At 45.2% G+C, this 72089-nt stretch overlaps 1 protein-coding gene across 1 annotated transcript; it reads right to left on the reverse strand.

Moving 5' to 3' along the window:
- Nucleotides 1–9999: 9999 nt before the first annotated feature.
- On the reverse strand, nucleotides 10000–53458 carry LOC148138131 (putative G protein-coupled receptor 139). The gene is made up of 2 exons (XM_087981821.1): nucleotides 53329–53458; nucleotides 10000–10907 (listed from the first exon to the last, which is right to left on the reverse strand). The coding sequence occupies exons 1-2, from the start codon at nucleotides 53456–53458 to the stop codon at nucleotides 10000–10002; spliced, it is 1038 nt and encodes a 345-aa protein (XP_087837947.1).
- Between the last annotated feature and the right edge of the window lie 18631 nt (nucleotides 53459–72089).

A 72089-nucleotide genomic window follows, 5' to 3' on the forward strand; every position in this document is an offset into this window, starting at 1 on the left:
TACACACTCTCACACCGTCACACTCACTCTACTAAACACTTCACACACCGTCACACTCACTCTCTGATACACTCACCCACGGTCATGCTCACTCTCCTACACACTCCCACACCGTGCCACTCACTCACCGACGCGCTCACATAAGGTCAAACTCACTCTCCTACACACGCCCTCGCTTTCAATCTCACTGTCCTACACACTCAACTGCACACTTCCACACCGTCACTCACTCTCCTACACACACCCACACCGTCACTCACAATCATACACACTCCCACACCGTCACGCTCACTCTCCTACACACTCGCACACAGACACACTCACTCTAATGCGCACTCCTTTACCGTCAGTCTCCTACACAAACCCCCACCGCCAAACTCGCACTACTACACATACCCCCACCGTCGCACTCACTCTCCTACACAATCCCACACCGTCACACGCACTCGCCTACACACACCCTAACCTAACGCTCACTCTCCTACACACTCCCACAATCCCTCTCCTACACACTCCCACATCTTCACACTCACTCAGGTACGCACTCCCACACTGACATGCTCACTTTCCTACACACTCCCCACCATCACGCTCACTCTCCTATACATTCATCCACCGTCACGCTCACGCTCCCACATACTGCACCACCATCACTCTCACTCTGCTACACACTCCCCACCATCATGCTCGCTCTCCTATACATTCCTCCACCGTCACACTCACTCTCCAACAAACTCCCCCAACGACATTGTCACTCTCCAACACAATCCCATAAAGTTCCACTCAATGTTACACTCAATGTTCTACACACTCCCCCACGGTCAAACTCACACTCCTACGCACTCCCCCACCGGCAGTCCCACTCTCTCACACACACCCTGACCGGAATGCACTCTCTCCTACACACTCCCACACCGTCAAACTCACTCTACTACACACTCCCCCAACATCACACTCTCTCTGCTACACGCTCCCACACCTTCACCCTCACTCAGCTACACACGCCCACACTGACATGCTCACTCTCCTCCACTCTCGACCACCGTTACACGCACGCTAATACGCACTCCTCCACCGTCATGCTCACTCTCCTGCACACTCCCCCACCGTCAAAATCTCACTCCTACACACTCCCACTCCGTCGTATTCACTCTTCTAAACACACTCACACCGTCACATTCACTCTCCTACACATCCCAAACTGTCACTCTCACTCCCTTCCACACTGACACACCGTTCTGCTCATTATCCTACATACTCCCCTACCATCATCTTCCCTCTCCTACACACTCCCACACCGTCACACTCACTCTACAACACACTCTCCTACAAATTCCCCTACCGTCATACTAACTCTCCACCATATCCCCACCGTCACTCTCACTCTCCTACACACTCCCTGACCGTAACGCTAACTCTTCTCCACACTCCCACACCGTCACGCTCACTATCCTACACTCTGCCACACCGTCACACTCCTTCTACTACACACTCCCCCCACCATCATACGCACTCTCGTACACACACACACCGTGACACTCAATCTCCGAAACACTCGTCAACCATTGCACTCACTCTGCTACACACTACGAGGCCATCCCGCTCACTATCCTACACACTAACACACTGTAACGCTTACTCTCCTACAGACTCCCAAACCGTCACACTCACTCTCCTATACACTCCCTTACCATCATGCGCACTATCGTACACACTCCAACACCATCACTCTCACTATCCTACACACTCCCTTACCGTCACTCTTACTCTCCTACACATTCCCACACTATCACCCTCACTCTCCTACAGACTCCCAAACCGTCGCACTCACTCTCCTACACAATGCGACACTGTCACGATCACTCTTCTACTCACTCCGACACTGTCACACTCACTCTCCCTCCTAAACACTGCCACAACGTCACACTCTCTCTCCGACACACTACCAAACCGTCACATTCACTCAGCTATGCACTCCCACACAGACATGCTCACTCTCCTACACACTCGACCACCGTCACACTCACTCTGATATGCACTCCCTCACCGTCAAGCTCACTCTCCTACACACTACCCGATTGTCAATCTCACTCTCCTACACACTCCCACACCATCACACTCACTGTTCTACACATTCCCCCGCAGTCACGCCGACACTCCAATATACTCCCACCATCACCATCAATCTCCTGCACACTCCCCGATTGTCACTATCGCTCCCGTCCACATTCTCACACCGTCCCGCTCACTATTCTGCACGCTCCCACACCGTCCCACTCACTCTACTAAACACTCCCACACCATCACGCTCACTCTCCTACACACTCACTCACTGTCACGCTCACTCTAATATGTACTCCCACACCATCATGCTCACACACCTACACAGTCCCTCACATTCATGCTCATTCTTCTACACTCTCTCCCAAGCTCACGCTCTCTCCTACAACTCCCTCACTGTCACGCTCACACTTCTACACAGTCCCACACAGTCACTCTCCGTCTCCTATACACTCCCACACCATCACAATCACTCAGCTACACACTCCCACACCGACATGCTCACTCTCCTACACACTCGACCACCGTCACACAGACTCTGTTATGCTCTCCATTACCGTCACGCTCACTTTTCTACACACTCTCCCAAGTTCACTCTCTCTCCTACACATTCCTCCACCCACATGCGCATTCTCCTACATTCTCCCCGATTGTCAACCTCGCTCTTCTACACACTGTCGCACCGTCACACGCACTCGCGTGCAAACTCCCCCACTGTCACATGCACACCACTACACACTCCCCCATCGTCACACTCACTCTCCTACACATTCCCCCACCGTCACGCTACCTCTCCAGCATACTCACCGTCATTCTCACTTTCTGACTCACTCCCTGATTGTCATTCTCACTCCCGTCCACGCTCTCACACCGTCCTGCTCACTATCCTACACTCTCCCATACCATCACACTCACTCTCCTACAGACTCACACACTGTCATGTTCACTCTCGTACACACTCCCACACTGTCACACTCACTCTCCTACACACACCCACACTGTCACACTCACTCTACTACACATTCCCCCACCGTCACACGCACTCTGCTGCACACCCCCACACTATCACACTGGCACTACTACACAGTCCCTCACCGTCCCACTCGCTCTCCTACACACTCACACAAAGTCACACTCACTGTCCTACACACTCCCACACAGTCACCTTCACTCTCCTCCACACTCACTCACTGACTCACTCACTTTGCCATACACTGCCACACCGTCACTCTCACTCCTCTGCACACTCCCACAGTCACCCTCACTCTCCTGCATTCTCACCCAACCACTCACTCACTCTGCTATACACAGCCACACTGTTCCGCTCACTCTCTTACACACTCCCACACAGTCACACTCATTCTCCTGCATAATCAACTACTCATTCACTCACTCTGCTATACAGTGCCCCACCGTTCTGCTCACTCTCGTACACACTCCCACACAGTCACACTCACTCACGTACACACTCCCTTACCGTCACGCTCACTCTCCTATACACTCACACACCGTCACACTCACTCTCCTACACACTCCCACAACATCACACTAACTCTCCTACACATGCTTACACCGTCACACTCAGTCTCCTGCACACTCCCACACCGTCACGCTCAATCTCCTACACACTCCCCGATTGTCACGCTCACTCTCCTACACACTCCCACGCCATCACACTAATTCTTCTACACATACTCACACCGTCACACTCATCTCCTGCACAATCCCCCACCGTCACGCTCACTCTCCGAAACACTCCCACACAGTCACACTCACTCGGCGATACACTGCCACACCGACACGTTTACTCTCCTACAGACACTCACACCGTCACCCTCACCCTCCTTTAAATTCCCAAACTGTCAAACTCACTGCCAAACACACTTACACGCCGTCACGCTCACTCTTCTACATTCTCACACACTGTCATCTGCACTCTCCTACACCTCCATGCACACTCTCCTACACACTCCCATAACGTCGCACTCCATCTCCTATATACTCTCACACCGTCACTCTCACTCTCCGAAACTCTCCCTCACTGTCACGCTCACTCAACTGCACACTCCCACACCGTCACACTCACTCTCCTACACACTTCCACATGGTCACACTCACTCTCCTGCACACGCCCCCACCGTCCCACTCACTAGCCAATACACTCACACACCGTCACGCTCACTCTCCTACACACTCCCACACAGTCACACTCAGACACCTCCACACACGCACACTGTCATGATCACTCTCCGATACACACTCCACCATCACACTCATTCTCCGATACAGTCCCAGATCGTCACGCTCACTCTCCTACACACTACCACACCGTCATGCGCACCCTCCGACACACTCCCACGGCATCATGATCACCCTCCAATACAAACCCCACTGCCACACTCTCTCTCCTACATTCTCCCCTGCTGTCACACTCACTCTCCTACATTCTCCCCAATAGTCACTCTCACTCTGCTACACACTCCCCGATTGTCCCCGCCATAATGCTCAGTCTCCAACTCACTCCTCCACCGTCACGATCTCTCTCCTACACACTCCCTGTTTTTCACGCTCACTCCTGCACACTCGCTGATTGTTACGCTCACTCTCCTACACACTCCCCACCATCAGGCCCATTCTCCATACACTCCCACAACGTCACTCTCACTCTCGTGCTCACTCCCACACTGTCACCCTTACACTACTACACATGCCCACACTGTCACACCCACTCACCCACACAGTCTCACATCACGTTCACTCTACTACGCACTCACCCACTTTTCACACTCACTCTCCAACACAATTCAAAACCGCCACTCACACTTTGCTGCACACTCCCACGCCGTCCCACTGACTCTCCTTCACACTCCCCCAACATCACAATCAATCTCCGACCCACTCCTTAACCGTCACACTCAATCTCCTACACACTCTTCCTCCGACACGCTCTCCCTCCGACACACTCCCACACCGCCAGGATCTCCCTCCAACACACACCTGCACCGTCATCCTCACTTCTACACACTCCCACACCGTCACATTCACTCTCCTACACACTCCCCGATTTTCACGATCACTCTCCTGCACTCTCACACGTCGTCATGCTCACTCACCTACACACTCGCCCATTGTCATGCTCACTGTCTTACATTCTCCCCAGAAGTCACTCTCACTCTGCTACACACTCCCCGTTTGTCACGCCACTCTCCTACACACTACACCACCGTCAGGATCGCTTTCCTACACACTCCCCCACCGTCACTCCTGCTCTCCAACACCCTCATACACCATCACGTTCACTCCTCAGCACACTCACCCACCATTCACATTCACTGTCCTACACAATTCAAAACCGCCACTCACACTTTGCTATACAATCTCACAATGTCACACTCATTCTCACACACACTCCCGCACTGTCACACTCACTCTCCCACACACTCCCATACCGTCACACTCACTCTCATACACACTCCTCCACCGTCACACTCAATCTCCCAGACACGCATCCACCGTCACACTCTCCCTCCTACACACTCCCACACCGTCACATTCACTCTCCTACACACTCCCCAATTTTCACGCTCACTACCCTGTACACTCACACACCGTCATGATTTCCCTCCTACACATACCCACACTGTCACGCTTTCCCTTATACACACTCACATTGTCACTGTTACTCTCCTCCACACTCCCCGATCGTGACGCTCACTCTCCTACAGACTACCCCACGGTCAGGCTCACTCTCCTACACACTCCTGCACCGTCAATCTCACTCTACCGCTCACTCCCACACCGTCACCCTCAATCTCCTACACACTCCCACACTGTCACGCTCACTCTCCTACAAACTCCATCACCTTCACACTCACTATCCTACACACTCCCACACTGTCACGCTCACTCTTATACACACTCCCCCATCGTCAAGCTCACTGTCCTCCTCACTCAACCACAGTCACACTAACTCTCTTACAGACAGCCCCACCGTCACACTCACTCTCCTACACACTCACACACTGTCACTCTCGAACTCCTACGGACTCCATGATTGTCACACTCACTCTCTTCCACACTCGCTCACCGCTCTCCTACACACTGCCCCAACGTCAGGCTCACTCACCTACACACTCCCTCATCGTCACGCACTCTCACTCACACACTCCCCATCTATACCCTCACTCTCCCACACACTTCCACACCGTCACTCTCAGTCTCCTACACACTCCTCCAACGTAACACTCATTCTCATACAGACACCCAAACCATCACACTCTCTCTCTTTCTCACACTCAAACTGTCACACCCACTTCCTACACACTCCTGCACTCTCCCCCCACCGTCACACTCAGTCCCCTGCACTCTCCCACCACCGTTACACTCGTTCGACTATACACGCCCTCAACGTCAAACTCACTCCCCTACACACCCCACACTATCATACTCTCTCTCCTACACACTCCCACACCGTCACACTCACTCTCCTACACACTCCCCCACGGTCTCGCTCACTCTACGACACGACCCCACACCATCACACTGACTTTGCTACACACTCCCTCACCTTCACACTCTAACTCCCACACTCACGCACAACGTCACCCTCACTTTCCTGCACAATCCCCCACCGTTACACTCACTCTGCTACACACGCGCACACCATCACGGTTACTATCCTACACACTCCCTCACCATCACGTTTGCCCTCGTACTCACTCCCACAGTCACATTCACTCTCCTACCATCTCCCTCACTGTCAGGCTCACTCTCCTACACACCTCATCACCTTCACACTCGCCCTCCAACACACAACTGCTCCGTCACACTTACTCTCCTACACACTCCCCCACTATCACGCTCACCCTTGTACACACTCCCGTAGTCACACCCACTCTCCTACCCACTCCCTCACCGTCACGCTCACTCCAATAAATACTCCCACAACTTCACGCTCAATCTACTACACACGCCCACACCGTCACACTCCCGCTCCTGCACACTGCTTCACCGTCACGCTCACTCTCCTACACACTCCCACAACGTCACACTCAATCTCCTACACACGCCCTCACCGTCACACTCACTCTTCTACGCACTTCCACACCGTCACATTCCCTCTCCTACACACTCCCACATCATCACACTCACTCCCCTACACATTCCCACACAGTCACATTCGCGCTCCTACACACTCCATCACCGTCACACTCGCTCTCCACATTCCCAGACAGTCACACTGACTCTCTTACAAATTATCTCACCATTACACTCACTCAGCTACACATTCCCTCACTTTCACACTCACTCTCCTACACCTTCCCTCACCGTCACGCTCACTCTCCTACACACTCCCTCACCTTCACACTCACTCTACTGCGTATCCTCACACCGTCACCGCCTCTCTCCTACACACTCCCCCACCATTACGCTCATTCTCCTACACCCTCGCAAACCATCACGCTCACTCTACTACGCACTCACCCACCCTCACTGTCACTCTCCTACACACTCCTAGACCACCACACTCACAAAGTCATACTCACTCTTTTACACAGCCCACACCGTCGCACTCACTCTCCAGCACACTCCCCCACCGTCACACTCACTCTCCTACGTATACTCACATCGTCACACCCTCTCTCCTACACACTACCGCACGGTGACACTCACCTCAATAAGCACTCCCACATTGACATCACCTTCTCCTGCACACTCCCTCACCGTTAGGCTCCCTCTCCTAACCACTCCCTCAGCGTCACGCTCATTGTCCTACACACACCCACACCGTCACCCGTACTCTCCTTCACAGTCCTATACCCGTTACCCTCACCTCTTGCACACTCCTTCACTGTCAAGCTCACAGTCCTACACACTCCCACACCTTCACACTCACTCTCCTACAATGTCTCACACCGTCACGCTCCCTCTCCATTACACTCCCACACCGTCAGTCTCACTGTCCTACATTTCCCCCCACCATCACCCTCACTCTCTGACACACTCCCACACCGTCACGCTCACTCTCCTACACACTCACACACCGCCACTCTCACTTTGCTACACACTGCCACGACGTCACACTCACTCTCTTACGCACGCCCACTCCGTCACACTCACTCTCCTGCACACTCCCACACCATCATACTCACTCGCCTACACACAGTCTCAACGTCACGTTCACTCTCCTACACAGTCCCACACCGTCACACTCACTCTCGTACTCACTCCCTCACCATCAAATTCACTCTCTTACACACTCCCACATGGTCACACCCACGCTCCTACACACTCCCTCACCGTCACACTCACTCTCCAACACACTCCGACACCGTCACACTCCCTCTCCTACATACTGCCTCACTGCCACGCTCACTCTCCTCCACACTCAGTCACCGTCACACTCGATCTCCCCACTCCCACACAGTCACACTCACTCTCCTACACATCCTCACCGTCACGCTCATAATCCTACACACTTCCTCACCTGTATACTCAGTCTGCTACACACGCCCCCACCGTCATACTCACTCTCCTACACACTCCCTCACCGTCACACTCACAGCAATACACTCTTCCACACTGTCACACTCCCTCTCCTACACACTTCCTCACCGTCACCCTCACTCTCCTACACAAGCCCACACTGTCACCCTCACTCTCCTACACACTCCCACACCGTCACTCTCACTCTCTTACACACTCCTACGCACTCACACTGTCCTACACACTCGCCCACCGTCACACTCACCTTCCTACACACTCCCTCACCATGACCCTCACGCTCTTGCACACTCCTACACTGTCCCACTCACTCTCGTACACACTCCCCCACCGTCACACACACTCTCCTACATACGCTACCCAACCGTCACACTCATTCTCCAACACAATCCCATCCCGTCACGCTTTCTCTTCTACCCACTCACACACCGTGACTCTAACGCGCTTGCACACTCCTACACTGTCACACTCACTCTCCTGCACTCTCCCAAAACCTCACACTCACTCTTCTACAAATTCACACACCATCATGCTCCCTCTCCGTTACACTCCCACACTGTCACTCTCACTGTCCTACACCTTCCCCCACCGTCAGCCTCACTCTCAGATACACTCTCACACCGTCTCACTCACTCTCCTGCACAATCCCACACCATCATGCTCACTCTCCTTCACAATCCCACACCGTCACGCTGACTCTACTACACCCGCCCACATCATCACCCTCACTCTCCGATACACTCCCACACCGTCTTGCTCACTCTCCTAAACACTCCTCCACGGTCTCGCTCACTCTCCTGCACACTCCCACACCGTCATCGTCACTCTCCTACACACTCCCATGCCATCACCCTCACCTCCCCCACCCCGCACCCTCCCCCACCATCACTCTCTAAATAGACTGCGCAAATGGCGGGATCACAGATAGAGAGAAGCAGCGGGTCGCAGAGATAGTGGGCAGGATACATGGAAGTGGCGGGACAAAGGCAGTGCGATGAATTCTGCCGAAGCGAATATTGGAATAGCTGATGGTGGTGGGGGGTGTGGTGGTGTACATAGACATCAAACCAGTAACAGAGTGAATTAAACTCTGCCGCTGCCCTTCCCCTCCCTGAGGACCAGGACTTGGGGCTGAGTCTGTTTCTCTCCAGCTCAGCTTCTCCAACAGAAAGACACACAATAACATCGTTCACTTTGTGGCTCGGCACGCGTTTAATGAACATATGTTTACAAATGGAAGTGATGGTTACAGTCAGTGGGATGGTGCCTTTTCTCAGTGGCCCCTGGGTTGTGAGAAACATTGAAATGTGTCCCTGTAACCCCCTGTGGGATAAGGAGAGACAAACCAGCGTTACCCTCAGTCTGTTACCATAGCGAAAGGCTGCTCCATCGCTGAAACACTGAACTGAAATGAGAAAATCCCTGATGGTGTGATTAATGAGAGAATTTGATGGATGGATGGATTTGGGTGAAGGGATATTTCAGCACATTCTTCAGCTGCTCCCTGAACTTAGTCTGGGTTACAGCATAAATCGCGGTGTTTGTGCAGCAACTGAGGAGCTGCAACATGAAGCCCAATTCCTGTACAAAGTCATCGAGATATACAGAGTAAAACCCAATCCAATACATCCGTCTCCATATAGAATACACCATTATCGTTGACCATAACAGGATGAAATTGGCCGAGATCACAAAGAGTAAAATGATGGATTTTTTTCGGTTTTTCATTTCAGTATCAGACTGAGCATCCCCATTGGTGTGAGTGCGGAGTCTCTTACGGGCTCCGCTGGTCACTAAAATGTGTCTGACGGTGAGAACATTGAGTAGCAGAATCAGGGGAAATGGGACACACGGGGTGAGAATGTGGTGGAGGAACTCGATTGTGATCCAGACGCTGGAGAATGTAGCAGCGTGTGTTACAACACAAAACCAGGGGTGGTTCTCCAGCCAATACCGAGCAGTGAGCATAAAATACCAGGAAATGTTCTTTAAACAGCTCAACACAGTCACTGCTCCCAGAACCACAGCCGCCGTTTTCTCACTGCAATATTTACTTTTCAGCTTCTGACAACAAATGGCCACAAACCGATCAAAGGTGAAAGTGACGGTGAACCAGACAGAGCAGTCAGTGGCTGCATAAAGCAGGACAGCGTGGATATTACACACGGGGACGGAGTACAGGAAATAAAACTGTTCCTGATAAACAATGGGAATGTGTCTCAGCATCAGGTCGAGGATAATGACCAGGAGATCAGCCGCTGCCATGGCCCCCAGGTAACGTCTGATACATGGAGACAATCCACAATCTTTATGAAGCAGGACGTGGATGGTCACTACATTAACTGTGAGGAAGGAAAACAAATACATTATCCATCAGCCTGGAGGCAAAGGGACCCGTTTGTTTGGGGAACCAGTGAGATCTTCAAATGTGTCCCTGTATTAAAACAATTGAAGCTCGAATAACAACTGGGAAGGTCTGAATTACTGACAAAAATATGACATAAACCACAAGAAATCCTCCCTCCTCAAACACACAGAGACAAATCCATAAGGACAGATGGTTTCTAGAACATTCCCACACACTCGATCACTCGAGAGCAGACATAGGTCACTCCTTCCCAGTTCCTAATACTGAGTGTGGGAAAATTTGCTGTCCTGAAGGATTCTCTCATAGTTTCCTGATGACAAACGGAGTTTGGGAATTTCTGTATTTTGATCTAAATTGTGGACGATCCTGTGTCGGTGAAGAAATGTAAACGCAGGGGACACCCCTTTAACTGCCTGAGGAGCCTTCGGAACTGTGTCTCCTTCTCCCTGGAACGGGATCTCTTCCCTTGGGATCTTATCGTTTGTTCAATTCACTGACGTCTGTCCTCCTTAGTCCAAGAACTCCCCACCTACGTTCGGGACACAACCCACGCCCTCCACTTCCTCCATGATTTTCGCTTCCCCGGTCCCTAATGCCTTATTTTCACCATTGACATCCATTCCCTGTACACATCCATCCCCCATCACGAAGGACTCAAAGCCCTCCACTTCTTCCTTTCCTGCTATACCAACCAGTACCCTTCCACTGACACCCTCCTTCGACTGACTGAACTGGTTCTCACTCTGAACAAATTCTCTTTCCAATCCTCCCACTTCCTCCAAACCAAAGGAGTAGTTGTGGGCACCCGCATGGGCCCCAGCTTTGCCTGCTTCTTCATAGGATATGTGGAACAATCCATCTTCTGCAGCTACACTGGCACCACCCCCCACCTTTTACTCCACTACATCGATAACTGTATAGGCGCTGCCTTTTGCTCCCACTAATTGGTTGAACAGTTCATCTACTTTACTAACACTTTCCACCTCGATCTCAAATTTACCTGGACTGTCTCTTCCCTCCCCTTCCTAGACCTCTCCATCTCTATCTCGGACGACCGGTTCAACATGGACGTTTACTATAAACTGATTGACTTCCACAGCTACCTAGATTACACCTCCTCCCACCCTGCCCCCTGTAAAAACGCCACCCCATATTCCCAATTCTTTCGCCTCTGCCGCATCTGCTCCCAGGACGACCAATTCCAATACCGAACAACCCAGATGGCCTCCTTCTTCAAAGACGGCAAATTCCCATCAGATGTGGTTGACGATGCTCTCCACCGCATCTCCTCCACCCTTGAACCCGGCCCCTCCAATCGCCACCAGGACAGAACCCCACTGTTCCTCACTTACCACCCCACCAACCTACATGTACATCGTATCATCCGTCGTCATTTCCGCCACGTCCAAACGGACCCACCACCAAGGATATATTTCCCTCCCCTCCGCTATCAGCGTTCCGAAAAGACCACTCCCTCCGTGACTCCCTCGTCAGATCCAGCCCCCCCCCCCCCACCCCTCACCAACCCAACCTCCACTCCTGGCAACCTTACCTGTCACCGCACGAAATGCAAAACTTGCGCCCACACCTCTCCACTCACTTCCCTCCAAGGCCCCGAGGGATCCTTCCATATCCGCCACAAATTCACCTGCACCTCCACACACATCATTTGCTGCATCCGCTGCTCCCGATGTGGCCTCCTCTATATTGGGGTGACAGGCCGCCTACTTGTGGAACGTTTCAGAGAACACCTCTGGAACACCCGGACCAACCAACCCAACCACCCCGTGGCTCAACACTTCAACTCCCACTCCCACTCCACCAAGGACATGCAGATCCTTGGCCTCCTCCATCGCCAGACCATGGCTACACGACGCCTGGAGAAAGAGCACCTCATCTTCCGCCTAGGTTCCCTCCAACTGCAAGGGATGAATTCAGATTTCCCCAGCTTCCTCATTTCCCCTCCCTCACCTTGTCTCAGTCCCAAACCTAGAACTCAGTACCAACTTCGTTACCTGCATTCTTCTTACCGACCTTTCCGCCTCCACCCCCACTTGGGTTATCACTCTCACCTTATCACCCTCACCTTAACCTCCTTCCACCTATTGCATTTCCAAGCCCCTCCCCAAATCCCTCCTCCCTACCTTTTATCTCAGCCCGCTTGGCACACTCTTCTCATTCTTGAAGAAGGGCTCATGCCCGAAACGTCGATTCTGCTGCTTCTTGGATGCTGCCTGACCTGCTGCGCTTATCTAGCAACACATTTTTCCGCTCTGATCTTCAGCATCTGCATTCCTCACTTTCTCCTCGTCAACAAACAATGTCAGGTACAGAACATTCCGGAGAATGTCAGTTATAGAATGTTGGCGACAGAACGTTCGGGGGAATGTCAATTATAGAAAGTTGTGGACAGATCGTTTCGGGGAACTCCTTGACTTGCCCATCACCCTTCCCCGTTATCCACCCCACCAACATGATGTACTGTGCCTGAGAACACTGTAACATTAATTGGGTGAGAGACAGAGGGTCCAATCACAGGAATGGAAACTGAAGGCATTGCCAGATCAGCTGAAATGGTTATATATGCCACATTCTCAATCCACCTCACACAACCAGCCCAGAGACCATACGCCCAGAGGAGACATCTGTTCAACGTGGAGCACTGCAGACCAGGCTAGTGTACTGCTCAGTACTACGCAGCGATCTGGCCAGATTCATCCATTGCATTGGTCAATACAATCCAGCAATCTGACCAGAGTGGAACACTGCACAGATCAGATCAGAGCATTGACCTATGAACCCAGACCATATATCTGTCCAGCACGGGGAGCTGTGCAGACCATGTCAATGCATTGATCTATAAACCCAGATTAGGTATCTGTCCAGCACCGGGAGCGGTGCAGACCACAGCAATGCATTGATCTATAAACCCGGACTAGATATCTGTCCAGCAGGGGGATCTGTGCAGACCACAGCAATGCATTGATCTATAAACACAGATTAGATATCTGTCCAGCACCGCTCGCGGTGCAGAGCACAGCAATGCATTGATCTATAAACCCGAATTAGATATCTGTCCAGCACCGGGAACTGAGCAGACCACAGCAATGCATTGATCTATAAACACGGACTAGATATCAGTACAGCACGGGGAGAAGTGCAGACCACAGCAGGGCACTAATGTGTGAACTTGAAACAAATATCCATCCAGCATAAGGAGCTATACAAACCACATAACTGCATTATCTATAAACCTCAACCAGTTAGTCTGGCCAGCACAGCGACCTGTGCAGTGATCACCATGAATTCATCAGTAAACCAGGAGCAGTTACACTCCCAGCATGTAGGACTGTGTACCCCACCCTGGCGCATTGCTCAGTAAAACTGTGTTAGATCCCTGCTCAGCTTGGGGAAACTTGCAGCCCGTGCTAGAATTGACAGGATGTGCAGCTCCCACCTATTTCCAGCTCTAAAATCTCCATTGTGCTATGGTAAGGGGATGCCGTGGATGTGAACATCACTTCCAGAGAGAGGTGGTGGGAGAATCAGTTTAAATATTACCACATGGGAGGGGTGTGGTGTATAGACACAGAGGGGGATACTGAAAAACAGTGTCATGCAAGGATGTGTTCCCAGGTTTCAGAATGCTGAAATGTAGACACTTTGATAGCATTCTGTAACATGAGCTTATTTTCCCAGGAAAAATGAGGAAAAGGGGTATCAGTGTGAAGTCAGATGAGCATTTGTTCTGCATCTTTGCAACTGGAATTAGTTTCAATCGAAGCTATGGCTCATTGGGCAGATTCCAACAATAATTTATCTTCATTTGATTTTCCTTGAATGTGACGGGGGATTGTCTGCACGAGGCCGAGCTAGTTTCCTGGTGCTACCTTATCGAACTCAACTCATTAACTATCGCCCCCACCCCATGGTGTCCCTCTCATTCAATACCAGCCCGATTCTACAACCCGTCATGGCTAGAGGTACTCACCACCTTCCGGGTGCACTTGGATGTTCCCTGATCCTGGCAATGGTGCCATCGTTAAAAGGCCAATGGGCACACGGTTGAGCATTCTGCGTTTGGAGATACCCTGCACAGTTTACACCGAGCATGGCACATAAGGGGCAATTACACCACAGTTTGCAGACAGGGACAAGGAGGTCCTGGTGGATGGGCTAGTACAGAGGGGACCATTATCTTCCTCGAGGGGGCCACACCACCAGACACATCAAGCATAGTCTGAGCTCACCACCCAGCTCAGTGCAGGTATCTGCGGTCTGAAGAAATGTCCAGCAATACAGGACGAGCAGCAATAACCTTCCCCGCTCTGTCAGGATAAGGGTCACTGTATTCTGTTTGCCCCCTCACACTCACTGCATATCCGTTAAAGCACCTACCCCCGAACAAGTTTCATGCTCCAACACTCTTACTGCTCCAAGCAGCACCTTCTCTCTCTCTCTGTCTCTATCTCTGTCTCTCTCTGTCTCTGTCTCGCTCTCTCTCGTGCGTGCTGTCTCGTGCACGCTCTCTCTTGCACTCTTTCTCTTTCGTGCTCTCGCTCTCGCTCTGTCTCTCCCCCTCCACTTTATCCCCCTCTACTAATAACACTGCATGGATACAACACTGTGGTCGGACTCCTTCCAGAAACGTCACCACGAACCTGTCCCCCACTAACTGCAGGGCCACCCACTCCCACCCTCCCTCCCTCCACTTTTCCCATTCCAGGAGAAACAGCCTGGAATAGGACAGAAAGGGCCAAACTGGGTGTTGGAGTGCCCGGTGACCGTTCCCTCATCCCCCTATCCGCGCCATGTGGGGAGGACCCTGGTACGAGCCGGAGAGGAAAGGGGCACCTCGTGTGGAGATTCTGAAACATCCATATCCCACCGACCGAGTAAGGAGCAATGTTCTGTGAAGGGCAATTCTCACTTTAAACCCACAGGCAGTTCCGTTTCCCCCCTGCACAACTTAGAAGCCATGGCCCTGATGCCATCTCCCTTTTGTGTCGAGTTGGTTCAAATGGAATCCCCATGGTCTGGGTGGGCAGGAGGGTTGGCTTGCAACACATTGTCACCACCACCTCCCAGGAAGAGAACACGGAGACTCCCTCCTGCACCACCTCCTGTAAACAGTTCAGATACTGAAACTAAACTGTGATAGTTACTGCTCTCCCCACTTGTCCTGACATCTTCAACAATCTGTGCTCATATACACTCAGCACTCTCTTTTCCTGCAGCCCCTTTATAATGGTGAAGCCTGTTTTAAACTGTCTTTCATTGTCTTTCCTACCAAAGTGCATCACCTGATACTACTCTGCACTGATCACCATCTGCCATTAACCTGCAATCTACACCAATGTGTGATTGTCCTGTTAGAGTTCCACACTGTCCTCCATCGACTTCAGAGTTCTTCCAGGTTCGGTGCCATCTTCAAACATTGAGATTGTTATAGCGTCACAGTTCGCAAGAAACAACTGAAATTCTGCCCCACATATACGTGTGTGAGCAAGTGAAATACTGCTATATTCCCACGGACAGAATCGAATAATGACATGCTGTCAATGGAGCAACAAAAATCCTGACGCATACCAGACAGAGTAGATGAAATATTGACAAACCACAGAGCAAGAGAAATCTGGATCGGTTCCACTTCTCTATATTCATCAGGGTATAATGTGATGAAGTTGAATGTGTACTGTACCTTTAAGAGTGGGTGAGTGCTGTTCTGAACTGAGAGCTTACAAGCGCCTGTGTATATGAGAGGATAGCAGACACAGAAATAGTATATTGCTATAGAGCTGGAGTCGGGTAATAAGCGATTAACAGAAAGGGGATCTCAGAGTTGGGAATAGTTGATGTTAAATGTTCACTTTCACAGTGAAAAAAATAAATTGATGTTTTTTGTTTAAACAGTGGAATTTGGCAGATCTGTCATTCATACTTTAACAGTTTACGAGGCGAATTGAGCATTTCTTTATGTATTATTAAGTTACCATATGAGCTTCACGTCGTGTCCTAACAATTGCTGTATGTGTATCTGTGTGTCTCTGTGTAGATCAGGTCTGGCAGTCTCTGTGGTGCTTAAAGTAATGCAATGGCACCCTCTGCTGGCCTCCCTATGCCACTGCACAGGCATTGGTCGCGGGTGAAAACCAACAGGGATTCATTCAGAGAGGGGGAGGGAGAGGGCAGCTGCTCACAGCACCATCCAAACTGATGTTTTATCCATGTACTGATCTAAATGTCCTTTAAACGTCGTAGCTGTCCCTGCTTTCACCACTTCCTCTGGAAGTTCATTCCACACACAAGCCAGATTGTGTCTAAAATAATTACCTCTCATGACTTTTGTAAATCTTTCACCTCGCACCTTAAAATGTCCCTCAGTTTTGAATCCCCAACTCTAGGGAAAAGACATCAGCCCTTCGGCTTATCTGTACTCCTTATTATTTTATCAACTCCTATAAAGCTATCCCTTAATCTCATACTCTCCACCCTCTCCTTAAACCTCAATCCCTCCATTCTTAACATCATCCAGTTTAATCTCTTCTGAACCCTCTCCAGCTTAATAATATCAAGATCAATAATATCAAAGTGAATATTCAAGGTGTTTTCTAAGGTTAGGGTAGTCCAAAACTAGAGGACATAGGCTTGAGGTGAGAGGGGAAACAATTAAAAGTGACCTCAGGAACAGCTTTTTCACCCAGAGGACACAGTATTCCAGAAGAGATCTCACCAATGTTCTGTACAACCTCAGCATGACGTCCCAATTCCGATACTCATAGAAAAGTGTGTGAAATACCTTCTTAAACACACTATCCATACGAGATGCAAAGTTTAAAGAATTATACCAGATGGCCGAGGTCTCTGTTCTACAACACTGCCAATCACAATAGTTTTAATTGTATAGGTCCAGCTCTTGTTTGATTTACCAAATCCAATACCTCTCATTAATCCAAACTAAACTCCATCTGCCACTCCTCAGCCCAGTGAGTGATACTACTGCCTCCTCACCCTCACCCTTCAATTCAAAATACCCTCCCCCTCTGCAGGAGCCCTGCACACTCCAGCCTTGATTTTCACAAGGACCCTGAGCTTGTTTGCCTTGTGTGGTGAGGGGGAGGAGGGACAGATTGCAGACACAGTCAGTGGGGAGGAGAGGCTGGGCCGTAATCAGCGGCCTGGTGTCATTTCATGATTTTAGGAAGAGGGTAGTCAGACGTGAGAGTTGGGTAATACTGATCGGTGTTTTGGGGCCAGAAACTATGATCTTTCCCTGTCTCTAATGTTCAGTAATAAATATCAATTTGAGACCCTTCATTGTACAGAGTGTGTCTGCAGGATGTCTTTCCCTAATATTGAAGACTACAGATAATAGCAATTAAAGACGTTCATAGTTAACTTCGATGCACAGCACGCGCACTCAATATCCTACAGTTGAGACAAATACCTTGCATTTGTTTAACAATACGAAGAGGTTTGTATAGTTCAGTAATGGTAACCTGATTATAATAAATCCGCACCAAGCTAAAAGCTGGCACTTTAAATATGATCCTAAATCTTGGTATGGTAGTGTAGTGGGTAGTGTCCCTGCCTCTGAGTCAGAACTCTGGATTTGATTCTAATTTCTGAACTCGTGTGGTAGTGTTCATAGCTCTGGACAAGAAGATCTGGATTCAAGTCCTGCCTGTTGCAGAGGTATGTCACAGCATGTCATAACAGGCTGATGAACAAACACACAGGAGAATAATGTTACAGCTTTATGGGTATTGCCAAGTGGTGCTAGTGTCCCTAACTCTGGGCACTAAGGTCTCGGTGTAAATCCGACAGAATTGTCTCGTGATACATCTGAACAAACCGATTAAAATGGATTTAGAATTGTGACTTGGTGCAGAATGAAGAGGTGTCAATATTCCATTTCAGAACTTAGGCTCGGGATATCTGAAAGTACAGCCATTCGTGTTGTTTGGAGTCACATTTCGCAGCAGTAGAGGTTTATAAAATCAAAATGGTCATGGATAGGGTGAGTAGTCAGGATATTCCCCAGGTTAGTGTCCAAAACTAGAGGGCATTGGTTGAAAGTGAAAGAGGAAGGGTTTTGGTGAGGTCTTAAGGGCACCTTTTCACACAGAGGTTAGTGTGCGTACGGAATGAGCTGCCAGAGGAAGTGATGGACGCTGGTATAACTACAGCATGTAAAAGGCATCTGGATGCTGTCAAACCTGCCGAGCTTTTCCAGCGATTCATGTATTTGTTAAAAAAAGCATTCATTTTAACACAATATTCTGAATACATTAAACATTTTATTTTCGAATGACGCAGGGACATATTAACATATCTTCAAATCGACCGAGACCATTTTCTGCTAAGGTTCTGTGTATGACAGCAGTAATGTTGCACCTACATGGAACAGGGAATGTGATGGAGACATAGTTTGGACAATATACAAGAAGTCCTCACATGGTGCAGTTTGGGAGAGGATGACATTATTGTGTGATTGAACTCAGAGAGAGCTAAACAGAAGAGTCATCATTCTTATTCTTGTTTTAATAGATTTTCTGCAGTGTGGAAACAGGCCCTTCGGCCCAACAAGTCCATACCAACCTTCCAAAGAGTAATCTTTCCAGACTTTATCCCTGACATTTAACTCTGACTAATGTAACTAACCTAAAAATTCCTGAACGCAGTGGACAATTTATCATGACTAGCCCGCCGAGCCTGCACAGCTTTGGACTGTGGGAGGAAAAAGGAGCACCTTTAAGAAACTCTCACAGATGAGGGGATAACGTGTAAACTCCACACAGATAGTCGCTAAATACTGGAATCGAACCCAAGCCCCTGATGCTCTGAAAGGGCGGTGCTAACCGCTGAGCCACCATACTACTCTTTGGGAAATCCCTGACCAGAATTCATTGGAACCTCCTCACTGCCTACTGCAAAGGGAATTCAGCCAAATCCAACTGTTCCAGGTTGAAATCCCATTGCTAGCAGCTTGTGTGTGAGTAGAATATCTTCAGAAGCAGAATAACATTTTGGACAATCTCTCAAGTTTTACTTTTGTCATGAGTTATATTGCTTTCTGGACAGTTCTCTCAACTTGAAATTGCAGAGATTTTGTTTATCAGGTGTGTGTGTGCGCGCGTGTGTGTGTCTGTGTGTGTATGTGTTTTGTGTGCAGGTTTGTGTGTGTGTGTGCACGTTTGTGTGTGTGTGTGTGTGTGTGTGTGTCAAAGAATACTTACAGCTCAGGAACAGGCCCTTCAGTCCTCCAAGCCTGAGCTGATCCAAATCTCCTGTCTAAAACTGTTGGTCAATTCCTAAGCATCTGTATCCCTCTGCTTCCCACCTACTCATGTATTTATCCAGATGCATCTTAAATGAATCTACCGTGCCTGCCTCTGCCACCTCTGATGGCAACGCGTTCCAAATGCCCACCAACCTCTGGGTGAAGTACTTGCCGTGTGTATCTCCCATGAACTTTCCACCTCTCACCTTGAAACCGTGACCCCTCGTTATTGAATTCTTCACCCTGGGAAAAAAAAGCTTGTCTCTATCCACCCTGTCTAAACCATTCATGATTTTATAAACCTCAATCAGGTTCTCCCTCAATAACCTTTTTTGCTAACCTACTCAACTTTTCTTCATAGCTAGCACCTTCCAAACCAGGCAACATCCTCGTAAACCTTCTTTGCACTCTCTCCAAAGCATCCACATCGTTTCGATAATGTGGCGACCAGAAATGTACACAGTATTCTAATTACGGCCGGACTAATGTCTTGTACAATGTTAACATGACTTGCCACTTCTTATACTCAATACCCCGCCCAATGAAGGCAAGCACACCATATGCCTTCTTGACCACTCTATCCACGTGTGCAGCAACCTTCAGGGTACACTGGACCTGCACTCCCAGATCTCTCTGCACAACAACTTTTCTCAAGGCTTTTCCGTTCATTGTATAATTCGCTTTAAAATTAGTCTTGCCTACTTGCATCACTTCACATTTTTCTGGATTAAAAAAAAATCTGCCAATTTTCCACCCAACTCTCCAGTCTATCTATATCCACCTGCACTCTCTGACAGTCCCTTGTGCTTTCTGCTACTCCACCAATTTTCGTGTCATTTGCAAACTTGCTAATCAAACCAAAAGTGTCCTCTTCCAGATCATTTATATATATTACAGACAACAGTGGCCCGAACACTGACCCTTGTGGCACACCAAGAGTCACCTTTCTCCATTTCGAGACACTCTCTTCAACTACTACTCTCTGTCTCCTGTTTTTCGAGGAGAAAGTGAGGTCTGCAGATGCTGGAGATCAAAGTTGAAACTTTATTGCTGGAACAGCACAGCAGGTCAGGCAGCATCCAGGGAACAGGAGATTCGACGTTTCGGGCACAGGCCCTTCTTCAGGAATCGAAGAAGGGCCTGTGCCCGAAACGTCGAATCTCCTGTTCCCTGGATGCTGCCTGACCTGCTGTGCTGTTCCAGCAATAAAGTCTCCTGTTTTTCAACGAGTTCTTTATCCACCTCGCTAGAATACTCTGCACACCATATGACTTCAATTTCTCCATTAGTCTATCATGGGGAACTTTATCAAACGTCTGACTAAAATCCATGTATATGACATCAACAGCCCTTCCTCCATCTATCAACTTGGTCACTTCCTCGAACAACCCTATTAAGGCACAATCTCGCCTACACCAAACCATGTTGCCCGTGTCTGATAGGCTCATTCATTTCTAAATATAAATAGATCCTATCTCTCAGTACCTTCTCCAGCAACTTTCACGCCACTGTCGTCAGGCTCACTGGTCTTTGGTTACCCAGAATATCTCTATTACCCTTCGTGTACAGGGGTACAACAAAGGCTACCCTCCAGTCCTCTGGCACCTCACCTGCATTTAAGAATGCCACAAAGGTATCTGCCAGGGCCCCAGTTATTTCCTCTCTCGCCTCCCTCAGCAACCTCGGATAGGTCCCACCAGGTCTTGAGGATTTGTCCACCTTAATAACCTCTAGCCTACCCAACACATCTTCCCATGTGTGTTTGTGTGTGTGTGTGTGCCAGTGTTTTTAGAAAGGGAAATATCAAATCTTTATTTGCAATATCCAAATCGGTTGCCATTCATCTTTCCACCATAGTTTGAGTAACATTGCTCTGGATCATAAACGTGCTATTTTAGCAGATTAAACAAACTATCCTGACTTGTTGCTAAAACTGACCCTGACCCGGTCTGAGACCGACATCATCGGCCATTTCACTGACTTGGTTACATTGAACATTTGTTGTGAGCCCTGGAGCAGTGGGACTAGAAAAGGAAACAGTGACCCAAAAAGCCAGGGAACTATAGACCGGTTAGCCTAATGTCAGTGGTGGGTAAGTTGTTGGAGGGGATTCTCAGTGAGAAGATTTACATACATTTGTGAAGGTCAGGGCTGATTGGGGTAGTCAACGTGGCCATCTACATGTCTCATTAATTTGAGTGAGTTTTATGAAGAGGTGAAACAAGAAGATTGATGAAGGCAGTTTGGTAGACCTTGTCTATCTGGACCTCAGCAAGGTGTTCATAACATTCCAGTTGGTATACAGATTAGTAAGTTTCGGTCACATGGGACACATAGGAAACTAATCACAATTGACTTGAAGGAAGAGGGATATTTTTCAAACTGGAGGCTTGTGAGCAGCAGTGTGCTGTAAGAATCAGTACTGTCTTCACTGCATTTCATCATTTAAGTAAAGGACTTGGATGTGAGTATTGGGGCCATAGTTAGTAAGTTTACAGATTACATCAGTAATGTAGTGTAGGAGAAGATCTCAGAGTACAACAACACTACAATTGGATGGGACAAAGGGGCAAGGAGTGACAAATGACGTTTAATTTAGATAAATACGAGGTTTTGCATTTTGGGTAGGCAAATCAGGACAGATATTAACGGGAAGGTCCTGGGGAGTGTTGTGGGGCAAAGGGACATAGGGCTGCAGGTACATTGTTCCTCGAAAGAGGAGTCGCAGGTAGACAGAGTGGTGCAGAACATATTTGGCACATTTGCCTTAATCAGTCAGAGCATTGAGTATAGGAGTTATAGTGGCTTGTTGCATCTGTACGGGATATTGGTGAGGCCACTTTCAGAATACTGCGTACAACTCGGTTGCAGGATTTGAGGTTTGAATTTCGGGGAAGAGGTTTATTAGGCGTTTCTCCTGGAGTGTCAGAAGTTGAGGGGTGATTTTGTAGAGGTTTATAAAATCATCAGGGGCATGGATATTCTGAACAGCTACGTTCTGCTCCCCAGGATAGGGGAGTCCAGAACAAGAGGGCATAGGCTGAAGGCGAGAGGGCGAATAATTTAGAAAGGGGCCTGAAGATAAATGTTTCACACAGAGAGTGGTGTGTGTACGGAAAGTGCTGTCAGAGGAAGTGGTGAAGGTGGTTACAATTGCACCTTTAAAATATATCTGAAAGAGGAGGAATACTGGCCAAATGCTGGCAAATGGGACTCGATCAGATTTGATATCTGATCGGAGTGAACAGGTTGGACCAACGGGTCTGTTTCCATTCTGCATGACTCTCTGATTCTAGAAGAAGGATGACAAAAAATTCTGAAAGGACATTTCAAGTCAGAATTCTCTTCACTGGAAGTTTATCGTGCTTCTATGTTCACATTGATTGAAAGCTGCATTAGTTAAATATTTGACAGAAAAGTGAGTCACGAATAATGGGATACAGACAGGAAAGTGGGGCGGAGACAGCCTGATCAGCCACAATCTTAGTGTCTGGTGGAGAAGGTTTAAAGTATCTCATGACCTACTTCTGTTCCTCAGTCCTATGTTTCTGAATTCCATTCAGCCCCTCAAACCTGCTAGACAAGAGCAGTTGGAGGCTACTTACTCCTATAAGCTGCTGCATACAAACAGAGGAGACCATTCGGCCCTTCAAGACTATCCCACACGCTTTGAGGTGATTTGAGAAATGTAATTGGAAAACCCAGGCTGGGTATGAAAGAGGCCCCTCATCTCTCTTTACAGAGCTTCCCCTCTCTGCAACTTGTGCTCCATTTGTTGATCACTTTGTGGACCCAGATTCACTGTGAATACAGTCCCCATACCTCACCCAGCAATGGGTTACAAAGTCCTCTGGTCTCCCTGACTGCAATATTCAATAACAGAACATTCATGAAAATAACACCCTCTAACTTTCCAATAACAGAATGCGAGATCATCAGAAACTGGGGCAGGTCGTTCACTCCCCAAACTGCCTTACCCTTCACGAAGATCATGACTGATCTGCTCTCTGTCTAAAATCCTTTCTCATACCCAATTCTTCATAGCCCTCAACTCTCCTACAGGTCAATATCCATCTACCTCCTCTTCAAATACTTTCAGTCATCTGGCTCCCCGAACACTCTTGAGAAGAGAAATCCTGACATTCAATACCTTCTATTTGAAAACCCTTGCTGCTCCTATATCATGGCTTATTGATATGAACAAAATATGTTGAAACAAGGGTTTGGGTAAAAATGACTAGCCCTGATATCAAGGCAATGGTTGACTTTTGTTGACATCAAGGAACTGAACAAAACTGGACTTAATGGGAAGAAAGTGAGGTCTGCAGATGCTGGAGATCAGAGCTGAAAAGATGTTGCTGGAAAAGCGCAGCAGGTCAGGCAGCATCCAGGAGAATCGACGTTTCGGGCATAAGCCCTTCTTCAGGAATGGCTTTCCTGAGGAAGGGCTTATGCCCGAAACGTCGATTCTCCTGTTCCCTGTATGCTGCCTGACCTGCTGCGCTTTTCCAGCAACTCATTTTCAGCTCTGGACTTAATGGGAATTAGAGTAAACTCTCCAGTGTTTGGAGTCAAACATGGCACAAAGGAAGATATTCATCATCTCAGTCCTGGGTCACCTCTGTGGGATTTCCTTAGGTTAGCTTCCTCTGCACAAACATCTTCAGCTGCTTCATCAATGTCTCCCCGCCCCAACCCTCCCCACCATAAGATCAGAATGTGGGGATGGTCACTGACGATTCCACAATGTTCAGAGCGTTTTGTCCCCTGTCAGCTCGTGAACTGGTCTGTGTCCATTTGCAGCAAGACCCGGATTCTATCGAGGCTTGTGCTGTTAAAGGGTCTGTAACATTCTTGCAACAGTCCTGCTTGGTTATGCACATTGCCAAGGTGAAATGAAGAGTTAATTCATCACCTCACGCTGGGTTCATAGGAATATGAGGAAGTCATTCGGCCCATTGACACTATTGGAGAAGAACAAGGACAGCCCATACAATGCCTCCAGCCTATTACTCAGGAAGAGTAGGAGTTTAGTGTGATGGACCACACCAGAGCCTCTCGAAAATATTTGAACGCGGTAGCCTCGATTCTAATGTTTTCTTACTTTAAAGTAAATGTAAAATGTCTGTTCCAGACTCAATGTGACTGGTCAAACTACTTGCTGAGAAGTTAGGGCGGCACGGTGACACAGTGGTGAGCACTGCTGCCTCACAGCGCTAGAGACCCGGGTTCAATTCCCGCCTCAGGCGACTGATTGTGTGGAGTTTGCACATTCTCCCCGTGTCTGCGTGGGTTTCCTCCGGGTGCTCCGGTTTCCTCCCACAGTCCAAAGATGTGCGGGTCAGGTGAATTGGCCATACTAAATTGCCCGTAGTGTTAGGTAAGGGGTAGATATAGGGGTATGGGTGGGTCGCGCTTCGGACTTGTTGGGCCGAAGGGCCTGTTTCCACACTGTAAGTAATTTAATCTAATCTAATCTAAAACACTGTTTACTTAAACACGAAAGATAAAATGAAACCAAAGAAACTGGAATTTAGAATATCTTAATTCTATTGGCCAAGTTAACAGAATAATAGATCTAGGAACTCTTACTGATGAACTGTTCCAATATAGGAAACTCCCATTAACACAGCCCCTGGCAAAAATGAATATCCAGGCACAGAATGTCACATACATTTCTCCATCCAGGAATTAAGAACGCCATCAAGAGAAATTCAGAGATAGTAGCAGCCAGGAAACATCCACTGAGACGCCAATAGTGTCTGATGTTGCTGAGAAACCAAAACCCAGAGATACTAATCTGTGAGAGCTGGCAACACCCATTCAGACTGCATTAAATAAACCCCAGGCTTCCTTCACTGTTTACTCAAGCGGTCTTAACTAGTCAGCTTAGTAACGGTCGTTTAATCTCTCCCGTAAAAGTAACCAGGACAAAATAACCGCTTAAAACTGCAGCATTGTCACACTTGTCAGCACACCGTGCTGTTAAACAGGAACCAGGGGTAACCCAATCAGGACCTTGCCCTGTCCCATCGGACGATTAAAAAGCCATTCAGTCCCTTGAGTCTCTTACACAGGAACAGGATGAGGCCACTCAGCCCCTTGAGTCTCTTACACAGGAACAGGAGGAGGCCATTCAGCCCCTTGAGTCACTAATACTGGAACAAGAGGATGCCATTCCGCCCCTTGAGTCACTTACACAGGATCATGATGAGTTCTTTCAGCCCCTTAAGTCACTTACACAGGAACAAGAGTCCCTTGATCCACTTAGGCAGGAACAGTACGAGGTCATTCCCTCCTCAAAGCACTTACACGGAGGCAGAATGAGGTAATTGATGTTAATTCCTGATGAATGGCTGATGCCAGAAACGTCGATTTTCCTGCTTCTCGGATGCTACTTGACCTGTTGTGCTTTTTCAGCAAATCACTCTGTACTCTGATCTCCCGCATCGTCAGTTCTCACTGTCTCCTAATCGATGCTCTAACATGATGAACAAATGGAGCAGAGGCTGCACAGACAGACTGCTCCACGTTGTTCCTCCTGGCTCAGTTGCTCATGATACACATGTGGGACTTTAACGTGGTTTTCTATTGGTGAGCAGGGAAGGCATATGTCATGTGTGAAGTCTCAAGAAGGCACCTTCCATCTCCGAGAAGACAGCCTGGTGTTTCTATGTAGGAGGGAAGTGAGTGAGAACTACTACCTGTTTCAGATGGAAGGTATTGTGGCTGCTGTTGGGGATTGCGAACAACATGGCGTTCAGTACGAGTTCACACATCGACTGCCCAATAACGTGGGGAGAGTTAATTAAGGCATATAACCACGTTAGACAGATGAATGGACTCTCTAAGTTCAAATAATGCTGATCGTATTCATGTTGGTCTTTTTAAGTGATTGTCTTGTGCAGTGTAACCTGTATGCCTTACTTTGTCCAACCTTATTTCCACCCTCTGATCTGTCTGGCCATGCTTACTATGATCTGCTTCCACGGCTCATAAATAATGTGTTTCCCTGTACTGAGGTACACGTGACAATAAATCAAACCAATTAATCCTGGTTAAAGGAATTACTCACCCTATCAATGTCTCTTTTGGAAATCAGTGATAGCTGCCACTTCCCGTGTTTCTGCATCACCATTTCTTCATCTCTGACAGCACTACAGATTAAACACTCAGCTTCTTTACTTTATCATCATGTTACCATCATCCGTGCCTGTGGTAAGGAGATCATTCCTTACAAAGGAGATCAAATCTGTACAGAGTGCCGCTAATGCTCTCTCACCAAGGCTCTACAGCAGCAGGAAGATGGCTTTATTTATGTACATGAATCATCTTACAACGAAGGACAGCATGCCGTTGACTGCACCCATTACTTACACAGGGTTTGATTCGCGCAGTCAGCATAGACTTATGAGTGGGAGATCATGCTTCCCAAATTTGTTAGAGTTCTTTGATGAAGTGACCAAGAAGGTTGATGAGGACAGAACGGTAGACGTAGTCTCAATGGATTTCAGTAAGGCCTTTGATGGTAGGAAGCCGAGGGTTTTGTGGAAGGATGCTTGTCAGACCGGAGGCTGGGTCCATAGCTGTTTGTTATCTGTGATTTCGTTGAGAATGTACAAGGCATGATTAGTCAGTTTGCAGATTACACTAAAATAAGTGGTAGCGTGATCAATGAGGACGTTTATCCGAAATTCCAGCAGGACCTTAATCAGGTGGGCAAGTGGGTCGAGAAATGGCAAATGGAATGGAATGTAGATGTATGTGGTCTTCCATTTTGGAAACTCAAATCAAGGAAGGAGTTTCATGGTAAATGTGAAGGCCTTAAGGGTATAGTGGCCAAAAAAGACCTTGGCCTTCAGGTGCACGTTGCTGAGAGTGGAGCCACAGGCGGACAAGGCAGTGAAAAAGACTTTTGGCACACTGGCCTTCGTCAATCAGGACAATTAATACAGAAGTTGAGAATTTATGTTGCAGTTACACAGGTCTTTGGTAAGTCCGCACTTGGAGACCTGTGTTTAGTTTTATCACCTTTGTTAAGGGGAGGATGTTATTAAATTAGAAAGAGTGCAGACGAAATTTACAAGGACGTTGCTTGGACCCAATGGTCTGAGTTATAGGGAGAGGTTAGATAAGCTAGGACCTTTTCTTTAGAGTGTAGGAGACTCTGCGGGGACCTTATAGAGCTGTACAAGATCATGAGAGGTATGATCTGAATTTTTTTCCAAGGTGCAGAGAATTGTGGACTTGTGGGGATCAGTTTAAGGTCAGATGGGAAGGAATAAAAGGGAACCTGAGGGGTCATTTCTTTACACAGAGGATGGTACATGGATTAGCTGCCAGCAGATGCGGTTGGGGGGGTACATTAACAACATTTCAAAAGCATTTGGATAAATATGTGGATAGGAAAGGACTGGAAGGATATGGGCCAACTGCAGGGAAAGGGGTTTAGCGTGGTTGGATATTTACAAGGTGGAGTCACACCCCTCTGTTAATTAAAATCAAACACCCAGAAAAGCTCGCCTCATCTTGTAATCTGTTAAAATATGAGCGACACAGATATCCTATATTCCACAATAAAAACAAAAATTAACAAGTTAGTTTCTTAACTTAAATAGTGAACGCTAAACAACAACTATTCACAAATCCAAACCCCTCTTTTCTTAAGTACTTACTATTTGACTCAAACTCTGTAAAGATATGCTGTTCCAACAACACACATATTAAACATTACAATGTCATTACCGCACAGTCTCTGTCTTCCCCGCTGTGTTCACCCTTCCAGCTGCTGATCTCCCTGGGTCATGTTTTGTTTACTGCAAGTAGGTTTGACATGAACATATATCTTTCATAGAGAGTGTTTGAGATGGCCAGTTTACACTCCTGCTCTACAGCAGTTACTCTGCTGTTGAATGATAGTGGCTCTTCCTCTTGTGTTCAAACTGCTGGGTTTATATACTTCCCATTATATAATTTCATTGCTTCCAGGTGACCAAACAATAATATTCAAATTCCGTTGGCTTCTGGTATCCTGAGCGTTATTTAAACTTCTTGATTGCATTTGAATTGCTGTCAAAACAGCAAACAAAACTCAGGAATCCATTTCCCAGTTAATTATTACATTTGGAACATTCTGACCTTTAGCTGGCATCTGTGGCTGTACTTTCCTTCAGAAAAAAACCCGTTCTGTCTTAAAGTGACCAGACATGCTTTCAGCTTCATAAGATCTCCCCCCTTCAGGAAAAAAAAGAACCATCAGAATGAAACGTTGGCTTCATTTCTTTTTCCTATAATTTTTAATCATATTTTTATGAAATACAAAAGTATTAATCTCAGTTATACCACTCATATTAATTCTGCACACATATATACACTGGACTAAGTCAAATTTTATCTACACTACTTCCTTTGAATTCACGATAACACATCTGCTATAACATTGTACGACCCACAGCATACTCATTTTGTAAGTTTAAAGTCGGTAATATAAGACTCCAATGAAATAGTCTCATATTTTAGTCGTTAAATATCCAAAAAAAACGAGAGGATTGTCGTTGGTGTCCAGAACTGTCATCGACAACTTGTTTGTCACGTAAACTTTAAAATACCGTCAGGCAAGTAGGAAACTCAATCATTCTTTTTCGATAATAGAGATGTTGTGTTTATTTCTGGTAGATATTGAGATTTTTCGACAAGTAAACAATTGGCCAGTCAATTTCATCATTACCTTTCTGCATCAATACGTCTCCGACCCCTATATCCTTAGCATCATACACAATTTTCAAAGGGTTTCAAAATATTTGGTGCAGATAAACCTGGTGCGGTGATTAAAGCAGCTTTAAAATTCTCAAATGCCCCCTGGCATTGTTCTGTCCACAACAATTCTGTGCTTTGCTTTAGTAAATCCAGTAGTGGTGCCAATATGCTGCTGAAGTTTGGAACAATTCCGATAGAATTCACTCAGTTCGAAAACTGAAGCACCCCTTTCTTCTAGGATGGTCGTGAAAATTCCTCAAGCCCTTCATCTTTCTGTTCCATGGGAGTCAACCTCCCCTGTCCAATGTAATGTTCCAAGAACATTGCCTCTGCCTTCGCGAATTCTGTTTTCTTTAAGATTTTTACCAAGTTTGCTTCTTGTAATCGTTCAACATGCTCTGCCAGCTGTAACATGGGAACTTTCAATCACTTGCTAAACATCACTACATCATACAGATAGAATATAGAACAATACAGCACAGAAAAGGCCCTTCGGCCCACGATGTTGTGCCAAACATTTGTCCTCGCTTAAGCACCCATCCATGTACCTATCCAATTGCCGCTTAAAGGTCACCAAAGATTCTGACTCTACCACACCCACAGGCAGCGCATTCCATGCCCCCACCACTCTCTGGGTAAAGAACCCACCCCTGACATCTCCCCTCTACCTTCCACCCTTCACCTTAAATTTATGTCCCCTTGTAACACCCTGTTGTACCCGGGGAAAACGTTTCTGACTGTCTACTCTATCTCTTCCTCTGATCTTCTTATAAACCTCTATCAAGTCACCCCTCATCCTTCGCCGTTCCAACGAGAAAAGGCCTAGCACTCTCAACCTATCCTCGTATCCTCGTACCTATCCAGATAACCTGCAAAATTTATTCATTTGGCCGCAACTTTGTTCCTGAGTCTTAAATGTGGCTGGAGCATTATTCATTCACATGACATACTCAATAACGTTTTTGTCAGATCTGGTATCTTTACCGCATAGTTTAATTGACTTAACTTTTTCTTTCATTTGAAAGGGGCCACAAAACCTGGCTTTGAAGGGATTTCCTACCACTGCTGTCAATAGTAATACATCATCCCCACCTGCTTTACTCTATGCCGTGCCCACTTCAGGTTCTGTTGAGCTAACTCACCTACTCCATTTAATCTCTCCCTCATCTCACATACATATCCAAGTGTGAGATCTCCGACTTCGGTCCTGTCAATTTATATTTAATAAATTTCAAAGCACCTCTCACTTCATGTACGACTATTAACTCAAAGGAAGTAAATGCAGTAGATTTATTTGGGGCATCCTCGATGATAAGCAATTTAATGGGATACCTTTATCCCAACCATTTGGCCAATCCTGACAGTACACTGTTAACATGGTCTTCAGTGTCTGATGCTATCTTTTCAATGCTCCCTGGGATTCAGGATGGTGCGCAGTTGATTGCCTACGCTATCCATGACTTCCTTAAACAGCTGAGTGGTAAAATGACAGCCTTGTTCTGACTGAATCTCTTTGGGTAGGCAATAGCGTGAAAAGAAACTACCAACCCCTCCACCTCACGTTTTGCCTTAACACTCCGCAATGGAATTGCCTCTGGAAATCTGGGAGACACATCCACTATGGTCAGCAAATATCGGTTTCCACATTTATTTTCGAAAGGGGAGCTACACAATTAACCATAACCCACCTGAAAGGTTCTTCGAATGCAGGAATTGGCAACAAAGGTACTGGTTTTATTACTGCCTGTGACTTCCCTCCCAATTGGAATGTATGACATGTACAAAAAAAATTAACCTCGTCCTTGTGCATTCTATGGAACTAGAAATGCTTCTGTCCCTTTGCATGATTCTTCCGTACACTTAGGTGACCACCTGCAGTTAATTTGTGTGCTAACCATAATACAGTATGCGACCGGTAACACGATCTAATGCACTTCAGCCCATTTCCCTTCTGAACTAACCTACCGTTTCTCTCCACGTTCAGGTAATTTTCTGCACCAATACATCAAACAGGGTGTCAGTTAACTGAACATCAACTCCTTTGTCTTTTTCTTTTGTTTTTCCTTTCTGCTGTAACTTATGACGGTGGGATCTTGTTAGCACACTTTGCGTAAAAATTCCTGGGTATATTTCTTTTAACTACTCAGATCCCTAGTTTTCATTTGGCTTCTCCACCACAAGGGGTGTCTCTCCCACCTTGAATCCTGCTAAACTGTTCCCAATAATAAATGGATTCCTGGAACCGACACTCTGTCACTGACTCTCACCTTTACTTCCCCAATCTTGATTTGGTACTCCAACCTGATGTTTCTGTCCCCCAACCTTAATTTCTGTCCCCATTCCACAAATTATCACGCTGTTGAGAAACATGTCAGAAAGAGTGAAAATACTTGCATCTCTTACTATTAGAGGCTGAGATAAAGTGAGGACTGCAGATGCTGGGGATCTGAGTTGAAAATTGTGGAGCTGGAAAAGCACAGCAGGTCAGGCAGTGTCCGGGAGGCAGGAGAGTTGACATTTCAGGCACAATTCCTTCATCAGGAAGGTGGGGGGGGGGTGTCAGGGAGGGGGAAGGGGCCTGAGAAATAAATAGGTGGGTGGGTTTGGAGCTGGGTGGAAGGTAGCTTGGAAAGGGATAGGTATATGCAGGTTGGGTGTAGTGGTGATATATCGGAGAGGAGTGTGAAGTGGATAGGTGGTAGGACACCTGGACCCGTCAAACGATACGACTTCACCAATTTCCAAATCTCCCCTCCCCAACCTCACCCCAGATCCAACCGTACAAATTAGCACCGCCCTCTTGAACTGTCTTAATTGTCCATCTTCCTTCCCACCTATCGACTCCACCATTCCCTCCGACGTATCACTATCACTCCCACCTACAGTTTTCTATAGCCTTCCCAGTGACCCTACCGCCAGCCAAGCTCCTACCCTCCTATTTATCTTTCAGCCCCCTTGTCACCCCGCCACATTCCTGACGATGGGTTTATGCCTGATGTCGTTTGTCCTGCACATCAGATGCTGGTTGATCTGTTGTGCTTTCCCGGCGCCTAACTCCTCAACTATTAGAGACGGAGCATGTCTCGTATCACACAAAATTTTAATTTCTTGTCCTTGCCCTTTACCCCCCCGCCCTTTCTGAGTAAAGTTTATTCACAGAGGCAATTTTTTTTACAGAGATCAGGTACTAACTCAATACTTAACCCTTGCCTCGGCTGTTCACTCTCCTGCAGCTCCTCGGCTCCATTTGGAGTCTCGTTTACGAGCTTCACTAATGCCACTGGTGCAGCCTCTTTTCCCACATATTTTCCCAAAGTGTCTCCCTTCAATGCCCAGCACTGTGTGTTCCAGCTTACTGCACTGAAGACACCTTTTTTCCCAGTGCCCTTCTTAAACTATGGCACTGTAATTTTATGTGTTCCACTCAATTATAGTGAGAACCTGAGGCCTTTCTCCTCCTTTCAACCTCCTTGGGCTTCTTTTTTCACGTGTGCTAAGGTACTGTCAGTGTGCTCTATTGTTCACTTTGTGGTGTAGGATCTCACCTTCTCCCAATTGCTATCCCTCACCGCATGAAAATCCTCCCAGAAGCTAAATTTCATCTCATGCACCAATGCATACTTACCTGCCATTTCTGCCGCGCTTCTCACTTCTTGAACTTTCTGTTCATTCACATGAATTCTTACCCTCTCTGGAAGTGAGTCTTTAAACTCCTCCAGCCGAATAATCTCCCTTCGAGGCTCACAGGGCTTATCCATATTTAAGGCCAGCACCCATCTATCAAAGTGACTGTGGTTAATTCTTTCAAATGCAACATAAGTCTGACCTGGTTTCGTCTCTATATTTCGGAACCTCTGTCTATATTCTTCTAGTACCAATGCATAAACACTCAAAATAGCCCGTTTGACATCTGCATAATGTCTTGACCCTTCATCTGACAGCGCTGCACATACCTCGCTAGCTGTGCCCACCAGCTTAGTCTGAACGAGCATTACCCACAAGTTCATTGGATACGGCATCTGCTGAGCCTTTTTTTTTCAAATGAAATAAAAACAGATTTTGACATTTTTCTCACCGAAATACGGCAATGTATTAACATAGCTCTATACATCCCGACGTTCTCCCTTCATGTCTCTCCTGTTAATTTAACTTTCTTGTCTAATTCCCAACTTCTGAATTTCAAATTTTCTCTCTCGCTTTTTCCTCTCTTTCCCTTTTTCTTTGTTCTCTCTGTTTCCGTCCCTTTTCTCATCTTCTAACTCCAGTTGCCATATTTACAATTTAAGTTTATTCTAACTCTACTGCAGTTGCCTGTTTCTCTGACACACTAAAGTGCTTGACCATCTCCATTACAATTTCTGCTTTCCTTTTGTCCCTGGTTAAAACCAATTCCAACCTAATTGCTAATTCTAAAAATATTCCTTCTTCTGTCTTTGTAAACTTCCTTGGCCAATTTGGGAACCTGTTTAGTAATATTAAAAGCCATTTCTCTCACTTTTAATTTAACCAACCACATGTTAACAAAATTAACTACATTTTCCCACCGGATATTTATTTGAAGATCTAGGTCACTAATTGCCACGTGTTGGAATCTGCTGCGATCTTTTGTACCCCAACTCTGTTCAAGTCTGTCCAAATCCCATACGGCAAGGCAGCAAACTGCTATGACATCAATATCGAACTCCTCTGTTAATTTAAACCACACACCCAGAAAAGCTCACCTCACATCAAAGGCTGTTAAAACGTGGGTGACAGACAACTCCTAAATCCCACTAATTAATGAAAAATAACAATTTATTTGAATGCAAGTTAGCTCGCGGAATTTGAAGGTGTGTTATCAGACGTTTCGTCACCATGACTAGATGACATCATCAGTGAGAGTCTCTGCTGAAGTGCTGGTGGTATGTCCCACCTCTCTATTTACATTTCTTGGTTTTTTAAGGTGGGTGATGTCATTTCCAGTTTTTCTGTTACAAGAGAAGGTAGATAGGATCTAAATTGATGTGTTTATTGATGGACTTCTCTTTAAAATGCCATTCCTCTAAGAACGTCCTTGTGTGTATTAATATGTGCGTGTGTTGTTCCAGTCAAAGTGGTGCCCTTCTTTGTCTGTATTATAGAACATAATGATAGTGGGTCATGCCTTTTGGTGGCCAGTTGGTGTTCATGTATCCTGGTAACACGACAACAGGGCCATTCTAACGGTGAAAAAATGATTTTGTATACATTGCTTTATCAATATGTGTGTGCAGATATTTTTCATATGTGCATAACGCATTCTAAATGCATAATGGAATAATGAATATCGAAAAATGATGCACATGATGTATAAAATATATAAAACATTGTTTGATGCTCATCTAAATTGATATGTTCCCCTTCTCTCAATGTTCCCTCCTTTTCTGGAATACTCTACTCTAATCTCTTATTCTTATCAGGATGTGTGTTATAACCTCTTGTTTCTGGTATCCCAACTTATTTCAGTTAATCCCCTTTCTACTAGGCCTTCAATATATTGGCCTGCTGGGTTCTTTTCAAAGCTAGTGTCTGTCATATTATTGGAGATTAAGATTCTGGCATCAGACCCAGCATTTGAATTAATTACTCTGTTGTACCTGCACTGTACAAAAGACTACAACACAAAAGGAACTGACAAAACATTGAGGGATATGCATCTACTTCTTTCAATAATCTAGTTTTCTCATTTTTCACATTTCCTCATCTATATCCTCTCTCCCGTATCTCTCTTTGTATCTAGTTAAGAAATCTGCCAATTATTCTTTATGTCCCATCTCTCAAAACCCCTTCTTTCAGTTTATTTCTATTGCAGTCTTCTTGATGTAATGTGATTATAATTGAGCAACGTAACTACAAAGACATGCAGGAGGACTGGCCAGAGTTAATTGGAAGGGAAGCCGAGCAGGGAAGACCATGGAGCAACCATGGCAGGAATTTCTGTGGATAATTCGGAGGATACCGGAAATTGTCACAAAAATGATGAAACATACTCATCGGAGGACAAGGCAACCATGAGTGGTAAGGCATCAAACCAAAAGAGGAAACATACAACGTGGTGAAGAAGATTGGGAATTCTGAGAATTAATTGGCTCTGAAACTACATAAGGCTGGCATCACTGACACTACACAGCTCTTAATCATGGTCAGGGAGAGAAACAGAGGGAAACACATTCAGTTTAAACAAAGAAAATTACTCAAGGAAAAAGATTAAGATTATTTAAACAATTGAATTAAAACCAGTTAAATGTATTTATTTTTATGGAACGTGTCAGATTGGAAGCATGACCTCAGCAGAATGAGAATATGAAAATGAAAGTGTTACCACATCAGAGACCAGAGTAGGTCACTGAGTACAGGGCTGATGGGTGAAAGGGTCTCGATGTGAACTAGGGGAGAGGCAGCAGAATTGCATTGCAGATATTGCAACTCAAAACTGCGTGTTCATGTAGTGCTGTAGACCACAGCAGCAGGAGAAGTAGAACAGCATTCAACCACCACCTGTAGCATTTTCCTTTGGATAATCCCCTTTTTTGCCAGTCCCATCAACACGATCTATGTTTCAGTAATGACTGTGGGTGAACATGTCAAGATCAGAACCACGTGAACCTAAACCTGATGCTAACACCTTAATGTTACCGCAGTTGAGCAACAGATCTGATTGAAACTCCGCAGTCCTGCCACATTCAGTCATAAATGGTGATGAACGATTAATAAAATGACTGCAGGAAAGGGATCCACAAACATCCCCATCATAAATAATGGAACAGGCCTACACATCAGAGTAAAAGACAAGGATGTCGTATCTGTACCATCCTGAAACAGAAGTGTTGAATCGATGATCCACCTCACCATCGCCATGATGCCCACAGAATCACAGATGCTAGTCTTCAAACAATTCGATTCGCTGCACGTGACATGAAGAAACAGCTGAACACAGTAGATACGACAAAGGCAATAGGCCCTGACACCATCCCTGCAATAGGACTGAAGACTTGTGCTGCACAACAAGCCGTGTTCCTGGGGAAGCTGTTTCATTCCAGCTCCAACTCTGACATCTCCCTGGTAATGTGCAAAATTACTCAGCTATGTCCCGTCCCCTAAGACGGGAATAATTACAATCTGACCAATCACCACTCCCTCAGTACAATCACGATAGTCAAATTGGTGGGAGTTCTTTTTGACAAGCTGTCATGCAGCACAGAAATATCCTGCTCAATATGGTTTCTGATTGGTCCCCATGTGAAGATGGTGCTGTTGTGGAATATTCACTGGATTACTCATCCAGACCAGGCTAATTCTCTGACAGCCGGTGGGAGTTAAAAACAATTAATAAAATAATAACAAGCAAAATCTGGTGTCTGTAATATGACGTTGAAGCCAATGTCGATTGTCAACAGCAGTTTGGTTCTCCAATGGACTTTCAGGAAGTGAATCTCCCGCGCTTTCCTGGTGTGCCTTAGAAGTGACTCCAGACACACAGATATGTGATAAACTCTTCAATAGTCTCTGAATCGGCCAAGCAAGACACTCAATTGTTGCAAACTATTCCGAGATCTTAAAGAATAAAACCAGACAGAACACCCGGCACCAGCCTCGGTATCGGAAAAGGGAACAGTACACACAATCCTGTCCACCCTGCAGAGATCTCCTTCCTAACATCTGAGAGTTTGTGACAACTTTCCCACAGACTACACAGAAACACCATTAAAGGAGGAGGTCATACAACACATTGAGCCTCCCCCATTCCAGTTCATGTTCAAACATCTCCTTAATGCACTTATCCCCCACAATGAATATATCCGTTAATGTGATTAACCTTTGGAAGCTATAAATGGGAAGTACAGTACTCCCTTTGGTCCATCGAGTTTGCTACCCAATTCAGTATAATGATGGCTGGCCTTTTGTTTCCACACCGTTCTCCTGCTCTCCTACCATCCCTTTACTGTCTCTAAATCCGTATTTATATTCAGTGTGTTGGCTTCCAGGTTCCAGCGCATTCCCCAGGTTCACCAGTCTCTGAGTGCAGGCATTTATTGTCATCTCAATGCAGAATGACCTGTCTGTACCTAATACTGTGGCCTCTTGTTTTAGACACCACAGCCTAGGGAATTATCATCCCTGCTTCCAATCTCTCTCACCCCGTCAGAGTTTTATATATCTCGCAGAGATCACCAACCATTTTCCTAAAGCCCATTGAATACAGGCACAGTCGCCCCAAACTCGTCTCCCACAACAAGCCTGTCATTGCAAAGATCGGTCTGGTCATTCTTCACTGCTCTCTCTCTTTGTCAGGTCTGTCCTTTGTTGGGTACAGTGATCAAAACTGCACATAATAATGCACAATGTTCGATATGGGGTCTCACCAAGGCTCTGTACAGCTGCAGTAATACACCCTTGCCCCTGGATTCAAATCCTCCTGAAATGAAGGTCAACACCCATTCATCTTCCTAACTGCTTTCTTTCCTGCAATATTGCTTTCAGTGACTGGTGTACAAGGAGATACAGACCCTTTTCAATGTTACAGCTCCCCACTTGGTGGGTCTATGTACCCTGGTCAGCGTGACAATACCATCCAAGTATTGACCTCTGGTTTGAGAACTCACTGCGCTGCAGGGACCTCGGAGGGCTGCTCAGAACGAAACAACAAAAAGGAGCACACGTCCCTTTGTAGATCAACATGTTTCAAACATAGGCTGCCAATCTCTTTTTCCCACCAAAGGGCACACCGTCACCTCTACCCACCTTGCTTTCCATCTGCAACATATTTGCCCATTCACTCCACTTGTATTAGTCACCTTGAAGCTTTTTTGCAACCTCCTCACCCACTCACAATTCAACATCCTTTAGTCTGTCAGCAGGCTGCGGTAACTTGGATTTGATTCCCGCAATCAAATGTTTAATGGATAATGTGAACAGCTGGGGCCTGAGCACCGATCCCTATGGTGCCTAAGCAACCTTCCTATGTTACTTTAAAAAAATCCTGAATCTGGGTGTGACTGGCTGAGCCAATATTTATTGCCTGTCCCTAGTTTTCCTTGAGAAGGTGATGGTGAGCTGCCTTGTTGAACTGCTGCCGTCCACTGTGGATTCAGTGGTAGTAACACGATTGAATGCCAAGGTGCAGTGGTTAGATTGTATTTTAGTGGTGATGGTCACGGTCTGGCATTTGTGTGGCCTGAATATTACTTGCTGCTTGTCAGCCGGGATACTGTCCAGATCTTGTCGCATTTGGGCATGGACTACTTCAGTATCTGAGGAGCCACAAATGTTGCTGAGCATTGTGCAATCATTGGCAAATATCCCCACTTCTGACCTTAAAATGGAGGGAAGGTCATTAGTAAAGCAGCCCTGAAGATGTTTGGGCCGAGGCCACTGCCCGAGGGACTCGTACAGACTTGTCCTGGAGCTGAGTTGACTGACCTTTATCCGCAATGACCATCTTCCTACGTGTCAGGTATGACACTAACCAGCGTGGAGTTTGCCCCAATACCCATTGATTCCAGTTTTACTAACACCCTTTGATGCCACACTTGGTCGAAGGCAGCCTTGTTTTAAAGGGCTGTTACCCTCATCCCACCTCTGGATTTCAGCTCTTTTGTCCATGTTTGAACAAACGTAATGAGATCAGGAGCTGATTGGCCCTGGTTGAGCCCAAACTGAGCGTCATTGACCAGGTTATTGCTGAGCAGGTGCGGCTTGAAAGAACGGACACCTTTCATCACTTTACTGATGATTGAGAGTAGACTGACGGGTTGGTAATTGGCCGGATTGGATTTGTTTTGCTTTTTGTGTTTAGGAGATACTTGGGTAATTTTCCACGTAATCAGGGAACTATCGTTGTTGTAACGATTTTGGAACAGTTTAGGTAGGGCAGTGACAAGTTCTACAGCACAAATTTTCATTCCAATGCAAGAATGTTGTCAGCATGTGTCCCCTTTGAAATATCCAGTGTCTCCAACTGAATCTGGATATCGCGTGGACTGAATCGAATTTGTTGATGACTGGCAACTGAATCGCTGCAGACCACGGGAGGAAGTTGAGATGGATCATCCACTCAGCATTTATGACTGAAGCTTGTTGATGCATCAGCCTTATCTTATACACTGAAGTGCTGGGCTCTTCCATCATTAAGGATGGGGATATTTGTGGAATCTCCTCCTCCAAAGACTTGTTTAATTGTCCATAACTATTCTCAACTAGAAGTGGAAGGACTGCAGAGGTTAGATCTGAACCGTTGCTTGTGGGATCACTTAGCTCTGTCTATCACTTATTGCTTCTGCTGTTTTGTGCACAAGAATTCCTGTTTGGTGGCTTCACCAGGCTGACACCTCATTTTCAGGTATGCTTGGTGCTGCTCCTGCCCTCCTGCACACTTCATTGAACCAAAGTTAATCCTCTGGCTTGATAGTAATCGTTGTGAGGGGAATATGCCAGGCCTTGAGGTTGTGCTGGAGTACAATTCTGCTGCTATTGCTGACCCACAGCACCTTATGGAAACCCAGAATTGAGCTGCTCGATCTGCTTGAAGTCTGTCCCATTTAGCACGGTGATAGTGCTACCCAAAAGGATGGAGGTTATTCTCAATGTGAAGGTGGGACTTTGTCTCCACAATGACTATGCGGTCGTCACTCTTACTGATACTGTCATGGACAGATACTTCTGCAACTGGCAGATTAGTAAAGATGTGGTCAAGTATGTATTTTCCTCTTGTTGGTTCCTTCACAACATGCTATAGACCCAGTCTGGCAGTTATATCCTTTAGGATCCGGCCAGCTCAATCTGTAATGCTGTAGCTGAGCTGCTCTTGGTGGTGGACATTAAAAACTCACACCAGAGAACATTTTGCGCCCTTGCCACCCTCAGTATTTCCTCCAAGTGTTGGTCAGCATGGAGGAGTACTGACTCATCAGTTGAGAGAGGCTGGTACATGGTAATCAGCAGGAGGTTTCCTTTCCCATGTGTAAACTATTGCCATGAGACATCATGGGATACGGAGTCATTGTTGAGGATTCCCAGTGCAATTCCCTTCCAACTATATCCCACTATGCCACCACTTATGCTGTGTCTGTCCTGCTGGTGAGACAGGAGATATCGGGGGAAGGTGATGGGGTTTCTGGGACATGGTCTTACTCACAGAATCATACCTTACAGACAATGTCAGGCTGTTCCTTGACGAGTCTGTTTATTTCTATTCACTGTTTCCTGTCAGCTGTCCCATTCTAGAAACTTGTCCAAAAATTCGCCCCAAACCACTAAGATTTAATTTTGTTAACTAAGCTTGAAGCATTACCAATTTTTTCTGAAAAAGCAAATGTGTTACATCCATTGCTTCTGTTTCGTTTGTCTCCCAGTCTGTTTCTCAAACGTAATTCCCATTTCATAAATCCATATTAGTGTTGTCTATGACCATTACTTTCACTCCCAATAATTTCTCCAAAACCATTTACTTCCCATGTTCTATGTTCCATGTACTGTATCATTTTCCCATATCAGACTTCGTTTTCCTAGTATTGTTGGAAAGTTCAGTGAGGATAGAACTGAGGTAGTGGCTTCATAGTTCTGCCATTTCCCTGTTCCACATTCCTGTTCTCTGGTTTCAGATTGTAAGGAAGCTGCAATTGTTTTCTTATACTTCTCATATTGACATGATTTAACAAGCTATTACAGTTCACTCTTTTAACCCTTGTGAATATACTCTTCAGAAACCTGTCAATTCCTGCATTAGGCCGCTCCATGACTGACCTTGCAGAGACCGGAGTATATACTCTGTACTGTCAGAAATACAGCACGATCTCCTATAGTCCCACTTTCCTACACCAGGCTCATAGCCTAGAATGTTATGACACTCCCAATTGCTCGTCCAAGCACTTTTAAATGGCTGTGAGGATACCCGTGATAACTCTCCTCTCAGGAAATAAATTCCTGACCCCAACACCTTCTGGGTGAAAGATAACTATCTTTTAATCCTCACTAAACCTCAAACCCTTTACTTGAAAAGTGTGCCCCCTTGTTCTTGACCCTCTGTCGAAAAGGAACAGCTGCAGTTTATCCACCCTCTCCATTCTCCTCATCACCCTATTCTTCTGAATCACATCCTCCTCAGCCTCCTCTGCTCCAAAGTAAGCAACCCGAGCTTATCCAGCCTCTCACCATATCTGCTATGTTCCATCCCAGGGAACATTCTGGTGAATCTCCTCAGCACACCCTCCAGTACTATCACGTCCTTGATGTAATGTGGCTCACAGAATTACACACAGTACTCCATATTGGCCCCACCAAAGCCACGTATAGCTCTTATAATCTACACCCCAATTAATAGTTGCTACACCCAAGGTCCACTTCTTAACCAACGTATTACCTTGTCCAGTCACATTCAGGGATGAGTGGAGAAGCACCCTCTGATCTTCCTAGTTTGCTGCCGTTCATTGAGTCCTCACCGTCTGGTTCCTTCTTCCAAAGTGCATCACATCATACTTATTAGGTTGACTTTCCATCTGCCATTGATCTGCCCATCTGACCAATCTAGATGTAACTTTCTGTAACATAAGACCTTCCTCCTCACTACCAACCAACCAGGCAAACACAAACTTACTCATCACAACCCCCACCCCCTTCATCCATCCCCCTGCAGATTCACATCTGCACCATTTATGAATACCACAAACAATAAGGGACACCGCACTGATCCCTCTGGTACACCAGGGGACACTGGTGTCCAGTCACACAAACACCCTTCTCCCACCACCCTCTGACTCCTGCCACTGAAACAATTTTCGTTGTAACTTGTCAAATTAACCTTGATTCCATGAAATGTTACTTTATTTTTCATTTTCCCATGTGGACCTTTCTCAAAGGCTTTGCTGCAAAACTAATTCAGCGACCTCCTCAAAATAATTCACATTCGGTAGGTGTGACTTCCCTCTGATAACGTTATGATTATTATCTCTGACCAAGCCTTGCCATTCGGATTGGGATTCAATTTTATCCTTGGAGGAGAAAGTGAGGACTGCAGATGCTGGAGATCAGGGCTGAAAATGTGTTGCTGGAAAAGCGCAACAGGTCAGGTAGCATCCAAGGAACAGGATAATCGACGTTTCGGGTATAAGCCCTTCTTCAGGAATGACTTCAGGACTTCCCTCATTCCTGAAGAAGGGCTTATGCCCGATACGTCGATTCTCCTGTTACTTGGATGCTGCCTGACCTGCTGCGCTTTTCCAGCAACACATTTTCAGCTCAATTTTCTCCTTCCCACTTTTCTCCAGTAGTTGTCCGAACAGTGATCTAATACTTGCTTGTGTATAGTTCCCGGTATATCTCTTCCATCCTTACTGTAAAGTTGAATCGTTTTAGCTGTTTTCCTGTCCTCTGGCACCTCCCCGATGGTCAGATTCTAATTACATTTTTTCAGTCAGGGTATTTCCTCCCTTGTCTCCCACAACGGACTATAGAACAATTCAGGATCAGTGGTGCTGGAAGAGCACAGCAATTCAGGCAGCACCCGAGAAATCGACGTTTCGGGCAAAAGTCCTTCATCAGGAATAAAGGCAGAGAGCCTGAAGCGTGGAGAGAAAAGCTAGAGAAGGGTGGGGGTGGGGATAGAGTAGCATAGAATACAATAGGTCAGTGGGGGAGGTGATGAAGGTGATAGGTCAGGGAGGAGAGGGTGTAGTGGATAGGTGGAAAAGGAGCTGGGCAGGTCGGACAAGTCCGGACAAGTCAAGGGGACAGTGTTGCTGGAGGTTAGAAACTAGGATGAGGTGGGGGAAGGGGAAATGAGGAAGCTGTTGAAATCCAATTCAGTCAGACCTGGCAATCAGTCCAATTTTCTATCAGCCAAAGCCTCAAATACCTGCTCGCATTTTACATCAATCTGTTCAAAAGTTTCCCCATCCATCTTGTCGAATTCTGTACTTGCCTCCTCCTTCTCCCACGTAAAACAGATGTGAAGCTCTCATGTCACAATCTCTCAATGTTCTCTAGCTTCACACATAGATTGCCCCCTAGGTTTCTAAGGGACACGAACTATCCACTGATTATTCTGTTCTACTTGTTGTCTCTGAAATTTTAGATGAGATTACTTACAGCGTGGAAACAGGCCCTTCGGCCCAATAAATCCACACTGACCCGCCACCAACCAAACCCATTCCCCTGCATGTACCCCTTCGTCGAGCAATACGGGTAATTTACCACGGCCATTTCACCTAAACTGCACATTTTTTGGACTATGGGAGGAAACCGGTGCACCCAGAGGAAATGCACGCAAACACGGGGAGAACGTGCAAACGCCACACAGTGGGTCACCTGAGGCGGGAATTGAACTCAGGTCTCTGGTGCTGTGAGGCAGCAGTGCTAACCACTGTGCCACCATGCCGCCCACAAAGAGTTACCTGAGGCTGGAATCGAACCTGGGTCCCTAGTGCAGTGACACGGTAGTGCTTAGCTCTGAGCCATCACAATTACTGGGCTCACTGAATTAATAGCTGAGCGATAATACCATTAGACCATCACCTTCCCTTGTCTGTATAGAATATAATGGGATTCTCCCTAATCTCGCCTGCTTGCACTTTTCAATGTCCCTCTGTTATTCAGTCACCTCTATGTTGCTACGTTTCTAAGATTCACTCCGATCACCTCTCATTATTTGAAATTCGAGATCACAGGCTGAGTTTCGCAATCAGACAATCTTGCCATTTTAGGAATTTATCTGGAGAATGCCTTTTGCAGTTCCTTTCTTAGATGGGGACAGTACACAATACTCTCAGTTTTGTCTCAGCAACACGCTATGCAACGGGTGCACGACATCTTCTACAATCCAATTTATTTCACATGAATGTAAACCTAATTTTTACTGTCCCATCTGCACAATACTTTTTGCTTTAAATTTTCTTATGATATTAGTGTGTGTTCGTAAAAAAAAAACTCCACCTGATTATCGAACAATACGTTATCCATTGGTTCCTCATTGCTAATGTCAACAAGAATCATCTTCAAACCATTGCAAAAAAATATTTGCCACTCATGGTTTTCTTTTCATCACTGCGTTATCATACTCCCTATTACCTTCTATATATCTAGTCGCATGTTATTTGTAACCGAGTCTAACAGTCACCCGATTGCGGATGACAAGTTACTGGTCTGTTGTTCACCACTCTCCATCTTCATCCTTACTTAAACTGGCGGATAATATTTATAACCGCCCCTTATCCCGATTGGCTACGTGTCTTTTGGGAATGTGTTGGAAATTAATGTGAAAATCCGTAGTGCAAACAATATGACTATTGCTGCTTCCACTGAAATTTTTGTATGAAGTCAATCTGGTCTGTCAGATTTATCACCACTCAATCTAGCTGTATTTTTAAATATTACCTCATCCCAGATATGAATGATCTTAGACTTTACTTACACAAGTCCCATGGTCACTTTCTATTTGTGGGAGAATTTCTGGATATTCTTCCATGAAGACAGGCACAACGAAATTGTTTATTTTCCCTGCAATGTCTCTGTTCTCTGCAATAAATCTGTGTGACTGTACCAGAGTGTGTCTCTGAAACAATCCACAAGTTGATGTCCTGTCTCGCCGATGTTGAAGCAGCTCAGAGACGGTTCCCTCAACTGATTCGTATAATGAAGGTGTTAACCTATAAGGAAAGGATGGTCAGATTGATCCAATACACATTGGTCTTTACAAGAATGAAAGATGATCATATTTGAACATAGATGGCCAGAAGGAGTCAGCCACAGAAGCCAATTACAGACATAATGGAGAAATCCATGTCATTCTCCAGCCTGTTACAAAGGAACAACAAAAGGATATTCAGGCCATCAACACTGTTACACCAGAATAGTACGAGACTGTTCATCCCATGGGTCCTGATATACAGTTCCAGGAGGAGTCCAATCAACCCCTTGAGCCTATAACCCTGCACCCAGAGTAGGCATAAGGGAGGAGTATCGTATTACACAGCAACAGGATCAGTCCATTCAGCCCCGTCAAGTCTGTTACTCAGGAACTGGAAGAGGCCACACAGTGACTGGAGATTGTTATGCTGGGATAACAGGAGGCCATTCAATCCCACTGAGCATATTGCAAGTGAATTGGATAAGGATATAAACTATCGGAGCCATTTTTCATGAGAAAGGAGAAGGTAATTCAGACACGTGTCTGTTGTAAGGGAACATATTACCAATCACTCCCTCGTTCCCATTTCAGGGATGCATGAGGAGACCTTTCAGTATCTCCAGCCTCTGATGTAGGATTATGAGAAGGCCCATCAGTCCCTCGAGCTGTTACACAGCAACAGGAAGATTCCATAAACCCCAAACCATCAAACACATCAACAGGAGGAGGTCATTCTGTCTCTGGAAACAACAACATGGGAACACCAGAAAGACGTCAGTCCATCGAGTTTGTACACCAGCAGGATGATGAGTCCATACAGCCACACATGGCTCTTACACAGCAATTGGAACAGATCTCTTGAAAATGTGTGCCCATTAAACAGGAATTCAAAGAAATTGTAAAGGTTTTCGAAAGGGAAGAACTTGTAATAATGGTCTACATTAGGGAATAAAGTGCAACAATAAACTATTGTAATTTAAGGAAAATTGTTCGAGTCCATTGTTCAGGACATTTGCAAAGTTAAACCACAATCCGTCAGTGTCAACATGGTTTTACAAAGGCTAAATCGTGTTTGAATTGTTTGATTGAGTTAGTTAAAGATGTCACAAACAAGGTGGATAGTGGGAATCCTGGAGATGGAATATATCTGGTCTTCCAGAAGGCATTGCATATGTTGCTTCTCCAAAGAGTAAGTATTAAGATCAGACAACATGGGTTCAGGAGTAATTTATTAACTTAGGTGGAGGATTAGTGAACCAACAAAATGCAGTCAGATGGAATAATTGTGTCATTTTCTTCTGGCAAATGTACCTTGTGGGGTGCCACAGATTTCATTTCTCATGTCTTAACTTTTTTTCATCAATATTATTACTCGGTTGACAGGATAGAAAATACTATAACCAATTTTTCAGATGACACGCAGTTGGCAACTGTTAGTCTTTTCACCCAACCTATCCATATTCATTTTTAAACCTCTTACATCTTCATGCCGAAGTAATTTCCCACCGAAAATTAAAGTGGATAAATATGAGATTTATCAATTTGGTCAGCGAAATAGAAAGATAAATTACTATGTAAATGGGGAGAAACTTCAAAGTGCACAGGTGCAGAGGGATCTATGTGTTCAAGTGCAATTCACAGAAAACCGGCATGCAGCTACTGCAAGTAATGGCAAATGCAAGCGTAGTTTCAGTTTTATTTGTAAAAGGATAGAGTAGAAAGGTAGGGAGTGTTGATGTAGCTATGCAGGACATTAGTGAGGCTGCAACTGGAGTAGAGTTTGGGTGCCCTGACTTGCGGACGGATGCATTTGCATTGGAGGCAATTCAGAAGATGTTCATTCGATTGATTCCAGAGATAAGGGGTTTGTCTTATGAAGAGAGATTGAGCAGTTCAGGTCTATAGTCTAGAGTTTATTATAAATAAAGGAAATGTCATTGAGGTCTGTAAAATGATAAAAGTAATTGACAGTGTGGATGTGGAGTGGATATTTTATCATGTGCAGCAATCTAAAGCAAGAGACCAGAGTTTCAGGATGGAGAGATGGCAAGAAATTGGAACAGAGGCCACGATTAGATCAGCCATGATTGTATTCAATATTGGAGCAGGCTGGAGCGGCTGAATTACTGACTGATGTCCCTTGTTCTTATTAAGCTCTTCGAATGAGTTCCACAGGAATAGGGGAGGACTGGTTATCAAATAGGAAGCAGGCACTCAGGATTAATCAGTTTGACATAACGTCACCAGTGGAGTCACACAATGACCAGTGCTTGATCCTCAACTATTTGCAATCTATATCAATGATCAGGAGTATGGAACAGATGTACTGGAATTTCGTTTGGTGATGACTCTGTGATAAGCAAGACATTAAATTATCAAGCGAGGTAGTGGAATATAACCTGTCATTTTATTTACAGGAAGAATGGAAGGGAGTATGTTACTGAAATGGAGAGAGATTACTAGGCTTAGTAATACTATGTATTGGGGAGTTCACTCAGACCAGTTCTGACATGAGAGGTTTTGCTCCGTCTCTCTGATGGTCTGCTCCTTGCCATTCCCAGTGACACAAAGTTGTTGTTTGGCAGTGGGGACATGTTTTGAAACGTGTAGCAAGGGGACGGCCTTTAAGATACATTGATTTCTTTCTACATGGAGACCGATGATGAAGGAATGATCTGACCGTGTCTAAATGAAGAGGCTGTGACGACTGCCAGGACAGCGGGTATTCACCAACATGATGTACTGTGCACAGGCGCACTGTAACTTTAATGGAGTGAGAGTTCCTGCAGTTCCCCTCAATTTCCTCAATGACATGGGGACCCGCAGCGCCATGTACATCATTGGTAAAACTACTGGGAAAACAAGGATACACTCGGCAGCTCCCTGCTGAGTGAGAAAACATTGTATCCACCTCATCCACCATATATATCCTCCGTCTCTGAATGGTGACATTGATGTCGACATACTGGGAAATGATGGATAAGTCACCAGTGCTGCCTAGAAATTTCCAGATCATAGAAGACACAACACCCCCTTTGAAAAAAAAGAACAATCAATATTCAAAGGTGACTTCATTTTACATTCCTTATTGTTACTGTTGCAGTAGACTACAATACATATATATTGTATTGACACTAACCATGCAAACATTCACAACTCCCTTTTATTTCAGTCAGTTTACTCCGGCCACAGAACACCTCTGTCTTTCTTCATTCAAGTCTCGACAACTTGGCAGCAAGTACAGTCCTGTCACCTGTGTAACTTCCAAATTGAAAGGCAACAATAATAATCTCTATCTGAATAGCCCAGGAGTTGTCTCCATAAATTTCTCCAAACACGTTTAGAAGTTATGATCGTATATAGATTTGTCTCGGGCACGTTATTCACAATTTAAATGTTGAAATATTGTAACGCAAACACCAAGCTCAAGACCTCCTTCCCAATTGTGAAATATTCCTGTTGATGGTTTCACCGGACATTCCAACCACACATTACATAATGGAGCAATTCTCATCTCTCCAATAGTCCTTCTGAATAACGTGTCTCCTCATGTCTCAGCTTCCAAGATTTACATGCTTCTGTATCGCTCAATGCGGAAACCTCTTCACCTGCTACTCCTGGCCTATGCCAGTAAACCTTACTCTCACAGGCATATATTTTAAAATCTCGCAAATTCTTCTCCATCCCTCACAGAAGCCAAACTTTGATTTATGGGCCAAGTGATAATCATCAGCCATTTCAGCTTTTACGCTTGTCATTTTAAGTCTCTGTTCTTCCACACGAGTTGTCACGACTGCAGAAAGTGAATTTTTGAACTCCTCCCAAGTAAGAATCTCTTTAGGAGTGTCATTGGTTGTTTTGCTTTTAATACCCTTATCCACCTTTCAAAATTACTTTGTTTGATTCATTTAAACTCAATTTACCTTTAACCAGAGACGGTTTTTTTTTAGATTCCTAAAATGCTATCAATAGGCTTCTGGCACAAGCTCATATGCACTTCAGATGGCTTTCTTCACCTCCTCCTACTGGCCACATACCTCTTCGGATAGGGATGCAAATACCTCAGTCCTTATACCGACCCGCTTTGTTTGGAACAACTAAATCCGCTTGGTCAGTGGCCAGAGCATCTGTTTAGCCACTTTCTCAAATGAAATTGAGAAGACGTCTGCATCCTTTGCATCAAATTTAGACAATGCCTGGATGTACTTAAACAGATCCACATCAGGCCTTTGGTACCATAGAGTTGCTCATCCTCACACTCCTCCTCATCCAGCCCACCGTCTTACCTTCCTCTCCACCCTGCTAAGTCGACTTTCCTCTCAAATTGCTCACTTTTGAACTTGAAACCCTCTCTCCTCCTGCTTTTCTTCTTTCTTTTTCTGTCTTTCTTCTTCCTCCTTTTCTTTTAATTCTACTTAAAATCATTTTTCAAACTGTTTTAATTCCTTTTCGTGTTCAAGCTGCCTCATCTGCAATTGAATTGCAGCCATTTCCTAATGGTTCTGATGGTATTTCCACCAAAATTTAAATGCCAAGCTATAGCTGTAATTATCTCCTTTTCTCACAAACACAACCCCAAATCCAGCTTATCTGCCAATTCTAAAAACATTGTCTTGCTCACCTTTTGTAACTTCTCCAACTTCACTTCTTCCACACCCAGAGAATTCTTAAAATCAGATAGAACCATTACTTCACAAAGCACTGTTCAAACCAACTGAATTCAATGCACGGAAAAAAGACACAAACAAACGCCGCCTTTGAGCCCAACAATCTCCCTGTGCACATCTTCCCCTCCCCGCGTGGGTTTCCTCTGGGTGCTCAGTTTCCCTCCCACAGTCCAAAGATGTGCAAGTAAGGTGAATTGGACATGTTAAACTGTCCATATTGTTCAGGGATGTGTACGTTAGGTGCATTATTCAGGGGTAAATATGGAATAACAGAATAGGGGACTGGGTCTTGGTTGGGTTACTCTTCGGTGGATTGGTGTAGACTTGTTGGGATAAATGGAATTTTTCCACACTGTAGGGATTCTGAACCTGAACCCAATTTGGAATTATCGATATCGAAATGGACAAGAGTCCCCACTTTGCAATGGACCAGACCAGACTGCCTTAAAATGCTTTAAGGTGGCAGCCTGGACGCCAACTTTGTCTTATAGTGAAGGTAGATGTGAAATGGGTGTTCCAGATGTGATGCAGCTGTTCAAACAACTCAACTTAAACCAAAACAAAATTTATTTTAACTCTCTAATAAAAATACATGCAAAAAGGAATGTAGAATAACTTAACTACTGGAAATCTTAACAGAATAATAGACGTAGTATCTTCCACTAATGAACTATTCCAATGTACGATCATCCCATAAACTCGTCCATTGGCAAAAAGACACACCCAAGGCCAATCAGTCATGCATGTAGTGCTCGAATCCAGGAGGAAACAGTATCAAGACAGATCTCAGAGAGAATAGCAGCGAGTGATCATTTACTGAAGCATCCAATCCTACTCCCACCCCAGGCACCAGATGATTGTTACAGCTCAGAAAGACTGGAAAGCCTGGTTTATGCGAACTGACCATTGTTATCACTATTTATAAATAAAAAACCCCTAAAAGCCTCCTAAGTTCTTTACTTCAGCTGTTCGCAGTAGGCGGTTCGACCTTTAAGCTCGCTCTTTAAAGAAAAGGAACAAATAACCTGTTTTAAAGTGACAGCATTGTCAGAGATGTTAGGTACCTGTTCCTTTACAATAATACGTAAGGGGCTTCATCGTGTTACTGACCACACGATCAGCTCAAAGGGACAAACACAGAAGTCAGACCTTCAGTGGACAGGCACAGATCAAGCTTATAATAAGTGAGTCAAAGCTGCTGAAACCCCTATCCAACATGGAGCACCACATGGGACACACCGGGAATTGAACAACAGCCCGACACACACTCCCCTGAACATGGAACACCACATGAATCACACCGAGAAGTGAACAACAGACTGACACACATCCCCACCCCCGACATGGAGAATCACATGGGACACACCGGGAAGTGAACAACAGTCTGTCACACCCACCCACTCCCGAACATGAAGCACCATATGGGACACACCGGGAATTGAACAACATCCCGACACACACTCTCCTGAACATCACATAAATCACACGGAGAAGTGAACAACAGGCTGACACACGTCCGCACCCCCGACATGGAGAACCACATGGGACACAGCGGGAAGTGAGCAACAGCCTGATACATACCAATTCATTGTTTCTGAGCTTCACCATGCCAGCACTCGGCACACTCGGGAACCAAACACCAAGGCCAGGGAAAGATACAGACGGATAGAAAGATTCACATTAAAGACAGAAACAGACAGTTAATTAACTGAGAACGTGTTATGGAAATATATAGAAAAAGAATGAGGAAGCGGGACTAACTGGAGGATTGAACGCTGAGAGAGCAAAATTGCAAGCATGAGAACATTAAAGAAGGACATTTTCAGATCGGCTTAAATGGTTTGTTTCATCAAATTCTGAATCCGCTCCACGGAACACTTCAAGTAGCATAAAATGGGACAATGTGACAGGCCAGCATGGAGAGTTGTGTTGTCTGTGCTAGTGCATTGCTCAGTGAACTGGATTACCTGTCCAGCATGAGGTGTGTTTGTGTTGTGGGGGGTGTGTGCATTTGGAGTAGTTGAGTGTGAACATCATTGCTTGAGAGAAACTGCAGTTGTAGGAAACTAGGTTAAATATGAACTACTGACAGGGATTTGGATAATCGACACAGAGAGATTGAGGGAAGTTGCATGGACAGATGAGTTAAAGTGCTCAAGAATATTAAAATAAAGGCATTGCCAGACACAATAACGATACAGATCAGCGTTCACAGGAATGTCAGACGGATCGGATTTTGTTCTGAGGCCGAATCAGATTTGTTTCTGCAGGTTTCAACCCGAGAGTTTCAGCAGCAGATTGTTGTCACCATTAAATCTGCATTTCACAGTTGTAGGTTCAAACAGCAGATGGGTTAAGCCAGTGAAGTACATTCTGGAGCAGTGAATAGTTCAAGTTAATAATGGTCAGGGCATGGTGTCAGGAATCAGCTCATGGTCAAAGGGATCATCAAAGTTGTGATTCGTCTGCTTCAAACAACGCCTGTATGTTTCACCTCCCACCACCCAGCCCCAAGCCACTCACCACCTTGATTTGGAAATATTCTGCTGTTCCTTCACAGTCTTTGGGTCAAAATCCTGGTATTCCCTCCCTATTGGCATTGTGGGTCAACCAACAGGAAGTGGACTGCAGCGATTCAAGAAGGCAGCTCACCCTCACCTTCTCAAGGACAAATAGAGATGGGCTATCAATGCTGGCCAGCCAGCAAACCCAAGTCCCACAAATGAATGAAAACAAAATATATTGACCAGGGATGGGATGGAATCCCAGGAAGGAAATTGAGTTTGTAAACATAATAGATGACAATGACTTCCACGCCCAGAACATTTAATTAACAAGGGCAGAGAGACAATGGTTCACATCTGCAAATGAGTAGGTCAACATAGAGACCCATGAGTAACACTGTCAGAAGCAAGGAGGGAGACAGGAATTGAACTGGATTCAAAGTATCACCAGGAACACTATTGGTGGCAAGACGTGTAGAGTATAGTGAAAGAACAGAAATGCAGTCATAACTGGTTTATAGATAAAAATATATGGACAGTGAGATTACCAGGAACACCGACGATAGACAGGAGAGGATAATAAGTATATTGAATAATGCAAAGAGCATAATAGATCCGCCATGATGACGACAACCAATCATAATATGTAGAAATATACCAAACAGAATTGGAAAGCATCGCCCTTCAGGCAGCATACGAAGAGCAGAAGAATCCACATTTTATGTGTCAACCCTTCATCAGGAATGAGGCTTGTCGCCCAAAGGTGCTGAGAGATAAATGGGAAGGAGATGGGAATGGATGAAGGTAGCTGAGAATGTGATAGGTAGATAAAGTTGGGGGTGGAAGTGATATTTCGGAGAGGAGGGTGGAACAGAAAGGTGCGAAGGAAGATGGGCAGTTAGGACAGGTCATGGGGGTGATGCTGAGTTTGAAGGTTAACGTGTGGGAAAGGAAAATGAGGGACCTAGTGAAATTCACATTGATTCCGTGTGGTTGCAGGGTCACAAGTTGAAAGATGAGGCTTTCTCCCTCCAGGCATCAGGTGGTTAGGGGGTGGTGGTGGAGGAGGCCCAGGACCTTGGTGGAATGGGAGGGTGTGCTGAAGTGTTTGGCCATGGGGCAGTGGGGTTGGTGATGCGGGGGTCGTGGAGGTGTTCTCTGAAGTGTGCCGCAAGTTAGCGTCCTGTCTCCCAATAGGTAGGAGACAACATCGGGTGCAACAGATAGAGTAGGTGGTGTGTCTGCAAGTGCAGGTAAAACTACGATGGATATGGAAGGATCCCTTGGGTCCTTGGGCGGAGGTGAGGGGGGAGGTGAGGACGCAGGTTTTAAAATTACTGCGGGAGCAGGGGAAGGAGCTGCGAGTTGAGATTGCTTTGGTGGGTGGTATTGACGTGATGAGCTAGTCACGGAGGGAATAATTTTTATTTAATGAGAATAGGTGTGGGGAGGGAAATATATCTCTGGTGATGGGATCTGTTTGTACATGGCGCAAATGGGGGAGGAAAATTCATTGTATCTGGAGGTTTGGTAGGGTGGAGGTGAGGAAAAGGGATGTTATTTTCTTGTTGCATTTGGAGGGGTGGGATTCGAAGGCAGAGGTGTGGGAAGTGGAGAAGATGCGCTGCAGGGCATCGTCGACCATATGGGAGAGGAAATTGCGTTTTTTGAAGAAGGAGGCCATCTCATATTTACACTGGATTCAGAGTGTGGTGCTGGAAAAGTAGACTAGATCAGACAGCATCCGAGGAGCAGGAAAATCGATGTTTTGAGCAAAAGCCCTTCAACAGCAATCGGGCTTTTGCTCAAAACATTGACTTTCCTGCTCATCGGATGCTGGCTGACATGCTGTGCTTTTCCAGACCACATTCTGGACTCTAATCTCCAGCAGTACTCACATTTGCCTACACACTGGGTTCCGCCACTTCTGTAGTGCAGCCTTGAATTCTGTTCTCCCTGCTATAGAAAAGATGTTGTTAAACTTGAAAGGGTGCAGTTAAAAATTACAAGTATGTTGCTGATGTTTGGGGAGCGGGTGATGTTGACCTACACAGAGAGTATGAATAGGTTGCGACTATATTCCCTGGAACGTTGAGTCTGAGGAGTGACCTTCCTGAGGTTTATAGAGTTGAATTCCGATGCTCCAAGGTGAACAACATCAAAGACCAGGGAAAAAGACAGGACAGATATTCACATTATAACTGAACAATCACTCATGGGACAAGTTGCCGAAATATGCAAGTAGACTGAAGAATGAGACTAGCCAGAGGATTCAGAATTTGGAGGGTCCAATCACAAGAATGAGAACAAAAATAAAAGAATTGTCATATTGACTTGAATGATTAGTTATGTCACATTCTCAATCCACCTGAAAGAACCAGCCCTGACACCATAAATCTGGAAGAGATATCTGTTCAGCATGAAGCATTGTGCAGACCAGTCTCATGTACTGCTGAACACAACCCTGCAATTGTTCCAGCCTGGAACACTGGGCAGACCATAACAGTGCATTATCGATAAACCCAGATCAGAAATGAATTCAGCATGGAGCACTGTGCAGATAGGGCTGATATACAGTACAACAAAAGCCACAATCTACCCAGAGAGGAAAGATATGCAGACCACAGCAGTGCATTGATCTATACATCCAGATAAGATATGCGACCAGGGTGTGGAACTGTGTCCACCACCCTAACTCTAACCCTAACATTGCTCAGCAACACTGTTTGTGATCACTGTCCAGCGTGGGGAAACTTGCACCCTATGCTGGGAGTGACAGAATGTGCAGCTCCCATCCATTTATAGCTACATACCTACACTGTGCCATGATAAGGGATACTTTGGGTGTGAACATGACTGACAGAGAGCTATTGCCTGGGAATCAGTTTAAATACCAACAAATGAGAGGAGTTTGGGGTACCGACAGAGAGGACGAAATTGTGAGACAATGCCCTGGATGGATGTGTTCCCAGGTTCCAGAATGTTGAAATATAAACTTTTCAACAGTATCCTGCAACATAAGCCAGTGTTTCCAGGAATGATGGGTGAACGGGATATTTGTGTGTGGTCAGATGATGGAGAGTATTGAATGAGCATTTGTCTGCACCTTTGTTACATGGAGAAGGGTGAGTACAGACTTCGATTCATTGCGCTGAATCTAACAATAACTTGTCTCAGTGACATTTTCATTGAGTGTGACAGAGGGATTGTCTGCACGAGGTCGTGTTAGTTTCCTGGTGATACCTTATTGAACTCACCTCATTAACTACCCAGCAACCCCATGGTGTCCTTCGCATTCAATGCCAGCCTGTTCTCCCACCCATTATGACTGAAGCTACTCACCATCGCCCGGATGCCCTGGATAAAATACGTGATCCCAAGCACTGAGGCCATGTTTAAAATGCCAATGGGCACACAGTTCAGCTTTCTTAGTTCAGAGCTGTCCTGCACAGTTTACCCCGACCATGCCAAATGAGGGGCAAATATACGATGGTTTGTTGACAAGGACAAGGAGGTCCTGGTGGATGGGCTAGTACAGAGGAGGACCATTCTCTTCCCAGAGGGGGCCACACCACCCGAACATGGTCTGAGTTCACCACCCAGCTCAGTGCAGTATCTGCAGTCTGGAAAAATGTCCAACAATATAGGACAAGCATAAATAACCTTCACCGCTCTATCAGGATAAGGGACACTGTATTTTCTCTGTTCCCTCACACTCACTGTATATCTGTTATAGCACCAACTCACGAACAAGGCTCATTCCCCACCACTCTCACTGCGTCACCTTCGCTGCCACCTCCCCCGGCCCTCCACTACGCCCCTTACACTAACAGCATTGCATGGACACATCACTGTGGGCTGACTGGCTGACTCCCTCCGGACACCTCACCATGTCCATCCTCCCCACCTGCACAAACACTATCAGTAAGGCCACCCACTCCCACCCTCACTCGCTCCCTCCCTTTCTCCCATTCCAGAAGAAACAGCCTTGAATAGGACAGAAAGTTACAAGCTGGTTGGTGGAGTGCCGGATATCCATTCCGTCACACACCCCTCCCCCTGCCATGAGGGGAGGACCCTGGTAGGAGCCGGAGAGGACCGGGATGCCTCGTCTGGAGATTCTGAAACATCCACGTCCCACCAACCGAGTTATGAGCAATCTTCAGTGAAGGGCAATTCTCCGTTTAAACCCAGTGGCAGCTCCGTTCACCCCCGGCACAACTTAGAAGCGTCGTCCTGATGCCCTCTCCCTTTTGTGCCGAACTGGTCCAAATGGAATCCCTACGGCCTCGGTGGTCACCACCACCTCCCAGGAGGCTCCCTCCGACATCTCCTCCTGTAAACAACTCAAATACTGAAACTAATCTGTGATAGTTACTGCTGTCCCCACTTGTCCTGAAATTTTCAATAATCTGTGCTCATGTACACCCAGGGCCTTCTGTTCCTGCACCCCTTTTACATACTGTTTCACATTGTATTTCAATGCTCTTCCTACCGAAGTGCATCACCTCACACTGCCCTGCATTGAACCTCATCTGCCATACACCTGAAAACTACACCAACGTGTCACTGTCCTGTTGGAGTTCCACACTACCCATCACAAACTTTATCATTGTTCCAGGTTTGGTATCTGAAAACATTGAAATTTTCATGCAGACGCATGAAACACAGAAATACCGACTCACTCACTATTGTGAGCAAGTGCAATACTAACACACTCCCTGAGGACAGAATTAAATACTGACACACACCAGACAGAGTAAGTGAAATATTAACAGGAAAAACATGAAGCAAGAGAAATACTGACTGACGCTCTCTGTCTGTATTAGTTCTGCGTATTAGTTAGTGTCTCTATGTCTCTGTATTAGTGTTTGTGTGTATCTGTGTGTATCAGTGTGGGGCGAGTCTGGCAGTCTCTATGGTGCTTAAAGTGATGCAATATCCCCCTGACATGAGGAAGGGTCACTCTACCTGAAACGTTAACTTTCATTTCTGTCCACAGATTCTGCCAGGCCTGCTCTGCTTTCTGTTGTTGTCAGTCTCTGCTAGCCTCCCCACACCGCTGTACAGGTGGGAGTGGAGGGTGAAAATCATCAGGGATTCTGTTAACGAGGGGCAGAGGCAGGGCAGCAGCTTACAACACCATTGACACACACAGAAACACACACAGACAAACACACCCACACGCACAGACACACAGACACAGAAACACACACACACACGCACACGCGCGCACAGACAGACAGACACACACACAGAAACAGACACATAACATGCACAGAGAGATAGATACACACATGGGGCACACAGAGATACATATAAACACACCTCGATGAATAAACAAAATGCCTACAGTCCCATGTACTTTCTTACCTAGCTTATTACCCTGCCCAATTTCATTCAGAAATCTGTGAAGACGTATCCTCTGAGCTTCCTAGTGTGCTGCCATTCATTGAGTATTCCCCTGTCTGGTTCCTTCTTCCAAAGTGCATCACCTCATATTTATCAGGGTTATATTCCATCTGCCATTGATCTTCACATATGACCATTCCATCTGTATCTTCCAGTAAAATAAGGCCTTCCTCGTAACTGCCAACCACCTGGTGAACCTTTGTGTCAAACACAAACTTACCGATCACACTCCCCAATTCTCCCCCTCACTACTTCTCCACATTCAAATGTATATCATTTAGGAATACCACAAATAATAAGATACACTGCACTACTCCCAAAAGACACTGGTCTATATCCACCACATTTTTTGCAATGTGGGAACACATTAGCTGCTCTCCAGACCTCTGGAACCGCCCTTGTGGTCAGATTTGTCTCGAACATTTGGGTCAGATCATTTCCTCTCTTATCTGAAACATTATCTTGTGATACAACTCATCTTGACTTTACATCATCTCAACTTGCATCGTATTTGAGAGCTCACAATGCGCCTTCTCGAATTCTGTAACTGCATCCTCCGTCTCCCAAGTAATACAGATACGAAGCTCTCATGAAATAATCCATCAATGTTCTCCAGATTCACATGCTGAAAGACCCTTTGGTTTCTAATTGGCTCTAATTGCTCCCTGGTTATTCTGTTCTAATTGATGTTTTTATTGTGTAGAATATCTTGGGGATTTCCTTAACCTTGCCTGCTGCACTTCTTCAAGCGCCTGTGTTAGTCATTCTCCTGTGGATGAATTTTCTAAGTTTTCCTGAAATCACGTCCTATTCTTTGAAACAGCACAGAACACAGGTATAATCTCATCCGCACTCCATGCAGTCTGTGCAGAATGTCTTTACCTCGATGTTCCCGTTCCCTTTCAATGAAGGCCAACTTCACTTTTACCTTTCCATTTCCAAATGTCCCACATTAACCGCTTTGGTTTAAAATTATTTACGACTCACTGTCTGAGCTTTTAAACCTGATTATCGAAAAACATCACATCTATTGGTTTTCCATTGTCTCTGTCTTCAAGACAATGAAGCTTCAAACCATTTTAAATAAAGTCATTAAAGGTGATTTCTTTTCGGGGGAGATCCAAGTTATTGGCGACCCAGTAGGTTGCCCTGCTCAGTTCTACACCAGAACCCCTGCAAAGTGGTGCATTCACCTTCTCTTTCTTACCCATTATGGGAAAAATACTGATCCCCTGTATTGCTGTATGTCAGTTGAAGTGAGTAAGGAAAATGACTAACTGTAAAGGACCACGTGGATCACAACTAGCAGGCACTGCCCTCCAGGAATGGATACACCGATGGCCGTGGCGTCGGCTTCTGCAAACCCGCCAGGGGACTTCCCTTTAGAGCAGAGGTTGGTCATGGAGTACGTAAAACTCCGAGAGAAGATTGATTCAGAGACGAAGGAGACCCAGAACAGGCTGGAACCGATCTCGGCCATGCTGCAGAAGCATGACTCGGAGATCCAGAGACTCAGACACATGTCATGGAAGTGGAGCAGTGGACTGTGTCCTCTGAAACTGCAGTGGAATCCTCATCCGGTCCGGTCCAGGCCTTGGGATGGCGGGTACTGGCCTTGGAGGAGCAGGTCGACTTCGAAAATCGAGGCCGTCCTAAGATTATCTGCCTGGTCAGGCTGGTGGGACAGGAAGAAGAAGGCCAGCCCTCAGTTTTGGAGCAATGGTTTCGATAGTTTTTGAAGCTGGAATTCGAGGCGGGCTTGGTGCAGGTCGAGCAGGCCCACCAGGTCGCAGTGCTCAAGCCCGGGTCAGACCAGCACCACCGCCCAGTCCTTGTGCAACTCCAGCACTATGGCGACAAACAAATGGGTTTCCAGCAATGGGGAAGGATCCACAAGCTCTTATATCCAAAGGAGCACGAATTATGCTTTTCCAGGACCTTTCTATGGCCATGGTCCACAAGAGGCAAGCCTTTGATAGGGTAAAAAGGAGGCTGAGGGAATTGAATATTCAGTATACTGTAAGATACCCGACAATATTACATTTCAATCACGGAGGCTCCGTGTTTAATTTTGATTCACGAGAAAATGCAACGGACGTCCTGGACACCTTAAGATCGACTGGTTGGCTGAAGTAATGTTGACAAACATGTTCTCTTTGTTTCCTCTGTGTTTTGCCATTTTTACCTGTTTTTTAATTCATTTCTCTTTCTCTCTTTTCTCCTTTCTTCCTCCCCTCCCATTATCCTTTTTTTTTTCTCTATCAATTCCTTTTCGTTTCTCTCTTTTTATTACGGAATGGGGTTAGTGTTTGAGGGTGGGCGTTGCATTTTTTAACCAGGACTGACTTGGATATGAATGGGACGGGTTGAGTGCCCACTTTTAATTTTCTTGTTGTAAGACACATGTAACTGTTTTTTACTTTGTTTTGTCTGGGTTTGGGGAGCAGTTTCAGCTAGTAGGAGCTATGGGGCATTAATGGGAAGTATGAGCGCTCCCTGTGGGGAAGGTGGGGGGGGGGGGAATCTCCTCTTATTTTTGTTATACGTAGATTCATTGTACACGGCGTTGTTAGAAGTTTTGATTTGGTAGTTTTTGCAGTTGTATTTTCAAGTTTATATGAACTGTTTACTGCTTTCGCTCAGTGCGCAACAAAAGGGGTCCTTCTGCACAAGTGGGTCAAGGACTGTTTTGGATGGCTATGGCTAACCGCATGTTCAAATGGTGAGTCTGAAACGTTAAGGGGAGTCACTCACGGATTGATGCTTTCAAGCCTTAGAAAGGAAAGGGTCAATGTAGCCTTGGTGCAAGAGAAAGAACATCTAACTAATGAGGAATATTTAAAGTTACAGAAAAAAGTTTTTGGTTGGGTGTTATTTTCATCCTTTAATTCAAGATGCAGAGGAGTAGCTTTACTCATTGAGAAGAACCATCTATATCAGCTTTTTGGCCAAATTATGCAAGGGGTTTTATTATTTCTTACTCGGCTACATTGGAAGCAGTAGAAAGGAGAGAAGCAGTTGAGACAGCATATTTTGGCAGACCGTCTGAAACCAAGTTGCAACAGATTGCAATGCTCCTGGCTGCTCTGAACACTGCGCTCACCCAGACAGCAAAGATAGCGATTTTGTTTGTGAAACAGAGAATATTCGAGTATAGTGATAATATGGGTAGAGATCCGCATATTTGTCCAGAAAGTAGAGTGCTCCCCATCCATCACATCTATTAGGGAGTGTGCTGTTACTATCACCTGCGATCCCAGAAAGATTAATGCAGCATTTATGAAGTTCTTTTCTGGGCTGTTCCAGTCACTGGGCTGTGAGGACAGATTGGCGACAATGAAGCCCATTTTTAGTAACCTAGACCTCCCAGGTGTAACTTCAGGGCTGGCATCTCTTTCGAATGCCCCCCTGACAATCCAAAAGATACAGGAAGCGATGAGGCAGCTCCAGAGTGGTAAAGCACCGGGCCCAGATGGATTTTAAAGTGGGATTTATAAGGAGTTCATAGACATGCCGGCTGGGCCAATGGTGGATATGTGCAATTATTCATACTGTCAGGCCTGCCTCCCACTCTCTCTGAGAGAAGGAAATATTTATCTTATTCTCCCGAGGATTGAACTTCATATCTTTATTAAACGTGGACCTTAATATTTTGGTGAAAATACTGGCGTTGACACTGGAGAAGGTCTTCACCTTCATTGTGAAATAGGACCAGACAGGTTTTATTAGGGGTCACATGTCGACTAATAATAATAGGAGAGTGCTAATATGGTTCAGGTGCGCCAGCAAGGGTCGATTCCAGGCTTGGTAGTGGATGCAGAGAACATCTTTGACCGAGTGGAGTGGCCGTATCTCTTCTATGTCCTGGAATATTTTGGGCTTGGAGGGGCCTTTGCCAGGTGGGTGACAGTATTATCTGGTTATAAAGCAGCGTCTCTCACTCATGGTATAAGGTCTAACAATTTTAGCAATGGCAGAGGCAGCCGTCAAGGGTATCCCCTTCCACAGTTACTATTTACATGGGTGATTGAACCGATGGCAGAGCCTATCCGGAGGGATCACAATATAACTGCCCTGGAGGTAGGATAAGGATGGCATAAGATCACACTTTATGCAAATGACGTTCTTTTCTTTCTAACTAACTCGATGATATATGTGCCCCAAGTGATTAATGTATTTGGATCGTTCTTGGGTATAAAATCAATTTTATGAAATCGGAGTCCATGCCTGTCGGGGGTCTTATTAAACTACCCGATCTTGGAGGTGGAATCCGATTCCCTTTCAGATGCTCCGAGGGAGGTTTCCTGTATTGAGGCAGTTTTATCACCCCAGCCTTCAATCAATTGAATAAAGCTATCTTCCTGCAGTTGCTCGAGAACATAAAGCAGGGCCTTCAGCACTGGGAGGATGTTTCGATATCCGGGTTGGGTAGAATAGCTCCGGTGAACATGAATGTATTCCCCCATTTATTATATCCCATGCAAATGCACCTTTTGATGCTGCCCAGGCAGCCTATACAGAGCTTTACAGTCGGCTTGGATCTTTTATTTGGCATCACAGGCGGCCTCTTACGGAGCTCACTCAATAGCAGCTTCCTGGGGGCTGAGGGATGTGGCTTTTACACACTTTAACAAATACCAATTGAGTTCCCTCCTAGCCTATGTGGCTGATTGGGCTTGCCAAGACCCGCTGTAAAGGTGGTTATACATCCATGCCTCCCAGGCAAAATGTCCCCTCATTAATCTGTTGTTGATAGACAAGACATGGACTGTTATGGACCATTGCAGAAATCCAATTGTCCTTAACACTGTTAAAGCATGGAGAATGATGCAACAAAGTGAGGGCAATTTACAAAAAAAAAAGACACTTCCCCTTTTACTCCCATTGTAGATTGTGGATTCTGGATTTTGGCTCTGGGAGTCCAGAGTAGTTTCCTGTTTGTAGTGAGGTTATACTACAGCTCTATAAAGCCCGGATTAAATCATTGTTATGAAGTTGAAGGTGTGTTTTGTACCTTTTAAGCGAGAGTGAATGTTATTCTGCACTGAAAACTTGCAAGCACCTGTCATATGATTAGCTAGCAGTCTCAGAGTAGACTGGAAAATATAAAGCATGCTGTGAAACAGACACCTTGAGTTTTGGTTGCGGTTTTGACAACAATTCGAATTTAACCAATCAGTTTAAATTATGCCCCAGTAAACTAAAGTCAATCAATTTTGAATTTATTGTTTTGCCAACATCCAACCAATGAGATGATCCAGTGTTGAGGGGAAAAAATGAGGCAGGCAGTTCGAAAGCTAGACTGAGAGTAACTGCCATCTAGAGAGAGACTGCCTTGCAAAACTCTCTCTTTCAAAGATACCGTTTTTGTATGAAACATCCTTGCACTAAAATTCAGAAGAAAAACAGGCAGATCTTCAGCTGAAGGAAGGAGGACACTGGAGATGACGCATGCTGTGTGATTTTGAAATTAAGTTAATGTAATTTTAATATGGGCTTTTCTTAAAGTAAAATTATGTTATTATAAAGTTGGAGGCAGATAACAATCAGTTCAGAGAAAGAGGAGCTTAGAGTTGTGAATGGCTGTTGTTCTATGTTCACTTTTAGAGTTAAGGTATAAATTGATGTTATTTATCCTTAAAGAGTGGAACTTGGAATTTGTCATTCGTACTTTAACAGCTTGCGAGACGAGTTGAGTTTGCTGGCTGTTTTGTTCAATTAGCGGAAGGGTTCATTGCCACACGTGGAGCATTGTGTTCAGTTCTGGTCGCTTTGTCATAGAAAAGATGTGGAAGCGAAAGAGAGGGTGCAGGTGATTTCCTGCAGTGAAACAGAAATATTGACACACACCACACACAGCAAGTGAAATATTGAGAAAGTCACCACGCGAAAAAGTAAATACTGACAGATTCTCCATGTCTGTACAAACATCAGTGTGTCACTGTGTGTAGAGTATGCCTGTATTGATGACTGTGTATCTGTGTGTGCATGTGCATCAGTGTATCGGTATGTGTCTTTGTGTGCCTGTATTAGTATCAGTGTGACTGCATCAGTTTCCGTGTGTGTGTGTCTGTGTATCTGCATTCATTTCTGTGTGTCTTTGCATGTCTGTATTCGTCTCTGTGTGTACCTGCGTGTCTCTGTGTGTATCCGTGTGCATAGCAGATCTGTCAGCCTCTGTGGTTTTTAAAGTGAACAAATGTCCCCTCTGCTGGCCTTCACATTCTACTACATTGACGGCATTCCTGATGAAGTGTTCGACCCAAAACGTTGATTTTCCTCCTCCTCGGAGGCTGTCTGACCTGCTGTGCTTTTCCAGCACCGCACTCTGGACTCTGATCTCCAGCATCTGCAGACCTCATGTTCTCACATCAGAGTTTCAGACTGGGAGGGAAGCAGCTCACAACACCATCCAAACTGACAGGACCATCACCACACACACGTACACACACATATAGGCACGTATAGGGAGGATCGTCATTGTACTGAGGACCCTAAGAGTGGAGAATGCTCATGTAGAGTAATGTCTGTGCTCCTTCTACAACTTGGTAGTGATTTGTCTTTGAAGGTTATTCGTGAAACAGAGTGTACAGAATATAGAGTATTTCCACTGCAACTGCATCCAATCAAGGTCGACCGAACCATTTGTAAGGTGATATAATGCGTTTATAGCACGTTCTTTAATTGAAACCTTTTGTAATGCACTCTTACAAATTATAAGTGAGAAAGGATTGAAAAGTCCTGAAATTAACACAACGAGGGTGGTAATATCTCAAGAAAACCATCGTTAGGTATCAGGTGAAACTAATGTGTGCTTCAAAAGGCGTAATTTGAAGACCCAAACATCTACGCAATGTAAGAGATTCACAGGATTTGATGTTCCTACATCCCACGGGAGGAACGTGCAACTGGCCTAACTGCCTTCTTGACTGCTGTAATACTAAAATAAAAGGATTTTATTTGAGCTTGCCTGTACTTTTTTTTCTGAGCTGCTGCTGTCTTAAGCCTCTCAAACCAATGACTTACTACTTACTCTGCTACCAACTGCATTTTCTCTACACCTCCAACTTTACTTTTGTTTAAGGAAGAAAGGAAATACTACAGTAATGCAATGTTTGTGCCTGAAATATGCCTTGACACGAAGCCCATGACGACCTGCTCTCAAAATAAACTATTTAGCTAATTAAATGAATAAAAATATTCTTCTTCAATAAACTCTAAGAAGAAAATAGTCTTCTCCGGAGCTGAAAATGTGTAGGACTTTTCAGAAGGAAGGTATAACTCCTTATTTTTTCAAAAAAGAAACTAATTAATTTTACGAAACAAAGAAAGCGTTACCAGTGTAATAAAAGAAACCATTTAATACATCCATTGACAATTTCCTTTTTTTTGTAAATCAGCCTTAAAAAGTTATTTTAAATAATTTTCTTTTGAAAGAAAATCGTGAGTTTGTTTTGCTTTGTTGATTTGTTTTGAATGAAAATAAAACAAAATAGAAAAATAATGTTAAATTAATAAACAATAATATCAACTGCAAAAAGGACTACTGTAAATATTTAACTGCCTGCAATCCCAGGAGCAGCTATAAGATCAATGCTGCTCTAAGAACATTTTTTGAAACTGTTTTTACAATATGAAAAAAACTGGGCGTATGTTTTAATAAAGTGTTTCCAACTCAAGGTGGACTTGCCGATATGATTTGAACTCCTGCTGTGAGTCTATGTGTATTGTTTGTTTGAATCGCATCACTCCAGCTCTTTCAAACAAAATTATGAATTTGTGTCTGTCGTAGACGGAAAGTTTCTTCAGCTCTGCCTATTGCAGGGAAAGATACAATGAAAAATATCCAGGACCACGTAGAACACAAATGTTACAGTGAAACCCACTAAAACCTAATTCAATACTAATTGCGTACAAGCTTAATTAATAAAACATACAGAGGCGCATAGTATAAAAGAAGAATTCAGCTCCATGTCCAAAATAAAAATTTTGGCTCCCTCGTAACATAAAACCCAACTGCATCATTCTGCAAATTTACCAAAATAGCAAGACCGATAGAATGGAATTCTCAAAGCTTTCCCTGTGAACAACATCTGAAGAACTGGATAAAATCAAGGCTTAGTTGTAAACTTCATAAACGATGATGATGAGAATGGGAGGGAAGGAGTTTGGGGGAAATGATAAATAATGTGGATGACACAAAGATGAGCTGGTGGTTCACAGTGAGGAGGAACGTGTGATGGTTCAGGAAGGAATAAACCGATTGTTCAGGTGGAGATATCAATCGCTGATGAAATTTAACCCTGATAAATGTGATACCTTTCTGAAGTGACAAACAAGAGTGTACTCAAACTGAAGAAATGCCAGATTTACTTGATTTCACTATTAAGCAAAGAAGGTTGAGAGGTGCTCCTGATGGAGATGTTTAACAGCATGAGGGGTCTAGACAGGGTGAACAGAGAGCAGCTTTCCCCTTACTCGAAGGCTCAATAATAAGGAGACACACTTTTAAAGTGAAAGTGGCTTCACCAGTAATCTGGAAAGTGTCGAAAAACTTTCCTATTTCTAAATATATTTGGTTTTAAAATATTTCAAGATTTATATTGCCTCCTGAAAAATGTGATGTTGAAGCAAAGGTTTTGTTTTGTGATCCAGGTTCCCTCTTCCTTGTGCCTCAGTTTTGCAATCAATTCATTGAAATAATACATTGTTTTCCATTCAACTCGCCATTGTGCTCAAACACAGACATATTTTCCCAATTATGATTTTCAAATCAAGATTTGACCGTTCCCCTGACATGCCTAAACCTTTTTAAAGACTCATATCCGCTTCACATGTTCCTCTTCTAACCTTTTCAATGTTTGTATCGTCCTACAATACATTCAAAACACTTTCCATAACATATAGATTCCATAACACTTTCGAACAGAATTAATAATGTAATATTTTACACAACATTGAAACTATAAAGTTGCAACGATGCTGACGTGTTTTGTTGTCCCATCACCCAGTTGCAGCCTGCAGTTGCACCAAATAGTCATTACATCTCAAAAGAATTGCCAAGTCTTTACTTCTGATCTAAATGGTCATTTGTACCTTTATTATGAAATATGCATGTTAATTACGGACTCTCTGTCTGATTGCAACATTTTGATGCGGTTGACTCCAGGCAATTAAACATCAGGCGATAAGAACAGGGATAGGTCATCTATGACAGGCCTGCTGTCGTAATCAACAAGGCCCGACTGCGGTATTTTCTCCACATTGACGTCATGTTCCTCACACACAGAGCAACCTGCATCTCCCTTAATCAAACCCCTCGACCCCTGTTACCTCAGCCACCAACGGTGAATAAAACCCAAAGAATTGTAGATAGGCCAAACAAGAAAATAGAAATTAGGAGTGGCAGTAGGAAGTTCAACTGTGCAATTATCCACATTTAAGACCGTCTTCCAGATATACAATCTGCCCCATTTTCTAAGCCTATCAGTATTCATCTGTAAACTTTTTAGATCCTCATTACAGCCTGTTTGAAAATCTAGTTGAATACCATCTGTGAATTTAGTTACGACACTCTGTCTCTCCTTCCAGGTCATTTGGGCAGATTGCAAACAATTGAGGTTTGAGAACTGAATTCTCACTAGAGAATTCTCACTCTGTTCGCCAGAGAAAGACAATTTATCCTCATGCTCTGCGTTCTGTTAGTCAGAAAATCCTCCATCCAATTCAATACTCTACCCTTAACCTCTCCGATCGAACCTGCTAGATCAGTCCTTTACGCAGCACCTTATCAAATGCCTTCTGAAGTTCAGATATACAGCATTTGCTGCATCCCCATTATCCAGCTTGTTGGTTGCATTCTCAAAGAATTCCAGCAGGTATGTCAGGCACAACCTGCCCACCATGAAATCGCGCTGACATGGTAAATTAATCTTTGTTTTTCCAAGTGTTCAGTTATTTCCTACTTTTTTGTTGGCTGAAGAAACTTCCCCACTACAGAGGTTAAACTCACTGGTCTATAGTTTGTAAAATTTTTGCCTATCTGCACGTTATTCCTTTTCCAATACTTCATACCGTTCCAGACTCCAAGGATTTCTTGAATATCCTAAGTAACACATCCATTATCTCTGCTGTTACCTCCTTTAATATGATAGACTGCAGGCCGAGGGTCTGACCTGCCTATAATCCCATCAATGTATTTAATATCTTCTTCTTCGTCATCGTACTTCCAAAATGATCCTTTGCTGTTTTAAATTTTGGTAATAAATTATCTTGCACTGCGAAAACAGCAAGTGTTGGTTTTACCTCTGCCATTTCTGAGTGTCCCATTATTACTTCGCCAATTTTATCCTCTCAAAGGCCAACATTTACATTCAGCATTCTGTGACTTTTTTTTTCAACTCGGAGAAGTGTTCTTTATTATTTCGTAAGTTTTCTACTCTTTTTCCTTCGAAACCATTTAGATTTTGTTTTTAGTCGCTGTTTGCTGACAAGTAAAGTATTTTTATTTAATTCATTAAAGGATGAGCGTGTCGCTGGTGAGACAGCACTCATTGTCTGTCCCTAATTGCCCAGAGGGCAGTTAAGCGTCAACCAAATTTGTATGGGTTGGAAGTCACATGTAGGTCAGACGAGGTAAGGATGGTGGTTTCCAGTCCTAAAGGAAATTCATGAAACATATAGATGTTTCCAACAATGAGCAATGGATTCATTACCACCAATAGACTCTTAATTCCAGGTTCATATTGGATTTAAATTCCACGATTTGCTGTGGCGGCATTTGAACCCATGTCCGCAGAACATTATCTGGATTAGCAGTCAGTGATAATACCACCAGGCAAGAACCTTCATGTTATTGTTGACTTCCTTGTTAAGACATGGATTGATTTTCACCTTTTTACAATTCCTCTTCCACTCAGTATTACACTTTATTTGAGGGGTTTTGACTATCTCTCTTAGTAGTTGCCACTGTTCTTCAAATGTCTTGCACTTTAATCTTTTTGACATGTCCACTCAGGCCAAGCCCTTCCTCAGGCCAGTAAAATTGTCAGTGTCCAACCTAAACCTCTCCTATGTGACTCTGTCTTCGCTGTTACAGTCTGAATATGAAACTCAAACATGTTGTGGCCACTCTTTCTAAGATGTTCCTGTACTACAATATGATTTATCACTCCTTCCTCATTACGTAATACCAAAGCCGTTCTCAGGTTGTTTCCATTACATGTTAATCAAATAAATAATCCATCATATATTCGACGAATCGTTCTTTGAGGCTCCCGTTGCCAAATTAATTAATCCAGTCAATTTGCATGCTCACATTCCCATATGCACTCTTGTGCTCTTGTCTCAAGCCATCGTTATTCCCTGGTTCATGCTACATCCTACTTTGAAATTAATTTGTCGGAGTGGGGTGGGGATAGTTTATGGGCTGGAAATGCTCCTACCAATAGGTTTCTTTCAATGTGTTTTATTTCAAACCAGACTGATTCATCAGTTTGTCCCACGTGCTAATATAATTTCTTATGAGAGCCTTGACATAATCCTAAACGAATACCGGCACTCCACCTGCTGTTCCTTCTTGTCTGAATACTGAGTAGCCTGGACGTTTAACACCCCAGTCCTGACCTTCATGTAACCATATTTCAGTCATGCCCACCATGCCAAATCTATTTATAACTGTTAGCGCTATCAGCTCATTCTTTTATTCCAAAAACTGCACACATTTAGTTAGAAAACGTTTTAACGTAAGTACTATCGATTTAGCTTGCTCTTTTAACACTTGTGTGCACAGGCGCTCTATCCTTATTTATTGATCCCTGATAATAGTGAGCCTATCATTCACTCCAACTTTCAACTCACATTTTTAAAATTGTTGTGATTAGTTCCCTCAGCATGGTCATTAAAATGGTTCTGTATGTTTATTTGACAAACCTTTACTTTCTGCTCAGTTTCTGACCTGCTGCTTTGGTTCCAATACTCCGATATCATTAGCTTAAATCTGCACGATCACACCTCCCTTCCAGCATGTTGGGGACCCTCCAGTTAAAGACTTTGAGTGCGAGCAGCAACTAAGGTAAGACAGTTTGTTTTAAAATTACTTACCGGTAGCGGGCAGCGGTGTTTTTTTCTCTCTTTACAGAAAGAGCGGGAGCAGCGGGGGAAGTGACGAAGACCAGAGGGGCAGCCGGGAAGGAAAGCAGTGAGTATAAATACTCACCCTTCGACCCCAACGGTCACTTTGAGTGCGAGCAGCAGCTAAGGTAAGACAGTTTGTTTTAAAATTACTTACCGGTAGCGGGCAGCGGTGTTTTTTTCTCTCTTTATAGAAAGAGCGGGAGCAGCAGGGGGAAGTGACGAAGACCAGAGGGGCAGCTGGGAAGGAAAGCAGTGAGTATAAATACACACCTTCGACCCCAACGGTCACTTTGAGTGCGAGCAGCAGCTAAGGTAAGACAGTTTGTTTTAAAATTACTTACCGGTAGCGGGCAGCGGTGTTTTTTTCTCTCTTTATAGAAAGAACGGGAGCAGCAGGGGGAAGTGACGAAGACCAGAGGGGCAGCCAGATAGGTTTTTTTTCCCTTAAAAAACGCGCAGGAAAAGAACCCGAGGCACTACAGAGGTAGTGTCTCCCATCCGCCCTCCTCCTCGAACCTAAATAATAAGACCCGTTGTGGTAAGTAGGTAAGTGCTGCATTTTGCTTGCTGTATTCTTTAGACCCAGTTTTATTTTTATAAAAGGTTACTTTCAGAGGGATGGTAGTGAAGGCAGTACAATGTTCCTCTTGCAACATGTTTGAGGTGAGGGATGCCATGGACGTCCCTGCTGATTACACTTGCAGGAAGTGCACCCATCTCCAGCTCCTCCAAGACCGTGTTAGGGAACTGGAGCTGGAGTTGGATGAACTGAGGATCATTCGGGAGGCAGAGGGGGTCATAGATCGGAGCTTTAGGATTAACTCCAAAGATGGCAGATAGATGGGTGAAAGTGAGGGGGACTGGGAGGAAGCAGCCAGTGCAGGGACCCCCTGCGGCCGTTACCCTCAAGAACAAGTATACCGTTTTGGATACTTATTGGGGGGACGACTTACCAGGGATAAGTAACGGGGCTCAGGCCTCTGGCACGGAGCCTGTCCCCGTTACTCAGAAGGGAAGGGTGGAGAAGAGCAGAGCAATAGTAATTGGGGACTCGCTAGTTCGGGGCACAGAAAGGCGGTTTTGTGGGAACGAGAGAGACTCACGTTTGGTTTGTTGCCTCCCAGGTGCAAGGGTACGTGATTTCTCTGATCGTTTTTTCCGGGTCCTTAAGGTGGAGGGGGAGCAGCCCGAGGTCGTGGTTCACATTGGCACCAATGACATAGGTAGGAGGAGCGCTGAGGATGTTAGGCAGGCTTTCAGGGAGCTAGGCTGGAAGCTCAAAGTTAGAACGAACAGAGTTGTTGTCTCTGGTTTGTTACCCGTGCCACATGATAGAGAGTCGAGGAATAGGGAGAGAGAACAGTTAAATGCGTGGCTACAGGGATGGTGCAGGAGGGAGGGATTCCGGTATTTGGATAACTGGGGTTCTTTCTGGGGAAGGTGGGACCGCTATAAACAGGATGGTCTGAACCTGAGGGGCACCAGTGTCTTTGGTGGGAGGTTTGCTAGTGCCCTTGGGGGGGGGGGGGGTTTAAAATAACTCTGCAGGGGCATGGGAACCCAGACTCTAGCTTTAGGGTGCAGGACCTGGAGTGTAGGGAGGTTAGGAACATGGCATCAATTTCAAAGGAGGCTGCCTGTAAACAAGAAAGTGGCTTGAAGTGTGTATACTTCAATTCAAGAAGTATACGAAATAAGGTAGGTGAACTTGCAGCGTGGGTTGGTACCTGGGACTTCGGTGTTGTGGCTATTACGGAGACAT

This window comes from Chiloscyllium plagiosum, unplaced genomic scaffold (assembly GCF_037043375.1).
Source record: "Chiloscyllium plagiosum isolate Xiang-an unplaced genomic scaffold, Cpla_swu_hap1 HiC_scaffold_41, whole genome shotgun sequence".
Taxonomy (NCBI): Eukaryota; Metazoa; Chordata; class Chondrichthyes; order Orectolobiformes; family Hemiscylliidae; genus Chiloscyllium; species Chiloscyllium plagiosum.

Bases quoted from the DNA above. Each gene is read 5' to 3' on its own strand.
- LOC148138131 (XM_087981821.1), bottom strand. From the start codon at position 53,458: ATGCTTTCCAATTCTGTTTGGTATATTTCTACATATTATGATTGGTTG. The intron at 10,908-53,328 runs GTAATCTCACTG...CCTTCCTCACAG, and splicing joins GTCTATCGTCGGTGTTCCTG to TTAATGTAGTGACCATCCAC.